We start from the raw sequence: 72,089 nt of genomic DNA, 5'->3' as shown, positions 1-72,089 counted from the left end.
TTATAAAAGTTTATCCCATTCACTAAAGACAATCTATGTGCATTGCTGAGCTCATAAAACATTAAATAAATGTAAGAAATGAAAATCAAAATCCAAAGACTATAATAATTTTAGACTCTTCAACCTTGAGTTGAATAAGTGAAAGAAAATGTCTAGGGGAACAATCTTTGGTTGAAATGATTTAGGATTTCCCCTTTATAGACTCAAAAATGGAATCAATGTACAATAAAACATATATCAGTCACAAAAGTCCCCAAATCAGTCAAGTAATTACAAAGAATAATGAGACCAGAGAGTATATCAGATACAGAAATTATTGCACCTAAAGATGAAAAGAAACTTGAGCTATAAAAAACTAACCTGTTATCATTGATAACAATATGAATGGAACTTGAGCTTACTATATTAAATAAAATAACCTAGGCATAGGGATTCAAGCACCCTGTGAGCTGCAAATGTTTACAGAGGTTAAGAGTGTGATGGGGGTTACCAAAGGCTAAAGAAAAGTTTAGTGAGGGAGTATTGGAGAGATTAATCAATGGTTACTAAATTAGACTTAGAAAATAGTAAGTTTCTCTGTGATAATGCATAATGGGGTGACTACAGATAACAATAATGTACTATACATTTCAGACAGATGAAAGGGATGGTAAGTGAGTGATGCCCTCACAAAGAAATAATTACTAAGCCCTTTCCGCGGACTCACCGCAGACCAGGTGAGCCACCCCCTGCTTTTACCCAATTCTCGTCCTAAGCGCCATCCACCCAGATCCCTCCAGGCTCGTCCCTGCTTGAAACAGACACGCCCAGGCAGGGTGGAGCTCCCTGAATCTGGCTCGGTTCAGGACACTCTTCCTTCCCTTTCCGCGGACTCACCGCAGACCAGGTGAGCCACCCCTTGCTTTTACCCAATTCTCGTCCTAAGCGCCATCCACCCAGATCCCTCCAGGCTCGTCCCTGCTTGAAACAGACACGCCCAGGCAGGGTGGAGCTTCCTGAATCTGGCTCGGTTCAGGACACTCTTCCTTCCCTTTCCGTGGACTCACCGCAGACCAGGTGAGCCACCCCTTGCTTTTACCCAATTCTCGTCCTAAGCGCCATCCACCCAGATCCCTCCAGGCTCGTCCCTGCTTGAAACAGACACGTCCAGGCAGGGAGGAGCTCCCCGAATCTGGGTACAGGCCACTCTTCATTCCATTCCCGGCGACCGATCCACCAAGAGGCCTAACGCCATCAGAGTGAGGAGGCTACGAGGAGAGGCAAAACCATCCAGAGCTTCGGACATTGAATTCCTGGCCCACACACACTACAGAGTAACAAGAGGAGATAGAGAGATCCTACCTGCACTCACTGGAAAAAGATATGGGAAGAAGACAGAATAAGAACCCGCTCAACAACAGAAAGACCAATATGACACCACCAGAATCTAGGGACTCCACTCCAGCAAGATCTGAAAAGCCCAACACAGTGCATGAAGAAGAGATGGACCTCAAAAATTATCTGAGCAAGATGATAGAGACCTTCAAAGAGGAAACAAGAAAATCCCTTAAAGAAATAGAAGAAAAAGTAAGCAAAAAATTACACGATATGGAGGAAAAGACAAACCAAAATATTCAAGAAATAAACAAATCTCTTAAAGAAGCTAAAGAAACCCAAGATAAAACAACCAAACAAGTGAAGGAAGCTCTTGAAACAGTTCAAAACATGAAAGCTGAATTAGACACATTAAAGAAAACACAGAATGAAGCGATGCTGGAAATGGAAAGGTTGGATAAACGAGCAGGATCTAAAGATGTGAGTATAACTAATAGAATTCAAGAGACAGAAGAGAGAATCTCAGCTATTGAAGACTCGCTAGAGGATATACATTCATCAACCAAAGAAAACCTCAAGACCAACAAATCCCTAACACAAAATATACAGGAAATATGGGACACCGTGAAAAGACCAAACCTAAGAATAATAGGTGTAGAAGAAGGTGAAGAAACACTGCTCAAAGGTACAGAAAACATATTCAACAAAATCATAGAAGAAAACTTCCCCAACCTACAGAAAGATATGCCTATGAAAGTACAAGAAGCTTATAGGACACCAAACAGACTGGACCACAAAAAGAAGTCCCCCCGACACATAATAATCAAAACTCCAAATCTACAGAATAAAGAAAAAATATTAAGAGCTGCAAAGGAAAAAGGCCAAGTAACATATAAAGGCAAACCAATCAGAATCACACCCGACTTCTCAATGGAAACTATGAAAGCCAGAAGGTCTTGGATAGATACACTACAAGCACTAAGGGAGCATGGATGTCAACCCAGACTACTGTACCCAGCAAAACTTTCAATCACTATAGATGGAGAAAACAAGATTTTCCATGACAAAAACAGATTTAAACAATACATATCCACAAATCCAGCACTACAGAAGGTTCTGGAAGGAAAACTCCAACTCAAGGAACATAACTACATGCACAAAAACACAGGCAATAGATAATCTAATATTGCCAAACACAAAAAGAAGCAGGAGAGCAAAATCCACACACAATGACACCACCAACAATAAATCCAAACCAAGCAAGAACCAACGAACAATGGACATTAATATCCCTAAATGTCAATGGCCTTAACTTACCCGTAAAAAGATATAGGCTAACAGAATGGATACGAAGACAGAATCCATCTTTCTGCTGTTTACAAGAAACACACCTCAACTTCAAAGACAGGCGATACCTCAGAGTAAAAGGATGGGAAAAGATTTTCCAATCAAATGGCCTCAAGAAACAAGCAGGTGTAGCAATCCTAATATCTAACAAAATGGACTTTAAACTAAAATCAATCAAAAGAGATGAAGAAGGGCATTTCATACTCATCACAGGAAAAGTCCATCAAGATGAAATCTCAATCCTGAACATCTATGCTCCAAATACGAAGGCACCCACATTTGTGAAAGAAACATTACTAAAGCTCAAACCACACATAAAACCACACACACTTATAGTAGGAGACTTCAACACCCCCCTTACACCACTAGACAGGACCACCAGACAAAAACTTAACAAAGAAACAGAGGATCTGAAAGAAGTCATGGCCCAACTGGGGTTAACGGATATCTATAGAGCATTCCATCCAAACTCAAAAGAATATACCTTCTTCTCAGCACCACATGGCACCTTCTCCAAAATTGACCACATAGTAGGCAACAAAGCAAACCTCCACAATTACAAAAGAATTGAAATAACCCCCTGTATCTTATCAGACCACCATGCATTAAAGCTAGAATTCAGCAACAATACAAATGGCAGGAAACCTGCAAACTTTTGGAAAATGAATAACACCCAATTGCACCATTCCTGGGTTGAGGAAGAAATAAAAAAACAAATTAAAGACTTCCTAGATTCTAATGAAAATGCAGACACAACATACCCAAACTTATGGGACACTCTGAAAGCAGTCCTAAGAGGGAAGTTCATAGCACTAAGTGCCCACATGAAGAAACTAGAAAAAAGTCACATTAGAGAACTGACAGAACAACTGAAAACACTAGAGCAAAAAGAAGCAAACTCACCAAGGAGGAGTAGACGCCAGGAAATAATCAACCTGAGAGCTGAAATCAATAAAGTAGAAACTAGGAAAACATTACAAAGAATCAATGAAACAAAGAGTTGGTTCTTTGAGAAGATCAACAAGATAGACAAACCTCTAGCCAAACTAACCAAAAGGCAGAGAGAGAGCACACTAATTAACAAAATCAGAAACGAAAAGGGGGATATAACAACGGACACTGTGGAAATCCAGAGAATCTTTAGGTCATACTTTGAAAATCTGTACTCCACAAAATTCGAAAATCTAATGGAAATGGACAGTTTCCTGGATAAATATCACTTACCAAAATTAAATCAAGATCAGATAAACAATTTAAATCGACCCATAACCCCTAATGAAATAGAAGCAGTCATCAAAAGCCTCCCAACCAAAAAAAGCCCAGGACCAGATGGCTTCACTGCAGAATTCTACCAGAAATTCAAACAAGAGCTGATACCAATACTCCTCAAACTGTTCCGCACAATAGAAGCAGATGGGATATTGCCAAACTCCTTCTATGAGGCTACAATCACTTTGATACCCAAGCCACACAAAGATAAGAATAAGAAAGAGAACTACAGACCAATATCTCTCATGAACATTGATGCTAAAATACTCAATAAAATATTGGCTAATCGAATCCAAGAACATATCAGAAAAATCATCCACCACGATCAAGTGGGCTTCATCCCAGGGATGCAAGGATGGTTCAATATACGAAAAACCATCAATGTAATCCACCATATAAACAAACTGAAAAAGAAAAACCACATGATCATCTCACTAGATGCTGAAAAGGCCTTTGACAAAATCCAACATCCCTTCATGATAAAGATCTTGGAGAGAACAGGAATAACAGGAACATATCTAAACATGATAAATGCGATATACACCAAACCAATAGCCAACATCAAACTAAATGGAGAGAAACTCAAAGCATTTCCTCTAAAATCAGGAACAAGACAAGGATGTCCACTCTCTCCATATCTCTTCAATATTGTTCTTGAAGTTCTAGCTAGAGCAATAAGACAAGATCAGGATATCAAAGGGATACAAATTGGAAAGGACGAAGTCAAACTTTCACTATTTGCAGATGACATGATAGTCTACATAAGTGACCCGAAAAACTCTACCAGGAAACTCCTACAGCTGATAAACACCTTCAGCAAGGTAGCAGGATACAAAATTAACTTAAATAAATCTGTAGCCCTACTGTATACAGATGATAAACTCAATGAGAAAGAAATCATGGAAACATCACCTTTCACAATATCCACAAGCAACATTAAATATCTGGGGGTAACACTAACCAAAAAAGTGAAAGACCTGTACAATAAGAACTTTGAGACTTTAAAGAAAGAAATTAAAGAAGATACCAGAAAGTGGAAAGATCTCCCGTGCTCTTGGATAGGCAGAATTAACATAGTAAAAATGGCAATTCTACCAAAAGCAATCTACAGATTTAATGCAATCCCCATCAAAATCCCAACACAGTTTTTCACAGACATTGAAAGAACAATACTCAACTTTATATGGAAAAATAAAAAACCTAGGATAGCCAAAACAACTCTTTACAATAAAAGATCCTCTGGAGGCATCACCATCCCTGACTTCAAGGTCTACTATAGAGCCATAGTTCTGAAAACAGCTTGGTATTGGCACAAGAATAGACAGATAGACCAATGGAATCGAATTGAAGACCCAGATATTAACCCACGCACCTACGAACACCTTATTTTTGACAAAGGTGCTAAATCCATACAATGGAAAAAAGATAGCATCTTCAACAAATGGTGCTGGCACAATTGGATTCGAACATGCAGAAAATTGCAGATAGATCCATACTTGTCACCATGCACGAAACTTAAGTGCAAATGGATCAAAGATCTCTCCATAAACCCAGCCACACTGAATCTTTTAGAAGAGAAAGTGGGAACAACCCTTGAACAAATTGGCACAGGAGAACGATTCCTGAACATCACGCCAGAAGCACAGACACTGAGGTCTGCAATTAATAAATGGGACCTCTTGAAACTGAGAAGCTTCTGTAAGGCAAAGGACACAGTCAGTAAGACAAAACGACCACCCACAGAATGGGAAAAAATCTTCACCAGCCCCACATCTGACAGAGGTCTGATTTCCAAAATATACAAGGAGCTCAAGAAGCTAGCCACCAAAACACCATACAATGAAATTAAAAAGTGGGGTGCAGAACTAAACAGAGATTTTTCAACAGAGGAATCTGAAATGGCTGAAAGACACTTAAGAAAGTGCTCAAAATCCTTGGCCATCAGAGAAATGCAACTCAAAACAACTCTGAGATACCACCTCACACCTGTCAGAATGGCTAAAATCAAAAATACCAATGACAACCTATGCTGGAGAGGTTGTGGAGAAGAAGGAACACTCCTCCATTGCTGGTGGGAGTGTGAACTTGTAAGACCACTTTGGAAATCAGTATGGCGGTTGCTCAGAAAAATGGGAATCAATCTACCTCAAGATCCAGCCATTCCTCTCTTGGGTATATACCCAAATACTGCTTGTCCATACAACAAGGACATATGTTCAACCATGTTCATAGCAGCATTGTTTGTAATAGCCAGAACCTGGAAACAACCTAGATGCCCCTCAACTGAAGAATGGAAAGAGAAAATGTGGTACATTTATACAATGGAGTACTACTCAGCAGAAAAAAGCAATGGAATCTTGAAATTCGCAGGCAAATGGATGGAACTAGAAGAAACCATCCTGAGTGAGGTAACCCAATCACAAAAAGACAAACATGGTATGTACTCACTCATATATGATTTTTAGACATAGAGCAAAGGTTTACCAGCCTATAATCCTCTACCCCAAGGAAACTAGAAATCATGAATGACTCTAAGGGATAAATGGACCCCAGGAATGGGAAATGGCATGAACTCCCGAGCTAATTGAGAGCATGAGGGTAGGGAAGTGGGTGCTGCCACAATAAGAGCACAAGATGAAGAGTAGAGGAGAAGAAATGGAGGAGCAGATATATTGAGTTGGGGGAAGAATAGAGGAGAGAGAGCAGGATGAGAGATACCATATCAGAGGGAGTCACTATAGGTCCGAGAAGAGATCTGGAACTAGGAAGATCTCCAGAGACCTATAAGGATGACACGATCTGACAGTCTGGGCAGTGGAGGAGAAGTTGGCCTAGAAACCCTTCCCCTAGAATGAGATTGATGAATACTCTCTATGCTATTCTAGAGTCCTCATCCAGTGGCTGATGAGAGCAGAGACAGACATCCACAGAAATACACTGAGCTGAAATCTGGAACTCAGTTGAAGAGAGGGAGGAATGAAGAACGAAGGGGTCTGTACCTGGTTGGAGAAACCCACAGAAACAGTTGGCCTGAAAAAGGGAAAGCATATCGACCCCAGATGCTCTTTGGGAGGACAGTACAGGACTAATCCAGCCCCCTGATCATGGATGCCAATGGGGAGGCCCCTGCACTCCTGGGATTTTTAGACATAGAGCAAAGGTTTACCAGCCTATAATCCTCTACCCCAAGGAAACTAGAAATCATGAATGACTCCAGAGGGAGGTGGACTGGCGTTTTGCCCTGGGAGGGACTTCGAGAGCCCATCCCACTTGAAGGGATTCGCTCTGTCTCTGAACACATGGGGAGGGGCCTAGGCCCAGCACAGGAAGATTTGGTGGACTTGGTGGAACCCTGGTTGGGGGCCCTACCCTGCCTGGGGAGTGGCGGGTGGATGGGGTGGGGGGTAGGTTGGAGGTGGGGGAGAAGGAATGGGGGTGGGGGGAGGGAGAGGGAGAGGGAAAGTATATGTGAAAATATTAACAATTTAATAAAATTAAAATTAAGAAAAAAAAAAAAAAAAAGAAATAATTACTAAGAACATGACCAACCTATGTAAATATCACACAATCATACAACATCACATTGGAATCCCTGAACATCTAAAACTGTCATATTTATATATATAATAATATATTTTCTTTAAAAAAATAAAAACCCTCATATGTGGATTTTAGACATAGAGCAAAGGATTACGAGCCTACAATCCACATCATCAAAGGAACTAGGAAACAAGGAGGACCCCAAGAGAAGAATGCAAGTTCCCCCGGAGAAGGGGAAGGCTACAGGATCTCCTGAGCTACTTGGGAGCATAGAGAGTAGGGGAGAGGGAGCTGGGAGAAAGAGGGGGACAGGAGGAGGGGAGAGGAGGAAATGGGGGAGCAGGAAGGTTGAGTGGGGGGGAAGAATAGAAGAGAGCAGGATGGGAGACACCATAAAAGAGGGAGCCATTATTGGTTCGAGGAGAGATCTGGCACTAGGGAGATTTCCAGAGATCTACAAGGATGATACCAACTGGCAATCCAAGCAGTAGTGGAGAGGCTAACCTAAATGCCCTTCCCCAATAATGAAATTGATGACTACCTTATATGTGATACTAGAGCCTTCATCCTGTGGCTGATGGAAGCAGAGGCAGACACCCACAGCTAAACACTGAACTGAACTCTGGAACCCAGTTGCAGAGAGGGAGGAGTGATGAACAAAGAGGTCAAGACCGGGCTGGTGAAACCCACAGAAAGAGCCGACCTGAACAAGGGGGAGCACATGGATCCCAGACTGATGGCTAGAAGGCCAGCATGGGACTGATCCAGACCCCTGAAACTGGATGTCAGTCAGGAGGCCTCGGCACTCTATGGGGCCTCTGGTTGTAGATCAGTATTTATCCCTGGCGTATGAAAGTACTTTGGGAGCCCATCCCACATTGAGGGATGCTCTCTCAGTCTGAACACATAGGGAAGGGCCTAGGCCCTGGCCAGAATGACATGACAGACTTAGGGGATCCCCCATGTGGGGCCTTACCCTCCCTGTGGAGCAGAGGGTGATGGGATGGAGGGTTGGTGGTGGGCAGGGGAAGGCAGAGGCAGAGGGAGCAGGGTTTGACATGTGAAGCAGGATTGTTTCTAATTTGAACTAATAAAAATAAATAAATACAGTAGCAGGTAATGGGATAAAGATGGATAATAAATAAATATTTATTTGCTCATGAAAACTAAAAGACTATCCATGTGTGAAAATGTCATAATGAACCCCACTGTTTCATACACTGAGACATATTACTATAACAACGCAGAACTAACATTCACTAAAGTAGTGATAATTAAATAAAAATAATGCAGAAAACTGATAATGTATTAAACTAGGGCATGGAGCATCATAGTGGGGATACAGCCAAAATATCTTACAATCAAGTAACAGTCCATTCCTATAAATCAATAAAGGGCGGGCCTTCTCAGTATCCTATGCATATAAGAAGCACAAAAGGGGTCAAATCATGTCTACTTCTATTCAGCAATGATACAGTCTAGATACAGATAGATAAACACTTAAAATTGAGAATGATATGATTTTTGAATAATTTGAAAATGAACTAGTGGATAAGTATTGCTGTGCATTTGAAAAAGTGGAATGAAATAGAATCAGGATGAAGTTTAACTTCTTAGAGAATGTAGACAAGCATAGAGGAAGTTTTAAGTCTAGATTTGCAGCCGCAGGATCATTGTTCTGCTGAACTTCCCAAGCTTGTTATGAAACTAAAAACAAACCTATATTATTTACAATCCTAGTTTTCAGGAGAGAAGCTAAGGAACCATCTAGGTCTTTTTCTGTGAAGTGAACCTGCAAATCATATATTATTTGCATCTCACTGTGTTCATGTTTATATTTATTCCTTATCCAATATATTCTAACTTCCAAATATTTTACTTAAACCATTCCCCTTTATATATAGCTTGTGTCCATAATTTGAGTGACAACTCTTAGTGCTAATCACTGAAATACAAGAAAAATTAAATCTAAGACATTGGTGTTTAGAAAGAAAATATTTCCCCAAAAACAAAAAAAAAATAAAAACAATAAAGTTTAAAAAACTTCAGCAACCTCAGAATGATATCAGTGATATCAGGAATAAGCACATAATTAATTCCTAACCACAAAGAGATAAACAGAAAGTTTTAAGACAACAGTACTTCTGAAAGCATCTATATTGTTTGGGAAAGGCAGCCAAGTACATGGTATTTAAATAATATGTCATCAGAAACTATCTGAGTTCCACTACACTACTTCCAATGAGGTCATAAGATGAGTCTACAGGCTTAAGTGAGCTTATTAAGGAGGGTGGTCTGCCCATGCCAGTAACGTTCTGGGGAGAATTGTTTCTGACAATCCTGTACACTGACCAGTGCCCACATCTCCAACATTTGAGAACAAAACTGAGGTATATGATTTGCTGACTGCTTTGAAAATTGCCTTTTGATAGCACAACTGTGACACTGAATTGCATTTCTTTGCTGGAGTGTTTCCACAATAAAGATGTCCTGGTGTTTCATTAACTCTCATAGGTGTCATTTCCATCACTATATTCCGTCTCTAAGAGGTGAGCTATTGAAGAATTGTTTTCCTTCCTTCTTCCACATCATTTCCCATCTAATATGAATGATAGTGGAAGCAGCTTTGTCTGAACTATATCGATGAGTTTCCTCCCCCAAAGGATTATACTTGAGTTCTTCAAACTGCTGTTCCCTAAATCCAAATCTGAGACTGCCTAGGCAAGAACTTCATTCATACTATGTCAAGAGAATGCCCCCTTTTTAATCTATGCAGTGTTGATTGCTCACTTTAAAGTGGCATGGCAGATTGTATTATTTTCTTAATTTGGCAAAAAGAATAAGAAAGTACCAAAGGTTGAGTGAAATAAATCTTCATGCACCATTCTCTGTCATTACTTCTAGCTTAGGAGATTCATGCTTACTTTTTTTTCATCTGCCAATATGAAGAAAGAAAAAGGGAAGTCACACTTAAAATGCATCAATTCTAGGGTCCTTAATTCTTCCTATAAAATTGTAAGACGGCATTATTCATTCATTTTGAATAAGCAGCTAGTGTGCGGAAATTTTTAAGTTGCCATGAAATTTTAGTTAATGTTTCTCTGTATGCTAAGGCTATCATGTTTTGGGTATGTGTATACTACTAGTCCATAAAATCACTTTTTGTTAGGAAATTTAAGCTGAAGGACAAATATGAGGTCATCTGATTTGGAAGTAAGGGAAGTTTGTATCTGAAAATGTAGTATTCATTGCGAGGCTATTAAAAAAAACAGCTCCTTGAGTAATTATTTTTAAAGTCTTTAATAGTTTTAAAGGAAATATATATTACTCACCTAACACTGATGAAACACATGCAGCTCAATGGCATGGTTACCACAGAAATGTTTGAGTGATGCTCCTAGTATTGTTATCATACTAACACCACATAATGATATTATCTTATTTAGCACAGTTACCACACCAAAATTTACAACTCTAGTGACAACCAGTATATATTAGTATAACATTATAAATAAGTAGTGTAGCTAAGCATAGAAAGAAACTCAATTCTTTTTAGAACTATTACTCTTCCTTATAAAATCCAGATTCCAGTTAGTAAGCTGTTTGATGTAAAAGGTAATTATTTGATGTTATTATTCAATATATTTGGCAATATCTAAATGACATTAATATGTTATGTCTTGATATTTTTATTTCTTGATATATGTCTTTTGCTATCTCTTGAATATGCTATAAGCTAGTTTAGTTCATTATGATACTACAATGGATTAATATCATAATTTTAAGTTCTTACTTTCCAGTCAATTTTAACATTACCATGATGGAAAATTATGCTTAAAATGCTAGAAGACTTGAAAATGCATTACAGTAACAAATATGATAATAGTTGTATTGAAGCTAGGCATGGTGACCCACTCACTGACAGCACAGTAGACACTGAGGCAAGAACTTTAAAGTTCACACCTAGACTGGAGGTGTAGAAAAGCTCTCTTACTGTTACTGTTGTTTTAGGGGGTGTTAGGAATTGGGTTAACCCTAATAATTCAATTTTAAAGAAGTATCTCTTCCTATTATGAAAAATGAATTACAAGTTCTTCCTTATAGACAGTATTGCTATAGCTACTTAGGGACATGTAATTAGCAGGTACAGTCTCACAGGGAAATAGAAAAAAAGTTCACCATGTAGAGAGCTATAAAGCTCCATTTGACCGAAAAGGAAAAAACAAAGAAAGGAAAAGTATTCCTAGAGGTACTTGTGTTACTTACAAGTTCCAGAGTGTTTTGAATAGATTTACTTCCAAGATACTTGAGACTTTCTTAATTAAAGTTAAATTGATGTATAGTATCTGCAGGGATAATGAAATGCAACAGTAGCTTTTGAATATAAAAACATAACATTTTTGCCAAGAGAGCAATTAGGAACCAGTGTTAAGCAACAGATTCAAGTTGACAGTGAACCCAAAAACTTTCCTCAAGAGGGCTTCAATCAGCAAAGAAAACTGTAAAGATTGCTCGCTGATAAGTGATGTAGTCAATTCTTCTATGCTCTAATTGAATATGGAAAACAAGCTATGATAAAAAAAAAAAACAAATAAGTATTTCTCCCTGTAAAGCTAAATTTAGATTGTGAAGTCATCAGAGACTTGATATCTCATTCACATGGTTTTATTCATCTGTTTCCTGGTGATGATGAAAGAGTAACTGAGTTACCGTGTTGTGCTTTTTTATATTTAAATATGAATTAATCTCATATGTTGAAGACTACAGCTGTAAAGGGCTCAGTGCTACAGAAAAGATCTGATGTTCCGCCATGATCATTGACTGTGGTGAGAACACTATCGTGACTGGGTTGATAGTTTCAATGTTGCAATAGAAATTATTAGTGAAGAAATCCTGGGGAGCCTGGGGCCAGAGTTACAGCAAGAATGTATCCATTGCTCTGCAGCATAGAGTACCTTCTAAGTCCTTGAAAACATATAAGGATTTAGAAAAACAAATGATTGTATTAGAAGAACACCAAACACAGTGATTAAGATGCCAAAAACCTTTACTACCCTAGCATCAAACAACTCTACATTAATCTTAAACAAGACAATCCAAGAACAAATGTGGCTCTAGAACTTACCTAATTCTTACCCTAAGAACTTCATCTTTGACATGAAATAAACAGGAGCAAAACATTGTGTGTTAATTGTCACTGTTAATTTGATTTCATTAAGAAACACCTAGAAAAGAAATTCCGGGCATGTCCATGAGGAGGTTACTAGATTTTGCTAGTTGAGACCTACCTTACATGTTACTAGTACCATTCCATGTGCTGGGGTCTCAGGTTGTATAAAAAAGAGAAGTGAAGTGAGCACTCGTGTGTCCATCTCTGCTTCCTGGCTGTGGATGCAGAGTGAGTAGCTGTTTTATGTCCCTTCCCCATCAAGATGGACTATACCTTAAAACGGTGAGCTGAAAAGAGAAGCCTACCTTCTTTAAATTGCTTTTGTCATGTGTTTTGTCACAGGAACAACTACATAGACATCTACACAGGTCCTAAGTGCTGCAGCACACTGGTTAGTGGGTGAAGTTTTTAACAGTTTTAGGAAGAATTATCCACCAGTAGTGGCACTTAATTCACAAACAAAGTGATTATGCACCTGTGTCACATTCAAGTTGAAAAATTGGAAAGTAAAGCAACATAATGCGCCATACCAGTGTGAAATGATTCCCAGAATGACTAAGAAAGCACCAGAAAAAATATGATAAACTACGGAAACTAACTCTATGAAAGTTTGCCAAGTATTCCAGTTCTTCTGAACACTCACTCAAGACAAATGGCTTAAGAACAGAGCCTTAGCTCACAGACAGCTAGGGAACCAGCATTAGACCTAACCAGGTTCCCTGAACATGGGTGTCAGTTAGGAGGCCTGGGCAGTGGAACCAGTATTTATCCCTAGTGCATGAATGGACTTTGGGGGCCCATTACCCATGGAGGAATATTCTCCCAGCCTAGATACAGCCTAGGCCTTCCCCCAAATGATGTGACAGACTTTGATGACCCCCATGGAAGGTCTCACCCTCCCTGGGAAGTGAACGGGGGATGGGATGAGGGGTCGGAGGGTGACATGGGAGGATGGAAGGGAGAGGGAACAAGGACTGATATGTAAAATATGATTGTTTCTAATTTAAATAAAAATTTATATTAAAAAAAGAACAGAGCCTTGCAGGATTTTATCTTTGCCTAACCGTACCTCCCTCTTCCTAGTTCTGCAACAGACACATTGTATTTCTTAACCTGGGACTGTAAATCTGACATGAAGCAACTTAATGAAAGAAGGATTTACTCTGGCTCATTTTTGAAGAGATTCTATCTAGGTAAGTAGGTGAGGTAGCAGGATGTTGACTACAGTGGTAGTGGGCTATTGTGGCACAGCAGCTAGCCAGAAAGTAAAGACCAGTAGAGAGACTGGGGCTGGAGACACCCATGGACTATTAACTAAACAGTGATTCAGTTAGTTCCTCCATTGAGGCTGATACCTGCTGTAAAAGGATACTAACTGTCTAGCTCAGAGGCATAACAACAAGCCAGGAAGTTTTCCTACCTCACTTTCTGTTGCTGTGATAAACAACAACTTTGGGGAGGAAAGAGTTTATTTGCCTAACAGATTACAAGCCACCAAGGGAAGCTGAGGCAGGAACTCAATGAAGGAACCTGGAAGTAGGAACTAAGGCAGAGACCACAGGGGACTGCTGCTGCTTACTGCCTTGCTTCAGCTGCTGCTCAGCTTCATACAATGCAGGACCCCTATCCAGGTATTAGTTGATTTATTATGCCAATTTATTATTTGCATCAAAAAATTAAAAATTAAAAAGGTAATATGCTGTAAAACACTTTTCTTACAACTCAATCCTCTCCTGAACATTATGCATGCCTTGACTATAGAGAGAAGGGTGATTTGAGCAGAAAGAAAGGCACAATAAGTGACTTCAAATACACAAGTTCCAATATAGAAAGTAAAGTAACACACACAATAAACATGGCCACATGGCCCGTAGCAAAGTTACTAAAGTTAATGAAATCCAATGAGAAAGACTTAGAAGCTATATTCCTGAAGAAAATACCTACATATCTCATTAAGCATAGAGAAGTTGAGCTGATGCCTTCACTTCTAACTAGTGTCCTTAGTACTAGAAGGTACTCTGCACAGAAAAAAAGGTAAATACCAGTTCAGCCTCAAACCCTTTAATCTACAATGGTGACCTGCCTACATGATCCGCTGGTACAATTGTGGCACAAGAGTTAAGGCAGTAACCAACCACTATCTGATAGCATTTAAGTAAGACTGAATTTTTAAAAGACTGAAATTTTAAAACATTGGAATTTTCTAAGTCTGTGAGACTTTCTAAATTGTACTAGATTTTCCCTTATCATATGAATGTGAGATCTGGGGAACAAGCTAGAAACAAACGGGTATGTTTTAACTGAGATGTGCATGTTTGTCAGGTTGACAAGTGGTGGATTGTACTAATTCATTTTTGTTACCAACTTGACACAACCTGGAGTCACCTAGACGAAGTAGGCTCAACTGAAAATTTTCTGTCACATCTGCCTGTAGTCATATTTGTAGGCCATTTTTCTTGGTTTTTTAAATGATGTAGGAAGGCCCAGACTACCGACAACAGTATGTTTCTCCACAGGTAGGTTTGGGCTGTAAAAAAAATGCTAGCTGAGCACGAGCCAAAGGAAGCAAGTCAGTAAGCAGTGTTGTGCCAAGGTTTCTACTCCAGGTTCCAGCTTTGGGTTCTTCAGTGATGTAGTTCAACCTGAAAAGTATAAGCTAAAAATAACTCTTTCCTCCCAAAGTTGCTTGTGGACCTGATATTTATCATAATAACAGAAATCAAACCAAGACTCACACCCTTCCCCCAACATTCAGAGGTCATCATGAATAAAGGGAGCAGAAAGATTGTAAGACCCAGAGGGAATATATTTGTAGTGAATTGTATTTCCCAGGTATGACAGCACAACCTACTGTTTACTCACAGAGTTATGACTGCATGCACAGAAACTAAAGCCAATAAAACTCCTTGAATGGATGTGGAGGTGGTCATAAAGTTCCCACTAGTGGAGAAGCTATTGGCAACTAATTGCTGCTGTTGGATTGTTGATGTCCTTCACAATGCTGCCACGGAGAAATGACCCGTGCTCTAATCCTGCATACGATGGCGGTCAGTGGAATCCACAACTTTAAGAAAAGAAAAAGTGAGCATGTAAGTTTGAGAGGGAAAAGAGTTTGGGAGAAAGAGTGGAAGGATTGGAGAAAGGGAATGGGATAGATTCGATCAAAACATTCATTATATGCATGTATTGAATCCAACAATTAAAACTTTTTTAATATAATCTTGCCTTATTGGGCCTCAAGTATATGCCATTGCTCTGAGTAACCTGATTTTTAACGTATACCACTTCACTGTTTTCTCCTATGGTATGTTGAGATAAACCTAGAAGAAAAGAAGTATAAAAATAAAAATTAAAACTGTCATATGCACCCTTTCCGCCAACTGATCACAACGAGACTGATCACACCTAGGTGAGTGACCCCTGCTCTTACCCAACTCCTGTCCAAAGCACCATTCACCCAGATCTCCCCAGGCTTGTGCATGCTTGGAGTAGACATGCCCAGGTAGGAAGGAGCTCCCTGAATCTGAGTACAGGCTACTCTTCCTTCCCTTTCTGCCGACCCATCAGCAACTAGGTGAGTGACCCCCTGTTCTTACCCAACTCCTGTCCAAAGCCCTATCCACCCCAATCTCCCTGGGCCTGCTCCTGCTTGGGGTAGACCTGCCCAGGCAGTGAGGAACTCCCAGAGCCTGGAAACACCCTACTCTTACTTCCTGTCCCGCCCTCACACACCTGACCCCTATAGAGGCCTAACTCCTTCAGAGTGAGGAGACTACCAGGAGAGGCAAGACTATCCAGAGCTGCGGACATTGAATTTCTGGCCCACACACATTACTGGGTAACAAGAGGAGATAGAGAGACCCCACCTGCACTCACTGGAAAAAGATATGGGAACAAAATAGAATAAGAATTCACACAACAACAGAAAGACCAATATGACACCACCAGAATCTAGGGACTCCACTCTAGCAAGATCTGAAAAGCCCAACACAGTTCATGAAGAAGAGATGGACCTCAAAAATTATCTCAGCAAGATGATAGAGACCTTTAAAGAGGAAACAAGAAAATCCCTTAAAGAAATAGAAGAAAAAGCAAGCAAAAAAATTACACGAAATGGAGGAAAAGTCAAACCAAAAAAATCAAGAAATAAACAAATCTCTTAAAGAATCCAAAAAAAAAAAAAACCAAAAAAAACAACCAAACAAGTGAAGGAACAGCTGACAAATAAACAAAACACAGAATGAGGCAATGCTGGAAATGGAAAGACTGGATAAATGATCAGGAACTAAGAACATGAGTATAACTAATAGAATCCAAGAAACAGAAGAGAGAATCTCAGCTATTGAAGAAAGCTAGAGGAATTCAACAAACAACCTCAATCCAACAAATCCAAAACAAAATATCCAGAAATGCCAGGAAACCCATGAAACGACCAAAATAAGAATAATAGAATAGAAGAAGGTGAAGAAACAGCTCAAAGGTAGAAAAACATACAAACTATCCAAAAGAAAACTTCCCCAAAAAAGGATGTAACTATGAAAGTACAAGAAGCTTACAGGACACCAAACAGACTGGACCACAAAAAGAAGTCCCAAGGACATAAAACCTCCAAATTTAAAAAGAGAAAATAAAGAGCAGAAAAAAGGCCAAGTAACATAAAAGGCAAACCAATTAGAATCACACCCGACTTCTCAATGGAAACTATGAAACCAGAAGGTCTTGGATAGATAAAGCAAGCACTAAGGGAGCATGGATGTAAACCCAGACTACTGTACCCAAAACTTTCAATCACTATAGATGGAAAAACAAGATTTTCCACGACAAAAACAGATTAAAACAATACATATCCACAAATCCAGCACTACAGAAGTTTCTGGAAGGAAAACTCCAACCCAACGAACATAACTACACTCACAAAAACACAGGCAATAGATAAGCTAATTTTACCAAACACAAAAAGAAGTAGGGGGGCAAAATGCACACACAATGACACCACCAACAATAAATCCAAAACAAACCAATCCCTAAATGTCAAAATCTTAACTTACCCATAAAAAGATATAGGCTAACAGAAAACAAACGAAGAAAATTTTAAAATTACACCACATAAAAACTGAAAAAGAAAAAGATGGATGGGAAATTTGAAAAATGGGGGCTCAAAAACAATGGTGTAGCAATCTAATCTAACAAATTGGACTTAAAAAAATCAATCAAGGAGAAAGAGGGCATTTCATACTCATCACAGGAAAAATTTCAAGAAGTCTCAATCCTCTATCTATCCCCAAATACAAGGCACCCACATTTGTGAAAGAACAAAAAAAAACAAAAAAACCACACACTTATTGGAACTTCAACACCCCCTCCTTATGCCACTAGACAAGACACAGACAGAAACAAAAAACAAAGGATGAAAAAAGTTATGACCCAACTGGGTTAACCTATCCTAGAGCATCCATCCAAAAGAATATATTCTTCTTCACAACATGGCCTTCTCTAAAATCATACATAAACAACAAAAAACCTCCATAGTTACATGAATAATAAATGTCTTATCTTATCAGAAACAAAAAAAAGTTAGAATTTCAAACAAATGATGGCAGAAAAATACAACTTAGAAAAAAACACCCATTGCACCATTTGATTGGAAAAAAAAAAAAAAAAAAAAACTTAAGAATCTATGAGAACAGACAAACATAACTTAATATGGACACTGAAAGCAGTGCTAAAGAAGTTCATAACTACCACATGCGTTTCCATCTAAAATCAGGAACAAAGACAAGGCTGTCCATACCTCATTCAATATCGTCAGTACTTGAAGTTCTAGGATAAAGAACAATAAAGACAAGAAAAGGGGATCCCAGGGGATGCAAAGAGGAAAGGATGAATCAAATTTTCCCTATTTGCAGACTCAAATGCATGTTCAAAAATCATCCACCACGATCAAGTAGGCTTCATCCCAGGGATGCAAGGATGGTTCAAATTACAAAAATCCATCAATGTAATCCATCATATAAACAAACTGAAAAAGAAAAACCACATGATCATCTCACTAGATGCTGAAAAAGCCTTTGACAAAATCCAACATCCCTTCATGATAAAGATCTTGGAGAAAACGGGAATAACAGGAACATAAACGCAATATACACCAAACCAATAGCCAACATCAAACTAAATGGAGAGAAACTCAAAGCGTTTCCTCTAAAATCAGGAACAAGACAAGGCTGTCCATACCTCTTCAATATTGTATAAAGGGGATCAAAGGGATGCAAATTGGAAAGGATGAAGTCAAATTTTCCCTATTTGCATCATTACGAAAAACTCTACCAGGGAACTCCTACAGCTGATACAGGATAACTCAAAAAATCAGTAGCCCTACTATATACAGATGATAAATCCAATGAGAAAGAAATCAGGGAAACATCACCTTTCACAATATCCACAAGCAACATAAAATATCTGGGGTAACACTAACCAAAAAAGTGAAAGACCTGTACAATAAGAACTTTGAGACTTTAAAGAAAGAAATTAAAGAAGATACCAGAAAATGGAAAGATCTCCCATGCTCTTGGATAGGTAGAATTAACATAGTAAAAATGGCAATCCTGCCAAAAGCAATCTACAGATTCAATGCAATCCCCATCAAAATCCCAACACAGTTTTTCACAGACATTGAAAGAACAATACTCAACTTTATATGGAAAAATAAAAAAACCCAGGATAGCCAAAACAACTCTTTACAATAAAAGATCTTCTGGAGGCATCACAATCCCTGACTTCAAGCTCTACTATAGAGCCATAGTTCTGAAAACAGCTTGGTATAGGCACAAGAATAGACAGATAGACCAATGGAATCGAATTGAAGACCCAGATATTAACCCACGATGGCAGACAAGGGGACGCTTTCAACAATTGCTTGGGCTGCAGTGGACTGCCTCCCCAGGGAATGGCCCGGCCACCCATTCCTCCTCTGGCTGTCCACATGTATGCGACTACAGACAGCACAGGATCTCTTGTTCCCCCACAGAAGGACTCCCTGATTTTAACCCAGCAGCATCCCCAGGCCCACAGCAACACTCACCCTCCCATGGCTAGTAGCCATTTTGCTATTCTGGTTTATTCCAAGTTGTGTTACTTTAGTTTGAGTATTGGTTTTTAATAAATTGTTCTTGTTTGTTTAAAAAAAACTGTCATATGCTTTCTTATTCCTCTTCTTATACTCACCACCAAAGAATCGCTGCAGTTTTCTGGTCTAACTCCAAGTTCAACTTTCCAACTTCTTAAGTGAATGAGATGTACAGTTAGGGGACAATGGAAGGTGGCCAATAAATAACTGTAACAAAGCATCCTCATCTCATCACCTCCTATCTGGATTTTTATTCATTAGTTTTTGCACATTTCTCCTGCTAAAGTCATAAATGAGATAATGTAGAAGTTACTGCATTAATTATTCCAATGAAACCATTAAAATTCCACTCTTACTATTCTTTCTTTATGTGGGGAAATATAAAAGTGGAAAGAAAAGGAAATAGTGAGAAATAAAATATTCAATTGAACAGTATGTCAGAATCATTCATGGGAAATTACACAGGCAGAGAAACTAAAGAAGCACTGAAGGTATTTTTAGATGTATATAATACTCATTTGTCTAATATAAAAACTGCTCCTCATGTTTCAAATCATTTTACAAATACCATCCACAGCAGTGACTGGATGGTGTGTTCCTGAGACAAATTTGCTACCACTTCTGTGATTATGTGGGGGTTTTGTTTTTAAGTAGACTGCAGATCTTATTATGGCAATTCATTACTAATGAAAGGATAAGAAAACTATCACCACTGTGGCTTTGCCAAATAACAAAACAGCAGGTAAAAATAATCTACCTACCCTAATAGCATTGGCTAGCTTTTCAAGCTGTTTGACAAACAAACAATACTGCAACTTCTCAGTGAAGCAGCCAAGATAATATGTAGAATGAATGCATTCTCTAACCCTCACAGCAATACTCTCAGTAGAAAACAATTACATTCTAACCCTGTCTTATATTTCAGGATGGTTCCAAGGCTTCACAAACTTGTGTGAGCTAGAGAAATAATTACAACAAATTATACCCTTGCAAATATCTTTAAATGATGAATTCACCTTTATATTTTTCTGTTTTAAAAGCATCTGTAATGGAGTGAGACTGTAAAATATTATTCTTTCAACCTTTCTACAAAACTAAAATTCCTAACTTTTAAAGTAACAAAAGCTTTTCTTGTTACTTCAAAATACAAACTGTCTGCCCATGAAAAATGTAAACATTTTTTACCCTTGCCTGAGGAATCAATGGACAACAGACACTGTTGCATTGACAAGCTCAAATTAACTTCTGATTCTGATTTGTTAGAAGAAACAAACCTTACATAAGCAGTATGAAGCAACATCAATTTTATTGACAGAGCATTTCAACCCCCAGCTTAGTTACTCTATTATTTACTTCACAAAGGAAGAAGATTCTGGGTCTTTTTGAGGAAGATTTTATTGTACAATGGTAACCTACTTTTATTTGATTTTCAAGTGAACTCTCCCTACAATATGGACCATCTGACAACTATCTTCATCCAATTAAACTTAAATTAATGAGAAAGGTTATAAAGTAGCTGAAAATCCAGTGTTTTATCTATGCAGTTTGTAAGTTGATGTAATAGTACTGAAGGAAATGCCATAATTTTTTCAGAAACAGCTATACACATTCCAGATTTTCAGATACTTTAGAAAATTGAACTAAACTCCTTTTCTGTTATTCCCACCACAGGGCCTTTGCATGTACTGCTATCCTGGGAGAAATTCCTTTACCTGTAGGTATCCTTTCTGCAAGACCCTGACTAAATAGTACCTCATTAGAAGTCCTTGCCTGCCATCTCTTTTAAGATAGATCAACACACATCACAACATTCTAAAAGTTTATCACATGTTTTATACACGTGTTATTACAATACTGTCTACCTGGAACACGGCCTACAATTTAATAGTTATTGAAGGTAAGTCATGTAGTAGTTATTTAATTAGAGGATGGTTATAACAAATAGATCCATTGTAACTGAAAAGTCCTGAAACCTGTATTTCATTATCGGAGTGATGGCTAAACTGATTATTTCCCAAAGAGGTACATGTCTAGCACAGGACACAAAGCCTACTTTAGGGCACAGTGTGCATCCTCAGTAGTTAAAGTTTTCTACTGACGTATTGACCTGCATATTCAGGTATTCCACTGCAGAAACTGAAGTAACTTGTGCTGATGATGCCAAAAAATAATGGCTTGAAACAGTAGGTTAATAAACTGTACAGTGGAAGTATCGAAAATAAAGACACTCAAGTTGGAAGAAGTGGCTACAACTGCTGTTCGACCTCCTTCTCTCTAACCTTAAAAGGAGCACCGATCGTTACACAGAATTATAATTCAATTGGCATTCAGTTCCAAACAGCCACTTGGAGTGGCAATCAGGAATGTTAAGATGGGATTTCTCAGATATTAAAATTTCCTCAGATTTCAAAATCCTCAGATATTAAATTGGCAATGGGTTTTCTTAAAGGTTCTATTCTTGACCCAATTTCATACATCTGGAAAGTTCCAACATGTCGATTTGTATTATTTTCTTGATATACTGGTAGATTTTCTTTGCTAATGTCAATTTGAACTCTTTATGTCAATGTTACATTTTGGATAGAGGTTTTCTTTTGTCTTCATCATTTTAACCACACTCTGGAACAAACCATTTGCTATAGAAATTGAATTTTGACAAACATTTTCCCTCTTTTAAAAATGATTCCTCTTACTCTGTGGGGAATAGTATGTGTGCTCTAATATGTATATCTCTGTTAAGGGAAGAAGGACACAATTTAAGATGTGATGAGATCTCAGGATAACTGCTCATGTTTCCTCCTTTATAGCTTTAAGAAGCATAAAAAGAAATAAAAACCAAAAAAGCACTTCTTCCTGCCTGGAGTTTGCATAATGGTCTACATTTTTGTGTTGTCCAGTCCAATGTCCCTCAGTCCTACAACCTACCATAGTTTAAGGAAATGATTAAAGTGATTCTTGAAAACTAATCCATCTAGTCAACTAAAGGAGATTTCGTCTTAAAAATATTGAGATCAAGCAAAACGTAAGATGAATTACCTTTTGCATACTTGGGCTATTTTTAGCAAGCAAAAATAAAATGATTCCCAGCCAAATAGAAACAAAGACATAACAACGTGAGAGACATAAAATATTCTTTAATGTCAGATGGTTACAGAACTTAGTGCTAGAAGCAAGTTAGATTATAATCAGTACAGCAACATGCCCTCAGCAATGAAGTAGTATTTTCCAGTACTGCTGCTCTTGATACACACAAGGAGAAACTTTTCAGAAAAAAAATAAACTACTGTGCACACCAAATTTTTAAATTCTTTATAGATTATTTGAAAGCTTAGAATGAGTCTTTTCAACACTTCTTCAAGAAAATTACAAAAAAAAAAAAAACATCAGTTTTGTAGAATTCACATTAAGCTCTTTCTACCCTCTCTGTTCAGTCCATACTATACTGTAAAATTAACTGCCACCAACTTTTGTAAATGCCAGCAGGGCCAAGAGCCTCTCGGGATCTTAATAGCTGCTGCTGTCAAATACTTGTCCTCAGACAATTTTCCTTATTTCATCTGTCTGGCAGGTCCTTAGAAAACCCACCCACAAGCTTTCTCTTTATTTCACTCCACTCAGAGCTCATCCATTACAGCCTTTTCCCTACAAGCATTTATTTAACACAATCAGAGGCAATTGTTTAATTTTGTGGGTGCATTGCATAGTGGTTATTTCTGGAACAGTCAACAAAAATGAAAGCATGAAGAAAGATCTGGAAATAGAGAGTTTTGCTGGTAGGTATTGAAAATGACATAGTCGTAAGAACCTACATATCCATGCAGCCATGCCCCCAGGAAATATAGAGAGTTCCCTCCTACACTGACTCTGAGACCCTACACAAGGAAGTAAAGTCAGATAAAGTAGTTAATTGCCATATGAATGTTGGTAGAATGCTGTCATACATGCAGAAACCACCTTGATAAGATTAAGAAACAAGGATTTCTAGGAACTTAAGGAAATCTGTCTTATCATTAGCTTCTCAAAAAAAAAAAAATGAGCAGAGACTTTAGTTAATTTCCATGACAAGAAATGTACATATTTCGAAATTAGTTCAAAACAGTCTTTAAACACAAAAACAGCTGCTACATTATTGGCAAAAAGCTTGGACAAGAGTATAACCTAGGGTGGATACTGAATCTGATTTTCAGGGTTTTCCACATTGTGTGTTTATGTATATATGTGTGGGGGGGTGGGGGTGTGTGTGTGTGTGTGTGTGTGTGTGTGTGTGTGTGTGTGTGTGTGTGTGTGTGTGTGTGTGTGTGTGTGTGTGTGTGTGTGTGTGTGTAGGGTCAGATATTCAAAGAAATAAGAATATGTGTCCTAAAATTGCCACAAACAACATAAAATACCTTGGAGTAGCACTAACCAAAAGGTGAAAGACCTATACCGTAAGAATTTTGAGTCTCTAAAGAAAGAAATGAATGAAGATACCAGAAAATGGAAAGATCTCCCATGTTCTTGCATAGGCAGAATCAACATAGTAAAAATGGCAATCTTGCCAAAAGCAATCTACAGATTCAATGCGATCCCCATCAAAATCTGAACACAATTATTCACTGACCTTGAAAAAACAATTCTCAACTTTATATGGAGAAACAAAAAACCCAGGATAGCCAAAACAACCCTGAACAATAGAGGAACTTCTGGAGGCATCACCATCCCTAACTTTAAGCTCTATTACAGAGCTATAGTCCTGAAAACAGGTTGGTATTGGCACAAAAATAGACAGGTAGACCAATGGAATAGAGTTGAAAACCCTGATATTAACCCACACACTTACGAACACCTGATTTTTGACAAACAATCCAAATATCTATGCTGGAACAAACAGAACATCTTCAACAAATGTTGCTGGCATAACTGGATGCAAACATATAAAAGACTACAGATAGACCCAAGCCTTTCGCCCTGCACAAAACTTAAGTCAAAATGGATCAAAGACCTCAACATAAACCCAGCCACACTGAACCTACTAGAAGATAAAGTGGGAAATACCCTTGAATTAATTGGTACAGGAGACCGATTCCTGAACATAACACCAGTAGCACAGACACTGAGATCAACAATTAATAAATGGGACCTCCTGAAACTGAGAAGCTTCTGTAAGGCTAAGGATACAGAGAGTAAGACAAAACGACAGCCCACAGACTGGGAAAAGATATTCACCAACCCCACATCTGACAGAGGACTGATCTCCATAATATACAAAGAACTCAAGAAGCTATTCTCCAAAACACCAAGCAATCCAATTAAAAAATGGGGTACAGAACTAAATAGACAATTTTCAATAGAGGAATCTAAAATGGCTGAAAGACACATAAGAAAGTGTTCAACATCCTTAGCCATCAGGGAAATGCAAATCAAAACAACTCTGAGATACCATCTTACTCCTGTCAGAATGGCCAAAATCAAAAATACCAATGACAGTTTATGCTGGAGAGGATGCGGAGAAAGAGGAACACTCCTCCACTGCTGGTGGGAGTGCCAACTTGTACAGCCACTTTGGAAATCAGTATGGTGACTCCTCAAGAAAATGGGAATCAGTCTACCACAAGATCCAGCAATTCCACTCCTAGGCATATACCCAAAAGAAGCACATTCATATAACAAGGACATCTGTTCAACCATGTTCATAGCAGCACTATTTGTAATAACCAGAACCTGGAAGCAGCCTAGATGCCCCTCAACCAAAGAATGGATAGAGTAAATGTGGTACATTTACACAATGGAGTATTACTGAGCAGAAAAAAAAACAATGGAATCTTGAAATTTGCAGGAAAATGGGTTGAAGTAGAAGAAACCATTATGAGTGAGGTAACCCAATCACAAAAAGACAAACATGATATGTACTCACTCATATGTGGACCTGCTTTATGATAAATAGTAGTGACTGTGAACTTTATCAGAGCTGTTTTTAATGATGTTGCTCAGAATGGTTTCCTTCCAGATGATGATTGAGAAGTTAACTTTAAAAAAATGGTGCCAGGTACCACAAGAGTAACAGAACTGTACTGTTTTCTGGGATTTTGTTTTTTACTTTTTGTTGTTGTTGTTGTTGTTTGTTTGTTTTTAAATAGAGTGTGCTGGATGTCTCTACAATTTTGTTCAAATGACTGCAGAACCTGGAAAAGCTGTTGCTGCTATTGATGCATAACATACTGTTATTATTGATATATATATATATATATATATATATATATATATATATATGTATCCTATATAAAGCAGAGGAAATCCAGGCATTAAACAGACGAAGCAAAGACCAATTTTGTGTTGCTCATATGGGTACTCTCATCTGTGTGAGTCCTCATGGAAACCAGGATGATATCAGGTGTCTTTTTCAAACACTTCTTTACCACACTTTTTAACACAAGGTCTCTTGCTGAACAGTGTTCACTCTTTCAGTTGCATTGGTTATATAATAAGCCCCAGAGATCTTTCTGACTACCTGGAATTCGGGCCATGTGCCAACATTTGCCTTATTGTTTTTACATGAGTACTAAACATCAGAACTTGGATCCTCAGGCTTATGCAGTAAGTAGTATAGAGCCATTTCACCAGATGGCACAAATACCCCCAAGACAAAAGTCACAGGGTGTCACTAGATGATTAAGTTGCAAAGGTTGTTTCTTCCATTTCATTGGAAAACTATTGGCTTCTTGAGTTGCATGCTTTGACAAAACATACTATCATATAAAAGATCCTCTGTGACCAAGAACCAACCATCAACAACCAGAAGCCTTAAACCTAATAAAACTTCATTGTGTGACTTTCACTAGGTAGATTTGAACAAATGCATGTTCATCCCACATAGGACAACAATGACAACATCCACCAGGGTTTCTGACCGAATATTTAAGTATCTTGCAATATAGCATTATTCCTACACTCCAAAGTGAAGAAAGACAAGTTAGTTTGGCAGCTGGTAGTCTTAGATTCAAATGCACACATTTTCCATGTCTTTGTGCTCAGTAAATACTAACAATAATTAATAAATAATGATTAATTCCAGGGATTTCCATTTAGAATAAAAGTTAAATATTTGGAAACAAGTGAACTCATCTAGAGCCAACACTAAGAGTGACATGATTCACATCTTCCCAGTCTCTGCTTAGGTAATTATTAAATCACCTATATTAATTCCTATATTTTAAAATTTGATATTAAATATTTAAGCTATATAACTTGATATTTACTTTGCAAAAATAGTTTTATTTTATGACATTTAAAGCAAAAATAGTGTGGCCACATATATCAGGAACTAAAAACCTAAGAAGGCAAAAGGAAGAGAATCACAAGTTTGGGTTTGTCGTTGATTACATAATGACATATTTTCAAAAACAAGCAAACAACAAAAACAATACATATATCATGTAACCTATCAGGATGATTCCAATTTTCCTTTGATTTACCTGAATTCATAAACTGTTACATTTTCCCACTCTGTACCAATGGCTGAAATGATTCACTTCTTCAAATATTAATTAAATTAAATTATTTAACAAGATTATTTGGTCTTTTGTAGCCAACCGCCATGGTGAGTGGACAAAAGACCCGAGCTAACATGGGGTTAGCTCGTTAAATTACAATAAAGCCTCATGCAGTTTGCAGCAAGCTCTCGAATCTGCCTGGTGATTGGGGTGACTGTGGTCGTGGCCTGGGACCCCGGATACCTAAGTTTTCCGGGGGTCTAACATTTGGGGGCTCGTCCCAATTTGCGACCACCCCTTACCTGAGTGGATTCGATCTTGGTGGTAAGATGATTCGAGCTCGCAACTTATATGTTCAATGTTATATGTTTGCTTGTTATGTCTCTTGCTGTTTTGTTGGTTTGGTGCCATGACTTGAATTTGCTGTTTTGTTGGTTTGGTGCCATGACTTGAATTTGATCTGAGCCTGTGCAGCAATCGTATTTGTAATTTGTACTGATATTTGGAATTTGGAATTTGGACCTCAGAGGGAAACAGACGTGTTTCGAGACCCAGAGATCCCTCCCTAGACGAAAGTCCGAGGGCTGTTTGTAATTTGGTTTGGGGCACCATTCCTCTGCCATGCAGTTTGTCTTGTCTGATGTCTGTCCTGTTTTTGCTGTGTGTGTCTATCTCTGTACTAACCACCCCATCCTTGGATTCTACCTCAACTGTGATCGGCAGATGTGCCAGAAGGATTACAGACTGCTGCTCTGAGAACACCCAGGAGGTACAAATGGAGGCCAAGGACACCTGGACCCTCCTCAGTTAGCAGCGATTGTAGCTTCCGGGTTCTGCCGCCCGTCTTCCCGGTGCCACTGCCTTATAAGCTGCACAGGCGGATTGGGTTGGCATCTGTTCTTTCCTGTCTATTCTGTGTTTTCATCATTGCTTTTCAATTCAGGATCCCCACGACACCCCCTTTCTATACCCACCTATGGGTCTGTGAAGCATGCAAAGTGGGCCTGTTTCTGCCCCAGCTGCCATCCTGCCATGGGTCCTGGCTTGCGGCAGGAGTTTCCCTGCTCTGAGGGAACTTGGCTGCAAGGCCGCCATCTGCCTGGCTGCCCGGCCTTCTCTGTGCTCCACACACATGGTATGCAGAGGGGCTGCAGGGGTCTTTTTCCCACCCCTGCATTGGCCGAGGGTCTGGGGTTACCAGCAGCACCCCCACCCCAGTTCTCTTCCCTGAACACGTGGGCGGGTGAACTATCTGGTCTGATTTAGATGTTCTAAAAAAAAGGCCTTAAAGTTATTAAAAACTATGAAAAGGACTTTGATAAAAATTTTTATGTTGACTGAGAAATGAGAATGTACTAAAATAATAAAGAGGGAAAAGGAAAAAGAAACTTGTCTAAGAATGTCTAAGAAAATCAGAGGAATGAACTAAAGATATATAGAAAGTTATAGAGCGTTAAAGCAAGTCGTAGAAGGTCAGAGAAAAGGTTGTTAAAAGAGAAAAATGTAAACTGTTTGCTATGGTTTCTCATGTCTACAAATAATAAATTTTAAAAATGGTAATATAAGTTAAAATTTTAACCATATTAAGTTAATTCTGTTTAAAAAGTCAAATTTATTTCTCAAGTAATTTATGTATACTTGCTTTAAAATGTTCTGTTTCCTGGTATAACCTAAGTTCTGTTACAAGCATGTAGCTAAACAAATGGTGCAAGTTACCGCCACATTGTAGCTAGTCACATGGCAAACTGGTCACAACTGCTAAAGTTGAAAAAAGAAATATTTAAACTGCCATCTTGACTAAAGGTGACTACATGGAAATTAGAGGTACCATCTTAGAAATAAGTTTTTCAGTTAAGATTTAAAATATTAATGCTTCAATATATTACAGAAAGACATTAAGGGAATTTAAATTTCTTTTTAAAACCAGTTTTTTTATGTGTTTATGTTTCTTAAATGTTTGTTTTTATTAATGTTTGTACTTAAAGAGCTTCAATTTAGAATCATTTTTAAGCAAAGCCTGACAATGTAAATTTCTTCTTTTATAAAAGCTACTAATCTATTATAAGATGTTATGGTTTATGATTTCAGAAATTAAGTTTAGGGCGTTGGTGACACACACCTTTAATCCCACTACTTGGAGGCAGAGGCTGGTGGATCTCTGTGAATTTGAGGCCAGCCTCATCTACAGAGTTAGTTCCAGAACAGCCAGGACTGTTACGCAGTGAAACCCTGTCTCAGAAATAAGTTTAAATAAAGCAGCTAATATGTGTACATGTAGCTACTATTTAAGGAATATAAGGTAACTCTATGCAGTCTTAAATTCACCTGTGCTAAGTTTCAAATATTTTACTAAGTTAAAACCAGTTACAGTCGGACTGAAAATTAATTACAGAAATAAGACCTTACCTAGCCACCTATATGCTTCTTGTGCGGTTAAGGCAAGTAACCAAACAGACCTCTAATGCTTCAGAGATCTGCAGAATATTGCATTTAAATTGTTATCTTTAAAGTTTATAATATCAGACAGACTGCCAGATCCTGACAGTGACTCAAAGTCTCCAAAGAAGATTATGAGGCACCTCAGTTCCTGCACCCGGACCAGTGAGCGAGATGCTCAGATGTGATACCTGCCGCCTGCCAGGACCTGGCCAAGACTGTGGACAAAGCTGCTGGACACTGGAAAATTGATTGCACCCTCTTTGCCTAGACAAAACAAGGTCAGTCTTTTCCATGTCCCTCTTCCACAGAGAAAAAAAAAAAAAAACCTCTCACCTTATAGGCCTGGCGAAGATTGCCATTCTTTGAGACCTCTGCCTCCAGTGGTAATGGAGAAACTTGGGTATGGTTAACTGTATATGGACTGGCTTCTAACTGTCTTCTGTCACTTTTTAGTAGATTCGGATAGAATATACCCTTCTCAGATCTCTAAAGTATTAATGGTTGTCAGCTTGACAGTATCAGACAGTCAGATCCACTATAGACTATAGTCAGCATGTTAGCTGGTAAAATAGTGACTATCTACTGTTCAGGCACAAGCTCAAAGTTTTTAGGTTTATTTGGTTGTCATCTAAATACAAACTTAAAGGACTTTTCATCAGGCCAAAGTCACCTCTGTCCAATCCATACCTGGCTCTCTGAACAGAAGAAAAATGTACATGCTTATAGCCCAAATCTGTAGTTTTTGCTAGGACTCAAAGTTATAAATATGTTCCTGATGTTTGAGCAGATATCCAGATATCTGCATTTTCTGCACTGTGGGCTTCAATAAATAAGTTTTAACCTCTGTTCCTGGTTTAAATATGTCTTAAACAGGTTTCTACTTCTGGCAGACATCTGAGTATCAGTTGCTGACTACAGGCTGTTCTAAGTAGACTGTGAGCCCTGGACTTGCTGTGGATGTGAACCAGTCCAGCTGATGTGGACACCCCCTGTCTCTGCAACAAAGTCTGCCAACAGCCCCTGATGGATTCCCCATTGCCTAAATTCCCTTTTTTGCTTTTGACTAGCATTTCAACCTTCTGGGGTCCCTAACTTCATCCCAAAGTCAGCAGGAAGTAGCTTGGGAAAGAATTCGCCACCCATTTTCCCTGGTTAAAATGCTAAATCAGGAGGGACTCCCTTGCATGGGGATGCCAATATCTCTCACTCCCAGATGGGGGCGCTAGAGAGACAGCAATTCCATGATTGGAATTTCCAAAAAAGAAAATGGGGGAATGAAGGGACCAGCCCCCCATTTCGGCAGCCATGATAGTAACACGTGCTCGCTATGACTTTGTCTTAGTCACTAGAGGTTAGGTGCCTGCCTCATGATAAGGAACCAATCAGAAGTTAGCTGGTGGTGCTATGCTTTACGACCCTGGGTGTACTTTACGGACAAACGCACAGCAATGATGCACAGAGCATAGCAACCACCCTGGGAGGGCTTATGGGCCATAACAACCAGTTGGCCAATCAACACAGGGCAAGTCCTCCAAGCTTCGTTAAATTACAATAAAGCCTCATGCAGTTTGCAAAAAAAAAAAAAAAAAAAAAGATTTAGTTACTACCAGTTGGGCAAACACTGTAGAAAAATCTGCTTTAAAATGCCATATTGTGAGCTTTGATTATGTTTTTGATAGCAGCTAACACATGAAAGTCTTATTTTCTATATTTTACTGAATACCATTATTTTTGGAAAATGTGTACTCTTTCCTTGTATCATGTTTCATTAAAGCTAAAATAGAGGATTAAACTCTGATTCCCAATACTTTTTCTTTTTATAAAGTCCAATGAGAAAATGATTTGAGAACCATTTCATATAATAATGCCAGAAAACTAAATTATACATGTAAATGTTAAAACATAAAGGAAATTCCCAATATAGCCCCAGCATGGCCATATTACATTGTTGTTATCTGAAATTCAGAACAGATCCATGGATCCATCACTGTTTTCACACACAAAGCCCCTGTGCTTCATTCTAGAAAAGCTGTCTCTTATAGCAAAACAGGAGCTTCGTTGAAAAGAAATTTATCTTAAATGTCCAACCCAGTGGTGATGTATCAAGGGTCAGAAGTCACTGAAGCCTTGAAATAATTTGTGTGGAATAACAATGCAATATAGCAGAAATGTATTTACCATTACGACTTATAAAATGTGCTCTACTGCCTTGCTGTGTTGCAAATATAATGTCACCTGGTAGAGTTTAAATGTCTAGGCTACACCGCTCTACATTTCCTTATGTGTTCAAATTTTAATCCCGTGCTTATGCTTGGAAGTCAACTATCAGATCTAATTCTGGGAAGCAGAAATAGATGATTCTCATTTTAGCAGAGCATTGACTTATGATCAAAAATAAAGAAAAATAAACTAATGATGATGTTTAAAATGTTATACTTGAATTTGCTTTGTGATTCACAAAGAACTACTATTTTTCATTTATGGGGAAAATTTATTGATCAAAGTTTGTCTTTAAGTAATCAACTCCATAGTCTAGTGCCAGCAAAAGCAAATCTGGTCATTTGCCAATATTTTTTTATTAACTTATAAAACTAGCTGTTTGTACTAAGCTTGCAATAATTATTTTCCTCCTTTTTTCAAGGTCCTATGTATTTCAAACAATTTTACAATACTAGGACATTTTAGTTTGATAAGCATTAAGGTCATAAAGATAATTTAAAGTGGTATCAGTGGTTAATTATGTTCCAAAACCTTATATTCAGCATTGAAATTTTATATGATTCAATATATCATTATTTATTGAAATTTGTATCATATAATATGTGATCATATATATATATATATATATATATATATATATTCATCAATGAAGATTTATATTATGACTGATAAATATTACCATTGAAAATGGCAAGAGGTTTTGTTTGTTTTATTTCATTTGAATACATTCTAGTTTATGAAAAGAGAAAAAAGCAAAAGATTTTTCATGTCTTTCTTCTTAAGTAGGGCAGCCTTGCTCCTTTCTCTAATTGCACTAAAGAACTCAAGATAAATGTTCACAAAATCAACGTGACTGATTGGCTTTTTTCCCCGCAGACAGAGTTTATTTAGTACCTAGAAGCAATTTGTGTGTAATAGAGGAGAGATGCCATTTCATCAAATGAGTTCTTTAATGAGCTTTGTTTCACAACTTAATGGTACTTTTTGTTTTTTCTCCAAGATGTCCTGGTGTCCTCTGTGCAATCTCAAGGAGCAACATGACTGCCTAGAAAAATCTAATATGGCTTCCCTTCAGTAAAATAATAATGCATTGACTCTGGAAAAATATCTTTTTACATATTCAAGAAATATTTAATAATTGGTTATTGAGAATAAAACAGTCTACAAGGTGAATTTTTATAGGTGTTTTTCAATTCTACTCAATATTTTCAAAGTATATGAAGGCAATCGTTTTTCATTTATTCCCAGGCAATTTCTATATATCGCTTATGAAATTTCACAATACTTAAACTTCATTATACTTTGATTTAACTGCATAATGTTGAACTCAAATGATTTAAAGAGATATTAATATTCATATACCTGAAAAATATCTTATTCTTTGGTCAAGGGATATGTGTTCAATTCTATTAAGATTTGAATAAGGTGCAGAGGGAAGTAGACACTGTCAGAATAGTTTCCTCCACTGACAAATTGCTTCTGGCGGTTTTAATGGAAAAAAATAAAACAACTTAAAAAAATATGCTTCATCCTAATGTTTGACGTGCAGGTCAATTCAGTGTTGCGTTGATTTGTGCCAAGTATTGCCTTCTCTGTGTGGCATTTATTTAACTGAGCAATTATTCCCTTCACTAAGTCTGAAATTTTCAGCTTTGAAAAATGCTGTTCTTCCCATCATAGTTATTATGGAAACACACAGTCAAATGTCACTTTTAGCATTCCAAATAAAATAATTAATATAAGTGATACACATCAGTTTATGTAACATGTGTACGATATAAAGCACATTTATATAATCTGGAAATTCATACTTAAAAATAAGGAAAAATATTAAATGATATGAATTTGTATAATTCTCTTTTATTACTTGTAAGTTTCTTCCCAAATAAAGTATAATCCATTCACAATATAATATACATTTTAAAACATATTTATTTTGTGTATATGTAGTGTGAGTGTGCACACTCAGCCATACATGCAGAAGTCAGAGGACAAATTGCTAGAGTTGATACTCTTTACTCACTGTGTGGGTTCCTGGCATCAACTAGGCTGATAGGCTTTGTGGCAAGCACATCCACACTCTGTTCTGTCTCACCAGCCCATTCATCTTGACTTTTAGGAATGCATACTTTTATTGCTTCACATGCCATGCATCCCTGCTTCAAGCATTCCCTTCTCAATGGAAGATCATTTACTGTCTTAGGCAGTCAGTACTTGTTTGGAAATTTTACTTATGTTTCCTTATTTTTTTCATATTCTTTATTCTTTTCTCCAATACTCTAGTCTAAGTTTACTAATATTTGCCCAGTTCTCCCTTCAACTAAAGGAGCTATAAGAAAATATCAGAGGGTTAGGAAATAGAAACTTCATTTTTATTTTAAAAAATGTTTTCATACAACGTATTTTGATCATGTTCCCCTATCCAAGTCCTCCCAGTTCTTCCCCACCCACCCAAATTTATGCCCTTGTATCTTACTCTCAGTTTCTCTGTGTGTCTCAGAAACATACACACACATGCACACATGCAAGAAACAAAAAAAAAATTATCCCACATATCTGTAATTCAAAACAAATTGACAAATAAGACAAAGTATGTCAAAAGAAAAAGTCTCCAAAATGTTCATTTTTCTGTTGGCCAGCTATATTTGCTGAAGTTGCTTTGTTGCTATTCACATTATTTGGCAATTATTTTCTAAATCCTCATCTCAAATTATTACCTGTTCCATGTATGAACTCCATCCTTCTTTATAATACATTTTGATGTCAAAAGAATCAAGGCAAAATCATGTTCTGTTCCTTAAGTTAAAAAGTGAAAATATTTTATTAAATCAAAAACAAATAAATATCATCTAAGGACCTCAGATTAAGCATAAGTAGCAAATCTTAGCTCAAATAAATGAGGAAAGTGTTTATTAAAGCAATACTCAATCCTGTCACAGATACAACTCTTTTCATAGTACAGAATCACAAGTGACAGGTAATTGTCTAGACTTTGTCTTACAGAAAAGATGCAGTGCAAAGGCAAGTGAATCTCTTCACATGCACCCATGACTGCCTCGAGACTCCTTTAGCAACAATTGAGTATTGTCCAATGGTTGGTTTCCTTGGATGTATATCAAATTTATTTCATTTCTGAATAGATGAGCTAGTATTTCTGTATATGATTAACAAATATACTTTAAAGAACTTTCTTTACAGTCAGGCATAATGGTTCAATCCTGTAATCCTACCATTCCAAAAACTGAGGGAAAAGAATTGACATATTTCATCCAGGAGGATACATAGTGTAGCAGGCTTACTCAGACCACCAGCCCCCAAATCATGACATGGAGACTTATGATTAGTTATGAATGCTCAATCTTATCTTGTGCTTGTCCCATCAGCTCTTATAACTTAAGAGCTTGTTTCTCGTTTCTCTTCATCTACATTTTGTCTCAGGGCTTTTTACCTTTCTTTCATTCTGTATGTCCTACTTCCCTGCTTCCTCCATGTCTGTCTGTCTGGGAGCTGCCTGTTTTGCTGGCCCCAGGTGGGCATCTCCCTTTTTTTCTCTCTCATTCTCTCCCCTTGAGCCAAAATTCCTACTACTACTTATTTTTTCTGCCTGCCAGTCCTGCCTATCCCTCTATTGCCTAGCTATTTCATGCTCAGCTTTTTATTAGATCAATCAAGTGCCTTAGGCAGGCAAGATAAAACAACTGCAACACATCTTTACACAGTTAAACAAATGCAGCATAAACAAAACAAGTATTCCACAACAACATAGTGACCTCTAAGCCAGCTTAGGATATATTGTGAGTGTCTCACAAGCAAAATCATGAAATAAAATATAAATATAAATAAAATATAAATTTCTATATAAATGCTCAACTTTAGTAATCACTTAGGACAAAGAATTTGTGGAAAAAAACTATTTTGTGAGAGAGGAAAGAACGAACCTCATATAGTAAGAGAACACACCACTTCTCCAACAAGCAAGTAGCTCAATGTTTAGCTAAGATTTCTCTGGGATATCTGCCTTGCACAGTTAGAGCTATGATCTAGGAACATTGGTTATGGCTACCATATTAGGAACACAATGCAAGACTAGAGAATGAAGCTCAATAGAAGGAGAATTTTCCTGAAATGAAAATAAAGTATGATAAAATCAAAATACATCATCAAAAGCTACAGCATCAAAAATCAAATTTTCCTATAATAAAAGTCTCAGAAAATTAGAGACATTTGAGGTATTGTTGATCCTGATAGTAACAATAATCTCAAGCTGAAGAGAACACACAGTATGTGTATAACAGCAACCTATTATTCATGCACCAGAATCCCCAACAAGAAAAGGAAATATGTAACATGTAATACATAGAACACTTAAGGGGATAGTGGCCATGCATTTTCTAAAACTGCCAAATATTAAGCTATGATCCCAGAATTCAGAGAACCCTAAAATCGAGATAAACTTTTAAAGCCTACATAGGTCATTACTGAACTTCTAAAAATAAACAAACAAACAAATGAAGTAAAACAAGGTATCATGCCAGAAAGCTCATGGCAAAGTAATCTCATCTCCAGTTATTAGGAAGTAAAGATATAAAAAGGGTTTGAGACAAATTGCACCTTATAAGACCACATCCTTATTGACCTGTTTAGTCCAACTGCAACTCTCCCCTCCCAGTTTCATTCTGAATGACCTATTAAGTTACTGGTCTTTTAACAGGCTAATCCATTCATGAGGTCAGAGCACTATAAGCCAATCACTCCCATTGGACCACATCTCTAAACACAGCTTTACTGAAGACAAAATTTCCAATACTTGTGATTTTTTTAAAGAACCTATAAGTCCAAATAATACCATGGTCCTTCCATTTTGATGTGTCCTTTTTATTTTTTCCATCAGTTTTATAATTTTTATTGTAGTGTGCAATGCTTTAAGCAAGGTCCTCTGAGACATTTCATTGAGACTAAGTCTCCAGGCTGGAGAACCAGAGTCACAGTTGCTACATCTTGTTCTCCCTCTCTTGAGGTGTCATCCTAAAACTCAATGATACATGACACTGCCATCATTCCTTGGAACTCTTCTTCAGACTACAAAATGTAGCCATTGGTTGCTTGTCCAGGTTCTTCAAAGCAAAGACTAGCTTTTAGAAATTCTATCCACCCATTTTAGATGTTTCTCCGGTTTTAAATTAACATAGATTCCAACTATCAAAGTCTAGAATAAATAAATCAGAAGGTATGACATAGTTTATACCATAGTCCATATAAATACATATTCACAAAATAAATACATATGAATATATGGCAGGTATAACCATATATGTACACATATGGATATAATTTAGAAGTACTAGCGAGTCTTTTTTCAAATATTACATGTTTTCTTTCCTTTTCATCTACATTTCAGACTGTAAAGTTTGTATTTTTGGCATATTACTTATGTGTGGTCTGTTGTGTTTACTGATTTATAAAAATCATAAATATATAAAATACAAATTTTTCTGATTTATATTCTAGCTCATAAAATTCATTATATTTAATCTCCTTGAAAACACTTTTAGCCATTTTCAAACATTTATTTTATGTGTGTGTGCATGTGCACACATGTGCATGTTTATACATGCTCACAAGACCAAGAGAGAGTATCAGACCCCTTGGAAATAGAGTTAGAGATGATGGTAAGCTGTCCAATGGAAATGCTGGGAACTGAACACTAGTCTTATGCAAGAGTAGCAAGATTTCATAACTATTGAGCTATCTCTCCAGCCCTTTCTTTTATATTATGAGTAGGGATGTTTCAGGTCTCATGTGTAAACTTTTTATTTTGGACAATAATTTCTATTTCTTTCCAAAAGCTCTTGAACATTTCTGTTGACTCCTAGGAGATGAGCATTGCTTTAAGGTCTGTCCCTTCAATGTCAAGGGCATTCTTAGGTCTCTCTCCATTGTTTGCTTTTTGGCTCACCATGCCTTCTCTTTCTTTATACCTAATTTTTTTCATGTCAGATACATTTGTAAAATTTATTTGGAAAATTACTTAAGTCCTAATATTACCTTCATCCAGAGAAGCCTTGGGTGGTTTTCTTTTGGGACTCCTGTATGCTGAAGTCATCTCTGTTCAGCGGCAAATATTCAAGTGATTCCTTAACGACTCTTCCAGGTCTTCACTTCACAGGTCCCAATGAAAGATAAAAGGTATTCCCCAGGAGAATGGTTTTTGGCGGGATTTAGATTCAATCCCCTTTCTACAAGCTCGGCAGTACTGCCCAGGACAAAATTCAGTCTGTCTGCCCGCTTGTATTATAAGTAGCTTAGGAAATAGGGCCCAAAATGCCAGAGCTTGTCAACTAGCCTTCTCCTTTGCTTGAACACTTTACCAACATCACAATGCTACTCTAAGTAGAAAATTTTCTTTGAATGGTCCTGATTTTCAAGTTATCTTTGTCAAGTACTGTTCTTACCTTTCATCCTTTGTTTTGTAAAGATAAAAATAATACAACCTGTACCAACATAATAGTACAAATAGCGTTTGTAAAGTTATTACTAGAAATATATCAACAATGTTAATCACTGCTTGTCTTAGTGACTGTTCTATTCCTGTGAAGAGATACCATCACCAAGGAAGTTTATAATGGAATCATTTAATTGGGAACTAGCTTATTACATTTGTGTGAGTTTGAACAGGTTACTTATTTTCTCAGCTCCACCTGTTTAATCTCTAAGCATTGTATCAATGCCTAACAGGAAAAGGTTCATTTGGAGATTAAATGAGAAATGAAACTCTAGGAGAGAGAATATTAATACAATGCACAGTGTTTTATACAGCATTATAATGGAGCAGCGGGTATCAGAATTTTCCTTATCTGTGATCTAACTCTTACTATACAAAGATTACAAGATTTATCTTCTTTCTTTTATTATATTTTATCTCACAGCCTACCCATTTATTAGGGAAACCAGGAGAAAAGTAGAAATAACAAGTTTTTTCTCCTGTCCATTAGCATGTTCATCTCATACATATGTAAAATTTTAAATCTTTAATAAATGGTAAAATTACATATATACAAAAATTGTTCTTAAATAAATGTATTATTTATGCTTGATTTATTATATTAATTAATATATTATTTGTATTTAATTTGCATACCTAGTTTATATATCTATGTACTTAGGAGTTACACAAAAGTCTCTTGGACCAAAAGGGGCAGGTGACATAAGTTTAAAAAGCCCTTATCTAATAAGCTTAAAATAAAAGAGTTAACTATAAAGATGCTTTTAAATGAGCTGAACTGAATTTTAGCACACTGAAGTTGAAGTAGTTGTTGATTTTAAATTTTGTGAAACAAACATCTTACATGTAATGGTATAGAGGATGACTAGCTCATATTCATGAGATGGCCTAGAGGAGATTTAGCCTTCTCATGCTGTGAATACCATATAATGAATGAGATGGATACACACTTACGTGGCTAATAAGTTCAGCTTCAAACCCTGGAAACCTAAATTAAAATAGCTCCCCAGGCAACTATCATTAGGAAAAGAAATAGTGTAAAAAAAACAGAATCACTAACTAAAAAGGAAGTACACTAATAGAATACCATATTTTATCATATCTAAGGTGTCATTAGTTACATGCTGTAACATCAACTGCTGTGCCCCCAACAGTATTTAAACAAATGAACACATACATAGCATTAATTAGTTCCAAGAAGCATCCTGCAGATATGTTCAATATAAAAAAGATGAATTTCTTTGAAAATGAAATGTGGAATTCTTTTACTGTACTGGATATCCTTTTACTTCTTGTGACACAGGGGACTCTCAACTGTTTTAAAAAGAGAGTATATTTTTTCAATTCTCTATAACTTAAGGCAATTTATGTAGTATTTAGTAAACATTTGTCCATGACATATGTAACAAAAGATAAGTAATTAATGTCCAACTTAGAATGTGCCCTTATTACTCAGTATTTCCTATAGAAGTCATTTATATTTACATAATCTGGGATCAATTTTGAATTTTTATTTCCTGCTGTTTTCTTCCTTTCTTTTAAAATTCTTTCCAATCTAAAATCCCAATTTTCTTGGTCTCTTTCCTCAATTCACTGTACATTCTAAGGATCTATTACATTCCAATCACATTGCCACATACTATGTAACACAGGGGAGGGCCTAGGTCCTGCACCAAATGATGTATCAGACTTTGATGATCCCTCATGCGAGGCCTCACTCTCCCTGGGGAATGGCTGGGGAATGGGAGGGGGAGGTCAGTGGGGCACATGGGAGGACAGTAGGGAGAAGGAACTGGGAATGATATATAAAATAAGGTTGTTTAATTTAAATAAATATTTATTTTAAAAAAGTAATGCATATCCAAATAGATTCTTAAAATGGGAATGAGACCTGTTCCACTCCAATCTTCAAAAACAAAGTTCTCTTGCAAATTTTAAAAGCCAAAATTATTGAACAAAAGATTTTATTGTCAAATTTTCAGTTTTAAGTTCTTTTTCAGTGTTATAGGCTTATAATTTCCTTATCTACTTTCAGTTTACAATTAATCTATTTTTACATATTTATCTATGTCTATAACGATAAATCTTTCTGCCAAGCCGCCTGAGCCTGCCACCATGTGGGCGCCCAAAATAACAGACAGAGACTTATATTAGGTACAATGCTGCTGGCCAATAACTAGGATTTCTTACTTGCTAGCTCAGTGTTAATTATCAACCATAACTACTAATCTATATATTTTATAAGAATTTATCTTATCGGATACCAGCAGCAGGCTTCTTCTCTTGCCGGGATCACATGGCGGCTCCACAGAGAAGAGAGGAGGAGGAGGAGGAAGAGAGTGATTTATTGCTTGTTCCTGCTTATATTCTGAGTCTGCCTGCTATGTCACTTCCTATCTGGATCACAAGACTTCTCTTTACTACATTTTCCAGAAGCCTCCTCGACTCCTAGTCCTATCTATCTTGCTTCCCTATTGGCCAATGGTGCTTTATTCATTAACCAATTAGACAAAGATATACACAGAAGGACCTCCCATATCACATGTCTGCAGAGTAGCACTGGAGTTATTTAAATGTAAATAATAGCATTCTATACATGTAGATACTTGTCATTGCCAACAGGTATTTATAATGCAAAGCTTTTATCACACTGATTTCACTCCTAAAATGCATAACCACCTTCAGTGATCCCAATTCCCTTACTGCTAGGTAAGAGCCATTCAGAACTGAATGTGAAATTCTTCCTGTACTAAATACATGTGGAATTCTAGATTCTGCCTTATTGTATCTTGCTAGAATTCAAAATGGTGGTTCACTATAACAATTATGTAATGATGCTAAAATAGTCAGGTCATAAACTCTTTACAATCCCTCAGTTTCCTTTGATTTCATTATCATCATGTAGCCACATCCACAATGAGCTAACAGTAGCCTTAGATATTTCCATATTATTACATTCCTAGTACATGACACAATGTCTGGGTAGAGAATGTAAAACCAATTAGTTTTTCCTCAAAACCATACTTAAAAATCAGATAGCATGGAAATTTTCATAAGAAATATGATGAAACACAGTTCATGTACTCATCCGTAAGTTCCTTACATTAAGTTCTTTTAGGAATCATTTTATTGTTGTTATATTAATTTAAGATGTGTTACATTTGTTTATGTTGTGGAACATTTGTTAATGATACAAAGATGTGTTGCAGTCTTTTGTGCTGCATTTGCTTAACTCTGTGAAGCTATGTTATTTTGCCTGCCTAAAACACCTGATTGAACTAATCAAGAGCTGAACATCCAATATCAAGGCAAGAAGGAGGACAGGTAGGGCTGGCAGGCAGAGAGAATACAAAAAGAAATCTAAGAAGAGAAGGAGAACTCCAGGAACCAGCCACCCAGCTATACAGCAAGTCTCAGAGTAAGAAAGCCAGCCCAGAAACAAAAGAAAAACAGGATACTTAGTTAGAAAAGTTAGCTAGAAACAACCCAAGTAAGGCTGGCATTCATAAGAAAGAATAAGTCTCTGAGTATTTCTTAGGTAGCTGGATGGTGCCTGCCTCCAAAAGAGTAAAAAGCAAAAGAGTAAATCAATCAACTACATTTTGTTTACTATTTATTTATTTTGGTTGTTTGAAACAAGTTTTGTTCACTATTTATTTATTTTGGTTGTTTGAAACAAGTTTTGTTTACTATTTATTTATTTTGGTTGTTTGAAACAAGGTTTCTCTGTGTAACAGACTTGGTTGTCCTGGAACTTGCTCTGTAGACAGGCCGGCCTCGAACTCACACAGATCTGCCTGCCTCTGCCTCCCAAGTCATGGGATTAAAGGCATGTGCCACCACCACCTGGCTATCTTTTAGGAATTTTTAAGGCAAAGGATAAGTATCTAGGTGTGGCTCATAGCTGTTTTGTTAACATTTTATTTTTTATTTGAATTAGAAACAAGATTGTTTTACATGTCAATCCCAGTTCCGACTCCCACCCCTTCATGGCTACCACACACCACCCGCCCCTGCAAGTAAAACCCTACCTATCACCATATCCTTTCTGTCCCCAGGGAGAGTGAGGCCTTCCAGAGGGGGGTCATCAGAGTCTATCATATCCTTTGGGATAGGGCCTAGGCCCACCCCCATGTGTCTTGGCTCAGGGAGTATTCCTATATGTGGGTTGGACTCCCAAAGTCCATATCTATGCTAGGAATAAGTACTGAACTAAAACAGGAGGTCCTATAGATTTCTGAGGTCTCCTCACTGAAACCCACATTCCTGGAGTCTGGCTCAGTCCCATGCTGGTATCCAGCTATCAGTCTGGGGAGCAAGAGCTCACCATTGTTCAAGTCAGCTGTTTCTGTGGGTTTCACCAGCCTGGTCTGGACCCCTTTGGTCTTCACTCATCCTTCTCTGCATCTGGATTCCAGTTCAGTTCAGTGATTAGTTGTAGGGGTCTGCTTCTACTTCCACCAACTGCTGGATGAGAGCTATCAGGTGACATATAAGCCAGTCATCAATCTCATTATCAGGGGAGGGCATTTAAGGTAGCCTCTCCTCTGTTGCTTAGATTGTTAGTTGGTGTCATCTTTGTAGATCTCAGGACCTTTCCCTAGTGCCTGATTTCTCTGTAAACCTAAAATGTCTCCCTCTATTATGGTATCTCCATTCTTGTTATCTTCTATTCTTCCCCTGACTCAACCCTTCTGCTCCCTCATATCCTCTGCATCCCTCCTCTTCTCCCCTTCTCATTCTCCTAGCAACGTCCCCCTCCTCCCGTGTTCCCAATTTGCTCAGGTCCCTTTCCCCTTCTCCAGGGGACCATGTAGGTCTCTCTGAGGGTCCTCCTTGTTTCCTAGCTTCTCTGGCAGTGTGGACTGTGGGCTGGTAATCCTTTACTCTCTGTCTAAAATCCACATATGAGTGAGTACATGCCATCTTTGTCCTTTTGTGATTGGGTTACCTCACTCAGAATGGTTTCTTCTACTTCAACCCATTTTCCTGCAAATTTCAAGATTCCATTGCTGTTTTCTGCTGAGTAGTACTCCATTGTGTAAATGTACCACATTTTCTCTATCCATTCTTCAGTTGAGGGGTATCTAGGCTGCTTCCAGATTCTGGCTATTACAAATAGTGCTGCTATGAACATCGTTGAACAGATGTCCTTGTTGTAAGAATTTGCTTCTTTTAGGTATATGCCTAGGAGTGGAATTGCTGGATCTTGTGGTAGACTGATTCCCATTTTCTTGATGAGTCACCATACTGATTTTCAAAGTGGCTGTACAAGTTGGCACTCCCACCTGCAATGGAGGAATGTTCCCCTTTCTTCACAACCTCTCCAGCATAAACTATCATTGGTGTTTTTGATTTTAGGCATTCTAACAGGAATAAGAGGTATCTCAGAGTTGTTTTGATTTGCATTTCCCTGATGGCTAAGGATGTTGAACACTTTCTTATGTGTCTTTCAGCAATTTTAGATTCCTCTATTGAGAATTGTCTATTCAGTTCTGTACCCCACTTTTTAATTTCATTGTTTGTTGTTTTGGAGACCTGCTTCTTGAGTTCTTTGTATATTTTGGAGATCAACCCTCTGTCAGATGTGGGGTTGGTAAATATCTTTTCCCAGTCTGTGGGCTGCCATTTTGTCTTACTGACTGTGTCCTTAGCCTTACAGAAGCTTCTCAGTTTCAGGAGGTCCCATTTATCAATTGTTGATCTCAGTGTCTGTGCTACTAGTGTAGTGTTCAGGAAGCGATCTCCTGTACCAATTAATTCAAAGGTATTTCCCACTTTGTCTTCTAATAGGTTCAGTGTGGCTGGATTTATGTTTAGGTCTTTGATCCATTTGGACTTAAGTTTTGTGCATGGCGATACACATGGATCTATCTGCAGTCTTCTACATTCCAGCATCCAGTTATGCCAGGACCATTGTTGATTTCTTTATTCCATTGTGTAAATTTAGCTTCTTTATCAAAAATCAAGTGTTCATAGGTGTGTGGGTTAATAGCAAGGCTTTCAACTCTATTCCATTGGTCTACCTGTCTATTTTTGTGCCAATACCAAGCTGTTTTCAGGACTATAGCTCTGTAATAGAGCTTGAAGTCAGGGATAGTGCTGCCTCCAGAAGTTGTACAGGATTGTTTTGGCTATCCTGGGTCTTTTGTTTTTCCATATAAAGTTGAGAATTGTTCTTTCAAGGTCTGTGAAGAACTGTGTTGAGAGTTTGATGGGGATTGCATTGAATCTGTAGATTGCTTTTGGCAAGATTGCCATTTTTACTATGTTGATCCTACCTACCCAAGAACATGGGAAATCCTTCCATTTTCTAGTATCTTCTTTAATTTCTTTTTTGTAGAGACTCAAAATTCTTACAGTACAGGTCTTTCACTTTTTTTGGTTAGTGTTAGCCCAAGGTATTTTACGTTGTTCCATAACTGTTTATGAAGTGGTCAATTCATCAGTATATGTATACAGGTTGATACATTCCAAATAAAAAATAAGTTGTTCTAGTTAATATTTGGTCCTCATCTCTACTCATAACTTTGGCCTATTATTGAAACCGATTGCTCTGAGGATCTCATGTCTGTTCCCTCATGCTGTGATTTCTGGTGAGCTACTATTCCTACAGAGATTAATATGGGTTGTGGGTATCAGAATTCCTGTCTTCATTTTACTAGAGAAAGCACTTTAATCACTAAGCCATCTCCCCAGCCATGTTGGTGGAGTTCTGCTGACCCACCAACTTACTCCTGGCACTGGTGTTAAACAGAAATTTCCCTAGATACCATTTGAAATAGGAAGCCTGCCTTCAGTCCCCAGCAAACAGTCTCTTTGACAGTATCCTCTTGCCCTTTTTCTGCTTATCTTATTAGAAGACAAATTTGTGCTGCCCTTTTAAAAATCATCTTCTAATAATAAAACCAAGTACTACAGCCAGCCCACAGGGAGAAAAACACATGCCAGGTTCATTTAGCAGCAATGTCCTTGCAACTGGTAAATTCTCACTGTGGTGTGGTTAGGGGTGGAGACCACGCTTCTTTAACTCCAGAAAGGTATCTCTTAAATTGATTAATAACTTTCTAAAATGTCAACAGGATAGGTAAACTGGAGGAAATCTATGATACACGGTATAAGTGTCAACGTTCACAGAACAGCTATTGAGAACTGTAGTTCAGTACTCTGCCATTTCTAGAACTCACAGCCAACAGAACTGACAGAAATAGGCTTTAATTCTAGACCAAAATATTTCTAATGATGAGATGTTTTGTACAGATTGCCTAAGGTCATGCTTATATACAAATGTATTCTCTGTACATGAGTTCAGAAGCTGGCCAAGGGATTAAAATGGACATGTGGACTGTCACTCTGCATGCCAATTCAGATGATATTAGGCAAGAGAGGCCTAGCAATGGGCCAAGACAGTGTGCCCAACTGGGCTCACTGAGGGGGGTTGGATTGACACAGGCTACTGGGTAACCAGCATGGAGATGGAAACAAGGGCCTAGAACACTGCTGTGGAAGAGCTCTGGAAAAATCCTGATTCCAGACTTTTTTCAGAGCAAATTAGCTGTGCTCCAGATTGTTCCAGAATAAGGAGTCAGTGTATACAAAAGACCTTTAAGGGAATATGGCTATCAGAAGCCAGAAAATTAATAAATATCCTTGTTTTGCAACTTCTCATAACCTCCAAAAAGTGAATTACACATAATACACTTTCAAATTATTGGTGTTATTTAGTATTTTAAAATACTTTCTTAAACTTTGCCTTCTAGAACATCCTCCTACTTGCCTACTTTGTTGTTGAGTCTAGGTTTGTCACTTGACCTGGAACTCATTAATTAAGTTAAGCTGACTGGCCAACAAGCCCCAGGGATCATCCTGTTTCTACCTTCCCAGTGGTGGAATTTCAATCACATGCCACCATGTCTGGCTTCTTTAGCATGGGTTCTGGGACTCAAACTCAGATCCCCATGCTTGTGAAACAAGTTAATGATCTATTTCCCAAGCCAGATTTCTTAATGTCTTAAAGGATGTTAATATTGAAGACATCAGTCTGATAGTCTAGATTTTGAATGACTTCTAAACATGTGTGTCAAGACATGGTCCCTGAGATGGTTCTGGTGGTGGTGGAGCATTATCTTGGTGAGGAGTGGCAGGAGATCCTTAGTTCACCCTGGATAAGCCCTTTACCAAGATCATGGGACCTGTCCTTTCTTGTTTCTCTTCTGCCTCTTGATCATGAGGTGCATGCATTTGCTCCATTACATCTTGCCTCATCACAAGTCACTCACACCTCACTCCTAAAACTGAGGTCAATTAATTATGGAGCATAATATCCAAAACATTCCATCAAAATGAATAAATTTTTTTTCTTTATATGTTTAAAGATTAGAATAATTAGGCCTTTAAAATAAACTTAAATCAAAGCAAGTTTTCTCACTATCAAGACATTAAGAAAATTTGTATTTTTCAAGACAATTTACTGGCCACTAGTTCTATGTCTTTCTTAACCCCTGAATGTTCTAAGAAAGAAGTATGATAGATCCTTATGTCTAAGATTAATAGGTGACCATAATGCAGGCAATTCCCTGAATACCAGTGGCATCTTCTCTGATTGGCTCATTAATCAACATATAGCTGCTTCTGTAGAACAAGGGTTGCATTTAATATTTTAAATAGGCAGAATTTCTAAAGGAGACATATGTTGATGGAGGAATACAACTCTTCTAGGTTTTTGTTTTCTTTCTTTTCATTCCCCTTTAGGTTTTCCTATGCTTCAGTTTTTACTAGAAACCTATGTGGCTACATTTAAGATCTCTATCTCTTCAATGCTCACCAAGGCCAGAGAATTGTCAGGTTCCAGGTATATACTCAAGGAATTTATGTCTCATCAGAAAGAGCTGAAAATGAGGCTGTGCTTGAGCTTAACCACAAATCAATTGCTTTCTTTCCATTGTTACTCACAGTGCCCAGAAGTTCTTCATTAATATTTCATTGTTATTTTTGAGGGGGTGAAGCCCAGAGGGTCCTCCCAGGTCATCAATCAATTATTTGGGCAGACAGTTAGCCAAATGCCAAATAATTTGTTTCCAAGAAAATGTTTCTGCCCTTCTTTTAGAGGCTTTGACAGAATCCAGTATTCAGCAAAAGCATCAGCCTACTGTTTGTCACTTAAGATCATCATTCAACTCAAAGATACACTAAAAGCAGTGAATAGTGTGGTTTTTTTTCCCTCTGAATATGAGAGAGACAGAATCTCTCTACATCCTGTCCTGTAACTTACTGTGTAGATAAGCCTGGCTTTGGGCTCACAAAGATTCACCTACCTCTGCCTCCAGAATGCTGAGATTAAAGGTGTGTGCCACCATGCCTGACTAGCGGTTCATAAAGTATCAGTGGTAGGAAACATTACCTCATATGCTGAGAAATTCCACATGAATGATTGGTTGACAAGTAGGATAAAACCATAGTGTAACTGTCACAAATCTGCATACACTCTTCAGATGGAGCAGTTCTGACATCCAGATGGTAATGAATTATTCTACAAATATAATTAACTGATAAAAGAACCAGAGCTCCTTTGAAAAAGACATAGATCATTTTCAACTGGGAATATTCAAAAATATATAATGGGTCAGAAAAAGAACTAGAGAGATGAGGCGGAGAAGATGCCTGGACTATGATATGGGTTAGGGCCCAGGAGAAGTTGGAAAAGGACAGTAAGGGTTGGATATGATCCAAATATATTTTATGTGTGGAAATTTATGTGTGAAATCACCTAAGAATGAATAAATGTATTTGTGCTCTAAAATTAATTCCCAAAGCAACAGTTTTGACAAATGGGGCTTTGAGGCCAGAGAGGTCATGAAGCCCCATCTTCAGAAGGAAATGAATCAGTATACAAAAGTTTTCTGGACAGAGCTTGGTCTTTTGCCTTCCTCCATCAACCATGTGATGTCACAGTATTTTTCCCTGTTGGAGAACACAATATCTAAGTCATCTTCTGGCAAGAAGAAAGAAGAAACAGAATCTGTAGGTTCTCATCTTGAAGGCACACTGGACTTCTCAGCCTCCAGAAATGTAAGAAATAAATGTCTCCTTTGGTGTGTGTGTATCTGTGGTATCAGAACATTTTTGTGTACCAGAAAGAGAGGAATTTTTAATTTTTTTTCTAAAAGAAACAGAAAGGATTAGAGACAGGTCACAGTGACACAGATTCAATCTCCCAATGGCCACAATTCAAACATTTACTACAATGTATTTAGCCACAAGCATAGTCTTTATGAGTCCAAAATCATTGTAATTTCTCTATTAATGAATAGAAAGATACATTCCTTCCTTGTGAGATAATTCAGATTGATAACTAAGGAAGAAACACAAGAAATGAAAGCCACCATGAGATTCCCACAATAATCTTTTCTGAGGTAAGATTCAATGATGAAGTATACAACCTTGCACTCAAACTCTCTCAGTGTAACAAATGTAGATAGACTGAAGAGCAAAAGTCAAGTAACTTATCAGCAGGCACATTAATATTACTAACACTGAAACACAGGGATTGACTCCCTTCAACTCCCACCATACAAATAATTGTAAAACCACACAATTATTTTTTTATTATAAAAGGTTTGGCCTATGGCTCAGGCTGTTTTTTTTTAATTAGAAACATTCTTATTTTACATATCAATCCCAATTCCCTCTCCCTCCCATCCTTCCATGCTCCCCCATCCCATCCCCTTTCTGCTCCCCGAGGAAGGTGAGACCTTCCATGGGGGATCATCAAAGTCTGTCACATCATTTGGGGTAGGGTCTAGGCCCTTCCCCATGTGTCTAGGCTGGAGAGTATCCCTATAAGGGGAATGGGCTCCCAAAGTCCATTCGTACACTAGGGATAAATACTGTTCCACTACCAGAGGCCCCATAAACTGTCCAGGCCTCCTAACTGACACTCAGAAGCTAGGAAACAAGGAGGACCCTAAGAGAGATATACTTGGTCCCCCAGAGAAGGAGAAAGGGACAAGATATCGTGAGCAAATTGGGAGCAGGGTGGGGGAGGGTGGGTGGAGTTAGGAGAAAGAGAAGGGAAGAACATGAGGGAGCAAGACGATTGAGTCAGAGGGAGAATAGAAGAGAGCAAGAAAAGAGATACCATAATAGAGGGAGCAATTATAGGTTTAAAGAGAAATCCGGCACTAGGGAAATGTCCAGAGATCTACAAGGATAACCCAAACTAAGAATCTAAGCAATAGTGGAGAGGCTACCTTAAATGCCCTTCTCCTATAATGACATTGATGACTACCTTAATAAAGCCATCCTCTAGCCTTCACCCAGTAGCTGATGGAAGCAGAAGCAGACACCCACAGCTAAGCACTGAGCTGAACTCCTGGAATCCAGTTGCAGAGAGGGAGGAGTGATGATCAAAGGGGTCAAGACCAGGCTGGTGAGACCTACAGAAACAACTGACCTGAACAAGGGGTTGTTCATGGTCCCTAGACTGACAGCTGTGAAACCAGCATAGAGCCACACAATTAATTTTCAAAGAAAGTATAAAAAGAAGTAGAAACCATTATGGATTTAAAGTTAAGAGAAAAATAACTTTTTTTCTTTTCTTTTCTTTTTTTTTAGTTTTTGAGACAGTTTCTCCATGTCGACTTTGGGACTGTCCTAGAACAAGCTCTGCCCCCCCAATGCTGGGACTGAAGGTGTGTGCCACCACTGCCTGGTGGAAAAATAACATTTTTAAGGTATAAAAAAGTCCAAAATAAAGTTAAAATTGATATTATAGTTGTCTTCTAACTGAAATCACATAAAATGAAGAAATCATTCCATGTGTCTTTGTTTATCAGTGTTTGTGGTCCTCACAGCAAAACTGTGAAGTGAGGACTACTGCCATCTACACTGCATAGTTGAGGAATCAAAGCACCATAAACATATGTAACTTACAAAAAAACACACAGCTAGTAAATGGTAGGATTTTAGTCAAAGTGTGTTAATATCCCAGGACTAAATTTCTACTCAGTATATATTGTTGTGCCTGAGTCACAAGGATCCCCAAAGAGACCAGGGAGACAGACTACCGATGCAGTTGCATGAAATTTATTAAATTGTTTATCCTACACCTCAGGAGGACTCATCTAGCAAGCTGCTACAGCAGCCTCCAGAGGGTGTGAAGTTCCCTGTCTACTGCTAGGTTTTAAAGACAAAAGTTACAGGATTACATCAGTAGGTATGGGTTGGCTTCTGATTGGCTGACATCTGGGGAACAATCAAGAAATTTCTCAAAGTCATATTTTGGCATGAAATACCTGTGTACCAGGTATTCTCATTGGTCAGTGCTGAGAGGGAACATTCTGTGGTTTCTATGGCTTGCAGGTGGCCTATTGTACCAATATTTTTCAGAATTGAATTTCCTGGAGACAACAGGGGAGTTTCTTTTATGGTCAAACAGTCCCCAGGATCCAAGTATTTAGGAGGCTGGGTGCAGGGGGAGTTGGAGTTCCTTTGTGTTTGGTTTGGGCCCTAGGCCTATTGCATACAACATAGTCCCTAGGAGCTAAGGCTGAACTGGAGTTTTTGGCTCTTCATATATGGCAAATAAATATGAATTCTACTGAAATTCTTGGATTTAACTGGTTAAGAATTCATCTTGGGGCTACAATGATAGTCCAGCCGTTAAAAACATAAAGAGAACCCAAAGTTTGTTCCTAGCACCCACACTGAGTCGCTCACACCTACCTATAACTCCAGCTCCAGGAAATCCAACTCCCCCTTTTGGTCTCTTCAGGCACTGCACTCACATGCACAAATTCACATTCATATACATGTGCACACACATGCATATAAATGTATAGTTAGACGCACTATAATTATATACACATATAATTATATACACATATAATTATATACATGTGTATAATTAGTATACACATACAATTATAGCATTAAAGTAGAAAAATCTTATTTCATTATTGTTCCCTAAGTTCTCTTAATTTTCTCAAAATGTGTTATTTTTAAACTATTTTTTTGTTTCTATTTTTCTCCTCTTCAGAATATACTCTTTTCATACAATATATTCTGATTATGGGCTCCTACCACATTTCCTACCAGTTCCTTCCTACTCAACTCCCATCTATATCTAAACCCTTTTTGGCTGCCATTAGAAAACAAACAGGCATCTAAAGAATAAGATAAAATAAAAACAGACAATCTAGAATAGGACAAAGCAAACAAACACAAGAAAACCTTCTTAGTTTATGTTCATAGCTGCTCTATTATTGTAATCATAATCTCATAATAAACATGCATTTGGAAGTGTTGAAAGACACTTTTCTAAGCTTAATACACTTAAAATGGAAGGCAAGACATTTTGTTTATAATTGGATAAGATGGGAGGTTGGAATTGAAGTATCAATTTGCATCATGTAAAATTTCATGCCACTGAAATTAGTAGTAGTAAGTCTGAGGCAACCACTTGAAGTAATGTTTTGTGACTCTTCAGAGAATGTTTTTCTGTTGCTTAGCAAAAATAAATAAATAAATAAAGTATGACTAGTAGATGGTCAAATGTCCTATGATTCGGGTCCATTTACCAGTAGATCAACACTTTACTGAGTATAATGACATTTTGTATCATAAATATTCCTTGGAGAGTTTTGTTCTCTGCTGGTTATCTTGTTGAAGGGGATGTTATCTTATTTACTGCTATCTGAAAACTCTTTTGTTTGGACATTGTGACTACTGGAAAATTCCAGTAAATACCCAGCTAATGGGATAAATGAGAGCTTGGCTCCCTTAGACTCAAGAATGTACAAAATAATGGGTCTTTAAAAGCATGCCCAAGAAGGGCCTCACCCTCCCTTGGGAGAGAAGGGGGCATGGGGTAGCTTGGAGGGGTTGGTGGAGGGTAGGGGAGGAGGGGAGGGAGAAGGAGCTGGGATTGACATGTGAAGCAAGCTTGTTACTAATTTTTTAAAAATTTTAAAAAGCATCCCCAAGCAGAGAGGCCCCAAAACAGATCTTAGTGTTTTGTAGGAATAGGCATGTTTGAAAACAAGGAGTTCCACCCTCTGTATTCAAAGATACCATCCTAAAATTATTGTTGACTCTTCCATCATTTATTGCTTTATAAGATGATTTACATTTCTGCTATATGTAATTAAGAAATGAGAATTAATCCATGTATTGTATACTTGAAAGTATAAAGTAGCAATTTAAACCCAAACCAAACAAAGCTAAGTTAAGAGTTGAGTTTTTCTGTAGTTACCGGGTTGTTTTGTTTTGTTTTGTTTGGAGGGGGGAACTTCAGTCAGATCCAGCTGACTTGCCCTGTACCTAAGAGGGGGGAGTGTGGATTGAGAAACAGCAGGTAGAAAAATTAAAGATACTAAAGAAAAGACAGAGACACAGGGCATTCCAGTGAATGCTGGGATCTGCTTATGTTTATTGCTCAAAATTCTTATATACCCCAACCAAAACTGGAGGGAAGGCAAAAAGCTTCTTTACCATTGTACAAGGAACAAACAGACTTAATTACTTCCTTAATTCTCTAAACATCTAGTAGCCACACCTTAGACAAAATTTCTTGTTATCTAAGTAAGACATTCACACCTTAGACCAAACATCCTAAAAAAAAACAAAAACAAAAACAAAACAAAAAGCCAGGCGTTGGTGGCACACACCTTTAATCCCAGCACTCTGGAGGCAGAGGCAGGTGGACCTCTGTGAGTTTGAGGCTAGCATGGTCTCCAGAGCAAGTGCCAGGATAGGCTCCAAAGTTACACAGAGAAACCCTGTCTCAAAAAAAAAAAATCCTTCAGTAGTCACTCTTTAGACCTTTATGTCTTGGGACTTAAACTTTAAAAAAGCAAAGGTTGTTCTGAACTCTCTGACCTTAGGTTAAGATGAAGCAGAGCCATTTCTGTGGGCCCTAACATTATTCTACATATACTCTAAACACTTTCCTACTCTTTATGAGTTATCTAGTTAAATATTCTTGAAGATCAGAAGTTTGTTATTTATTGATTCATATAGGTGCTGAAGTTCAATCATTCTTTTTACCTATTCACAACTAGACTATATCTTTACTATTTGAACTGAGGACAACAGGAGAACAAGACCTACAGAATCAACCAAGCAGGGCTCAAAGGGGGCTCACAGAGACTGAAGCAACAACCTCAGAGCCTGCATGGGTCTACACTAGACTCTGCGTATGTTCTAAGGTTGTTATCTTCTGTCCCATGTTAAGTGCAACTCAAACAATCCAGTTACTGGTCTGGGGATGTGGCTTACTTTCAGTGTTTACCTGCATGCACAAGGCTATTAGTTTAACCCCAGCACACAGACAAATCGAGTTTCTAATAAATTTTGATACATTCTTCATATTTGTTTTAATATTTCCACTTTAGCTCCTTGAGCATCTTTGAACATCAATTTTGCTGCTGTTCTGCCGCATGCAATTGGTTTTGTTTCCAGTAAAGTTCCATTAACCAACAGCAAGCCATTAAACGGCTTTAGAAGTATCCTTATAAAAGCTACCTCTCAGCTGAGAGAAATCTCCCTGGGGATATCACAGATACATGGGCACTTTAATAGCATTTTGTTTTCTCAGAAAACCCCTAGATTTTTAACGTGCCTGAATTTCATGCACTAGAAGCAAGCATAGTGTGTCTAACTAAACTGTCTTCTTACATCTAGAAAGTCTATCACAAAAACACGAGTTACTGAATATGTTTTTATATAATGACAATAAAAGTAAATCAACAAGCAAAGTATAAAATCATATCAGACTATGCAGAAGTAGCAAGCTGTTGTCCCCTTGTCCCTTTGGGGTAAATAGTTTCTTGTGAGTGAGTGTGTGAACAAACAGGTCTCTGGTTATTATGAGTTATGCTCACTTTACCTTCTCTTTGTCTTGTCCAATTCTCATCTGATCTGTTTTTGTTCTATTTTATATTTGATTTTGTTAGATTTTATTATTATCCATTAGTAGCCTATTTGTTTTCTAATGAGAGAGAGAAAGGCGCTGGACCCAGAGGGGAAGGGATGTGAAGATGAAGTGGGAGGGGTAGAGAGAGGGAAAAATGGTAATCAAGATTTGAGGGGGGGAATCTATTTTCAATACAAAAGAAAAGAAAAATAAAAAGAGGCTTTTAGCAAATGAAACAATACCTCTTATTTGGAAGAGAATATTTACCTGAAAAACATTTTTGAAAGACTTATTTATAATTAGAAGTGGTTCCATTAAAAACAATTAGAATCTAAAGATTTACAAGAAATTGTTCTTTGGAGAAGATCATACATATACAGACAGATATATATATGCATATTGTTTTGTAACATCTGAATTTAAAATGAACAAATTAAAATATTTGTTACTTAAAACAGGCACTAAATAGCCAACTGTGGAGGCATAATCCTTTACTATTCTCTCAGACATCTCTTAATCAGTCATGTGGATAATTAAGATTAATTATTTCAGGACCTAGTTCTAGATTCTTCTCTCAGCTTCATTCTATGTTATGACTTTAGTCAATATTACCACTTTATTCCCTATTCTTTACAGAAAGTCCTTAAGATAGCATGTAAGGAAGTTAGTTTTCTTTAAGAAAGTTTGGAGCTGTTATTATTCATTTACTATACCATACAGACTTTAGAATGCTTTTTAATTTATACTATAAATATGGCCACGATTTTTGTTTGGATTTCCCTGACATTTCAGATCAATTTGGATTTTCAATGTTTGACCCCTTAACAGTGTACTAAGTCTTTGAGTTCATGAGGATGGAGTTCTCCTTTTCAATCTTGTTTGTTCTTTCATTCCTACTTTATAGTGTTTAACACAAATATCTTGTGAGTGTGCTGTATGTTTATCTGTAAATAGCTTGGAGCTGAGCTGTTGACATAATTGGTGCTGTTCTTGTTTCTGTTCCCCACTTTTTATTAACCACACTTGAAACTACAACTCAGTTCTTATTTTGCATTGTAACTTCATAGTGTAAATTCTTGGCAATATTTTTCCAAAGGCAATTATGTTGAAAGTGGGTACCAGTTGTTTTACCCACTTTTTCTTGTGCCAGGAACCTGTCGTATGACATCAGACATGAATGATAACAACCTTTTCTTCAATCTTAGAGGTCGAGTGTTGAAGTTTTCATCTTTCAGTGTTTTCTTGTGTTTGATATGAATGGTTGTTAAACTTTGTCAAAAGTCTCTGTATCTACGGGGAATGACATATTTTCCCATTTAATGCTTGTCATGTTCACAATACTATCTTCATTTTATTCCTCATTTATTATTTTGTGTATTTTTTTGCCTCGATCAGCTTTGTTTTAGACATTAACTGATTTTCTCTGCTACTCAATTTAATTAATTTCTGATAATTCTCTTCACTTGTTAACTCCTTTCCTTTAAATCAGATTTCACATGTGAAAAGTTGGGCTCATTAATTCAATACATTTCTTTTTCTAGAATAATGTTAAACACTATATATTTCTTTTTAATTTAGGTTCACTTGTAACTCACAAACATGACAAAAACACATAAATGAAGGAAAGATAGATAGATAGATAGATAGATAGATAGATAGATAGATAGATTTTCAATTTTTTATTCAAATATTTTCAGGTGCTCCCTTGGAGTTTCTTTTTGATACACAAATTTTAGTATGCCTGGTCTTCAACAGAAAATTTGGTAATTATTCTAAATACATATCTGCTTTTTGACTCTAGTTGGACACATTTATAATGTAACAATATATTTTGTGCATTCTTTTACATTTGTTGAAATTTGTATTAAAGTTAATATTATGTTATGTGGACTAGATAACAAATATGAGATCTAATGCAAGGCCCTGCTTTTGGAATTTCTCACTTCCCCTAAGGAAAGAGACCTCATTGTTTTTTAACAAAAACTATCTGATTTACATATTTTTATGTAGCTATAAACCTGGGGTTATAAATAAGTTTCTTGGTTAAAAAAAAGTCACAAGAAGAAAACATTTAACAAGCCCCATTTTACACAAATTTGTGTCTTATAAATCTCTCTGAGCACTTAAATAATTTCATACCTAATTGTGAAATTACAGTATCCATTTCTCAGAAAATAAAATAATGAAATGACAACAAAATATACACATTCATATACAGGGACCTCCCCTTTCACTGTCAAGTCATAGTCTGTCTAAAGCCTATTTTGATGATCTCTCTACCGATGCTGTTTGTTTTACAAGTCTTGGATATCTGAGTCAGATAGGTCAACATAATTTCCAAAAATATCATCTGCATTCTCAATTACAAACCATTTATTTCTGCTCCAGATTCTCAGATTTCTAAGGCACTGAGCACTTTTAACACCCAGACTAGACCATTCCTACTCAGTTTCTTGTCCATAAAAACAAAGGCAATGCCAACATAGTTTTAGAAATGGAGCATACCTATTGTTGCTACAAGAGAGAAGAAGACATGGCCTCAAATCCCCCTTGGTTTTGTAACAACTGTTTATTTGTTTACTTTATTGGCTCAATGGCATTCCTGACAGAGAGCTTTACTTTTCTGTCTTTTATGATACTGAAAATAATTTCAAACAAGTAGTTGATTTTCTCAGGAGAACTGCCAATGACTTCAAGTTCTTATAAATTTCCAAAGGACCAAAACTGTATGAGCATTTACTCAGTAGATTTTTCCCATTGTCGGCTTTATTGGATTTGAGAGACAATCATCTGATCATGTCTGTGAGGCACTCCCTGGAATGTCACCTGAGTGAGAAAGACCCACCTGTGGAAAGAACCTTCCAAATGCAACACAAACACAAGGGGCTGCAAGAGCAAAGCAGTTGTATTTTACCTACTCATATTTGCCTCTTGTTTCTGAGTGCATCTACCCAGTTGTGACTGTTCCTGCTGCTTTTGTCATTCTTCAGTGACTTTAAGATACAGTTTTTCCCCTTTCTCCACATCCAGCATAAACTGTCATTGGTGTTTTTGATTTTAGCCATTCTGACAGGTGTAAGAGGATATCTCAGGGTTGTTTTGATTTGCATTTCCCTGATGGATAAGGATGTTGAGCAATTTCTTAAAGTGTCATTCAGCCATTTTAGATTCCTCTATTGAAAATTCTTTGTTCAGTTCTGTAACCCACTTTTTAATTGAATTATTTGGTGTTTTGGTGACTAGCTTCTTGAGTTCTTTGTATATTTTGGAAATCAGCCCTCTGTCAGATGTGGGATTGGTGAAGATCTTTTCCCATTCTGTGGGCTGATGTTTTGTCTTGTTGACTGTATCTTTTGCCTTACAGAAACTTCTCAATTTCAGGAGGTCCCATTTATTAATTGTCAATCTCAGTGTGTGTGCTATTGGTGTTATGTACAGGAAGCAGTCTCCTGTACCAATTCGTTCAAGGGTACCTCCCACTTTCTCTTCTAAGAGGTTTAGTGTGGCTGGATTTATGTTGAGGTCTTTGATCCATTTGGACTGAAGTTTTGTACATAGTGATAGGTATGGATCTATCTGCAATCTTCTACATGTCCAAATCCAGTTATGCCAGCACCATTTGTTAAAGATGCTTTCTTTTTTCCAGCCTTCCAATTGGCAGGCTGGACTGCTAAGGTGTCCAGCCTCATGAATGAAGCAAAGTGAAGAGTGCCATTTCCCAACAACCTGACCTATATTGTATAAGTGAATAAAACAATGCTCCTTCTAATATGAATCCATTCTATTGGATTTGTTCCTCTATACAACCCTGGGCAATGTACCTAATAACAAAGTTATTAGCCTTTGGTGTTTAGTTTGATCTTCTAATATTTTATGTAAAACAATTAATCGGCAACTAATTAAAATTAACTTAGAACATGTACACAGGCAAAATTCAGGAAAGTAGTAAATTTTCATTTTTTTTTCTTCTTGAATAATTCAGTGGTGCTAAACAAATTAGTAGCCCATGGAAAAATGTTTCTTAAACATTTTTAAATATTTAAATATTTCTTAAACACTGCTTTTTAAATACCATAAACTATTTAATGTGAGCTATAGTTTGAGTGTAAAAAAGATACAGCAAACTTTGAAGCTAATCACAGTATTTCAATTTTTAAACATAAAGAAAACTTAAGGGGTTCATAGAATGACATATATAGTATAGTTCAATTTTTATTTCATCTGCCCTATCAGTATTTTATTTTCCTATGAAATTTATAAAGTCTTATAAAATAAAATTAATTCTAATATGTAAAGTTCTAAATTTGTAATTTTACATCCTGTTTGAACATAAATAGAAACAATTATTTGAGATCTGATAATTTCCTTACCAAGCAATACCAAGTCAAATTATTAGGATGCTGAAATATATCATTGAAAAATTTTGAGTATATCAGAAACAGAATCCATTCTTTTGTAAATGAAACAAGATTTTGCTTAGCTACTTATGAAATAGTTTTGTTTCTGCCAGTCTGTATCTTTATTTATCCTTGTGTGATAACAGATACAGGAGCCTAATATATTTGTGCTATAGGTTCACTAACAATAATCATAACCCAAGAAAGAAAATGTGTGCCATTAACCAAGTAGAATTACTGTAAAGGTGACATTGAAGGCATTGATGACATAAGAATTCTATCAGAGGAGTAGATCATTAGCACTTGATCTGCTGGATAACAATGGAATTGCTAGTGACAAATATTAACATTAAATAGCTCAAAGTATGTAGGGGTGGGGTTATAAACAATAACAGTAAACTACTTAAATTATTTTGCTTTTAAATGCTTTGTTATAATTCATAGAGTTAGTTACATCATACCATGAAGTGACTGGGGCAATATTTGACAAGAAGTGGGGCTATAGACATGGCTCAGTGCTTAAAAACACTACCTGCTTCTTAGAGAACCCAATTTGAGTTCCCAGCATCAGTGGTAAGTGACTCACCACCACCTGTAACTCCAGACTCAATGCCCTCTCTGGCCTCCAGAGTCACATACACTCACAGCCTCACATTCCCACATATAAATGCATACACATGCATACTTAAAAACAAAAATAAAAATTTCCAAAATATCAATAGTAGGAACCACTATGAATACATCAGGCTAAATTGCTGATAATTGATGACTGCTCAGCAATATATTCTTGAATTGGCTACAGGTTTTTACTAATTTTTTTACTAAATTCCCTGTACTTCTTAATCCACAAATTTATTATTTTGATTTAAAATGTAGCTACTAAAAGGAAGACTGCATTGACATTGCTTTATGAGGTAAAACTTTAAGAAAAATACTAATTATCTTATACATCAAAATTAAATGCATCTACCCTAGTTGACCCTAAAATTCTGTTAACCTAATACTTGCACATAAAACATAAAGGCCCAAAGTAAGTACGAGCATAAAGAAATTCTATAAATATCAACCTGGTTTTGGTAATTCATCCTTTAACAGGAATATTCTGCTGCAACTGGCCCTGAATGATTTGTCATGGAATGGCTACTTCAAGATCACTGAAGGGTAGAGACCACTCCTGGCAGAGTTCACTCCTTGCAGTGTGTGACTTGATTTAGTCTTTAAACTAGAAGTGAATGAATTATGTGTCTATTAACTCAGAATTGGCTTCTCCCTTGACTTAACTCTTTCTTTGTATCTTCAGGGTGGAAAAGTACTGTCCACCCTGTGGCTTGCTCCGAAGTCTACTGAACTAGGTACAGGTCAAATGAGGAAAGACACCCATAAACCTGGAAGACTTCTTGAAATCAGCCCCCAAACTGCCATGTTGGCAGAGTCTAGGAACTGGGTACCAGTTTCATCTGACCCTATGTGAACCAGAGTACCTGGCCAAAGACCACCTTTCCTAAGTCGTGGGCCTTCTCTGTCTATGGAGAGTAAAAATACTTCCTGTCTTATGTTATCTCGATCCACAGCTTTGTTCATCATTACCCTGGTCTCAGTTTCTATATAATGGCAATAAAAACCCTGGAGTAAGAAACTAGCTCCTTGCACATCTACTTGCCCCACTGAAGCTCTCCCAAGACAATAATAGCAGTGGCTCTGTGAGGCTGCTCACCTGCCTTGGCTATGGATTCAGAGAATCTTAGGTCTCACATACATGTAGTTTGCCCCCCCCCAAAAAAAACAACAAATTTTCCTAAAACTTATAACTTTTTCCTTACAGCAGCATCACTAAGTCTTAGGGAAATAAGAAAAGGTATGGTGAGGAAAATACATATCAAAATATTAGCAGTAATTAATACACAAACACAAGAGAATATGGACACTAAACTTTTTGGTTTTCTAAACTTAGTTAAAAGTATTTTGTAAATTTCAAGGAGTAAAATAATGCTTTGTAAATACTATAAAATTAGATGTTTCTGATACATACACCGTACACACACACACACACACACACACACACACACACACACACACACACACACACACCTGTTCTATTTCCAGCGTATCAACTCAAGTTAAAACTCTACTGAGAGAAAACACATCCTATCCCCAAGCTATACACCAGGCTTTCTCCTGACAACAGACAAATAAAATCAATGGTGGAATGTCTATCACTGCTTCCCTTACTAGCTTGGGGTTGGCTTGGGGAGGAGCAAAGATCTATACCTCCCACTAGAACCACATCAAATAGATTCCACATTTTAATACTAGCAAACTAAGGTTGAAGTTTCTAACACAAAGCCTTTGGGGGATGTTTTCATTAGGTTTTCTATTACTGTGAAGAGACACCATGACCACCATAACTCTTATAAAGGAAAACATAAAGGAAAAAAAATTGAGGTGCCTTACAGTTTTAGAGGTTCAGTCCATTATCATTATGGCAGGGAGCTTGATGGCAGGCAGGCAGACATGGTGCTGGAGAAGTAGCTGAGAGTCCTGTATCTTGCAGGAAACAGGAAGTCAACTGGCTCTCACACTGAGTGAAGCTGGAACAAAAAAAGGTGTCAAAGCCCACCCCCACAATGACACACTTCCTCCAGTAAGAACACACCTACTCCAATAAAGCCACATCTGCTAATAATGCCACTCCCTATAAGATTATGGGGGCCAATTACATTCAAACTACCACAGAGGATATCCTCAAACCACAGCTGTCAGAGTCTACTAGCCCGAACAAGGTGTTCATCTCATGATTCCTTCCATAAAGTTTGTATTTCTTGATAGTACCCGACAGTTTTCTAATTGGTCTCAGGGCTCAATTAACAAGAGGGAAATCTTGTTTGGCACTGTAAACCTACCCAAGTAAACACAGCTATTGTGGCTGTGGATCTTAGTGGAGGAACCTACTACTGAAGGTGGGTGATAATGAGTTCACTAGACCCAAGATAAATGATAAGTGGGTGTTTTATTGAGGAACAACTTACACAGATAACAATAAAGAACCAATGCAGCCTTTCTCTGACCTTCCAATCTTATCGGCAACCCAAGAGAGAGGGAAAATTGTCTTCCCCAAGGATGAGCCCCTGATTAGTTATCCAATAACAAATGGCAAGTCTTAGGAGCATACATGAAAGTAATACTGAACAGACACAGCCAATTGTATTTATGTATTTACAAATATGTATATGTACCTATTCATTAATATGTATATATAATAACAAACAAGAGGAGGAGGCCTTAAATTCATGAGGTAGTAGAGACAGGACACATGGGAAGAGAAAGGAGATTAAGGGAAAATTTAAAAGTGTAATCATGTAAAGCATCATTGACTCAATGGATCTGTTGAAGAACTCAGCTGCTGGAAACCATGCAAAATGTTTTGAATTGCCCTTAAAATATGGAAAATGTTTTCTGAATGCTTTATATTCTTTCTGCTGTAAATTAAAAATGAAGAAAATTTCCCCATAAATAAAAAAAAAAGTGTAATCATATTTTGCTGGTTGTGGTGGTGCACGCCAGTAGGATTTGCTGAAGGAGGCAGAGGCAGGAGAATCAGGATTTCGAGGCCAGCCTGGATTACATATTTTAGTTAACTTTTAAGTTAATTATTTCCTAGATTTGAGCATTACTTATTGTAAGTATTTTTTTTCTAAATCCCATCTGATTTAGTGCGTACACCCCATACTATCTTGAGTTATGAAGCACATAGTTCAGCCCCACGTCTTCCCACTATGGTACCTCTACACCTTTAACTTTTCTATTTCTGACTTTAGAGAGAGGAGCTCAGCCCTTGCTCTCAACCATCAAAAAACCTCTCTTAACTGACCTTGGATTTTTTTATACCTAAATGTAGTGTAATGTTTTGTAGCTCAGTTAATTCACAGGAAGCAGGAATTCTAAAATAATAATGTAAGTGCATTTAATGGTTTTTTATGAAGATGTGTGAATTTCATGACTGGAAGGAGTAACACACATCAGAATATTCCAAATTTTTTACAATCTGCTAATTTCTCTCCCTACTGACATGGGATGATTCATCATAAATATTATCATTTAAGAATATTCACAAATTTCTCCCAGAGAAAAGAGTCAAGCAAACATTTTAAAAGTGGTTATTTGCAAGCATATTTGTAAAAGCTAATAAAAAACTGTTAACAAACACTAAATTGTTTCTGAAAGAAGTAAATATGCTGCAATGTCTAAAAATTAAATTATAAGAGTAAATAGCAAGAAACAAGATGTATTTATGATGTAATGTTAAATAGGAAATCATACTTCAGAAGTGTTAATATAAATAAATGAGTATACATAATCAAAATTTTAGCTACAAATTTTAATAGGAATATTGTTAGCAGCATCTCAAGATCATAGAACTCAAAGTCACATGTTCTTTTTCTTAATTTTTTTACACGGTTCTGTTCTTTTGGTATTTTCAATTTCTCAACAAAGACATGGTGTTCATAATTATAGGAAAACTACAGTATAAAAGAAATATTTACAGTCTTCTCAAATTCCAGTTTTTAATATGGGAAATGCAATTCAACCAACAACTTAGTTGAATTCATAATGTAGTATCAGAATGGTATCCACTTTAAAATTCCCAGAGTAAAATAAAAATCTCAGTTCTCAAAAGGTTTTTGAGAAATAGCTTTGGCTACAGTGCTTTGTCACGTCTCTTAGATAAAGTTCCTAAAGCTATTTGCTGGCAGGGTTGAAAAATCTCAACATTAAAAAGGGCAAAGGGGCATGTATTTTTATTCATAGTGTTCAGATTGTGTATCGTAGAGATTAAAGCACTTGCCCAGAGCTGTGCTGGAAGTTGCTCATTGATAAGGAGAAACTTTGGCCTCCTGGCTCACACTTTAATCTTCTTCCTGCATAAGGAATCATGTTTTAATGCCTGTGCAACACCTAGCTTCCTGTTCAGCAGTTAGCCACAGACAAGGTTGAACTATAAGTCCAGAACTTACCTTTAAATCTCTGCATGGAAAATATTCATCATTTCTTTAGCTCTAAAATTAAACTTAACAGTTACATACACATATTGTAAGACATGAGTATTCACTAAGACTATGTCCATTAAGCTTAAAGTGGCCTAATTCAATACAAAAATGTCAATATTTATAGAACATCATTTAAGATCATGCACTTGAAAGAGCAGTATCTGTGTCTGCTGGCATTATGCATTCCACAGAAGGTGGGATGTAACTCTTGTTCATTTGGCTGTAAGTCTCTTCTGCATCTGCTCCCATCAGATGCAGCTGCTGGATGAAGCCTCTCTGATGATTGGACTAGGTGCCAGTCTATGACTATAGCTGAATATCATTAGGAATCATTTCATTGATTTTTTTCCTTTTTGGACAGTCATGTTAGGTTCTATCCTAGGTCTCTGGGCTAACCAGCTTCTAGCCCATGGTCCTCAAGAGACGGTGTCAGGTGTGGGCTCCCTCTTGTGGCGTGGGCCTCAAGTTGGACGAGCCATTGGTTGGTCACTTGCACAAGTTTTCCACCACCTTTACCCAAGCACATCTTGCAGGCAGGACAAATTGAATGTCAATTTGTTTCGTGGTTGGTTTGATGTTCCAGTCCACCACTGGAAGCCTTATCTGGTTACAGAAGATGGCCTGTTCACTCTCTGTAGCCCGCTGTATTAGGAGTCTTTTCTAGGGTCATCCTCATAGACTCCAGGGAGTTTCCATTGCACTAGGTTTCCATATCATCCATGAAATGCCCCCCACTTCCAGTTGTCTCTCCCAGGACTCTCCCCCTCCATCCCTGCCACCCATGCCTCTTGTTCCCATCCCTACTACCCCCTACTACCCAGTGCAAACATAAACATTTGCCCCTTAAAAGACATGTAATGGGTTAGTGGCTGAGAAGATAATTTGTACATTGATTTGATAATATTTTCTTTCCTGTGTCTGAAAAAAACATGTATTCATCATGTGTTCCCAAGTGTCTTCTCTTATAGCTCCCTTTATGAACAAATGTCATCATTGATACATCTGTCCGTTAGGAACAGTCCTAACGCCCCATCTCCAAAGCCTTTTCATATCTGTTTCTCTCTAATCTTTAATAAAACCAGCTGTACCTTACCAAAAGCCACCAGCAGTCTTCACCAGAATGAATGTCTTCCAACCTTCCTGATGCGTTTTTTTCCCAAAATATCTTTGACAACACATCCCTAGAATCTACTATGAACACTGCAGCTATAGTTTTTAATGCAATATTATATTCAAAAGACAGACTGACACCCTGTACCCTTCTGTCTTCATTTTGCTAGATTCTACTCCTCATTGCTGATTCACAGAGGGATACCTAGTGAAATGGTCATAATCATTTACTCCATGTTACCACCGTTCTCTGACTCCATATTAGAATTATCAATGGCAGCTTCCAAACACAATTAAATACAACTGTGTCAAGGTTAAGAACATTGTGTTGAGCTGAAAGGTAGTTTCTGCTTTGTCTTACAGAGAGCATGTTTTGGGTGAGTGGAATGAATGCTATACGTGGGCATACGGAAGTTTTATTTTTAGTCCTTTGAAAAACCTTGAGACTGATTTCCAAAGTATCTGTTTCTACTTTACACTCCTATGTATAGATGTTTTTCTTTAAACAATGGGATTAATGGCAAGCAAGAGTCTGTAATGTTTGGAGGTCTATGGGGACCTCACTAGCCAACAACTGCAATAAAAGAAAGTTATTTTCTGGACACAACAGGGCAGTCACACATATGAACTCACAGCAGTTGTGACAGTCATACATTCTGCCCCTGGATGGCATGGGTTCGTGTCAAAATGCATTATGTCCAGCTTTGAAAGTCCTCATAGTTTTACAGTTTCAAGTTTCTTCAAAAGCTCAAATTCTTTTCTTGACTTTAAGGAAATCTCCTCACTCTGAGCCCTTGAAAAAAAAAGAATATAAAGCAAGTTATGTAATTCCAACATAGATGGCACTGAATACCTATCCCAATGCAGATAGATATAGGAGCATAGCGAGGAAAGGATGAGCAAAAGCAAGATGGAAAGAAGCAGGACAAATACCCAATCTTGCAACATCATGTTGGGTATCTGAGACTGGAAATGGAATCATCTGGGCTAAGCAACATCCTTGAATAGTAGCGCCCATCCAACTCTGACCCTGCTGTACACATGGCCTGTGACAGTACATCCTCATTGTCAGCTTGACTAGCTTTTAATCATCTGACACACTTCAGCATGTTCTGAGGGAGTGCCTGAGAAGTTTATCCAAAGTGGAAAGCAGTCTAACTCTGAATATAGGCAGTGTCATCCCAGTACAGCACTCATCTGTCTTTGTTTCTGGATGGTGGTAATGAAACCAGCTGCCTCATGGTACGTTACCACCCTTTCCCCACTGGGATGGACTACATGCCCTCAACCCGCCATCTCAGCTAAATTCTTTCTTCCAGGTTGCCTTTTTCCAGTATTTCATCATAGCTGCAAGAAAAATAACTAATTCATGTCATCTCTCTTGCACCTAGTCACTTGACTCCTGCAACTTTTCTCAAAGAACAATCTATGTTTCTGATATTTAATATCTCCAATATATTGCATTGTGTATTACCACTTTGGCTTCACATTCCCAGCTTCACATGATTGCCTCAAAGGGTCTCAGTTCAACCAATATATGGGTTGATAACTCTGCCAATACCACTTGAGGCTTTCTTTATTATTTCAGATCTATAGTAAACCTTAATTTCCAATAGAATGTTTCTTCCCATTCTTTCTTTCTCTTAAATATTATCTTAGACAGTTGAGGTCATTTGTCTTCCTGTGCCTATTTAGAATACTGTAGAAAGTCTGTAGGAAGTGATAATGTATCTTTATTTCTATTAGCAGTAACTTTCAGTTTTTGTTTATTGCTCATTCATCTTTATATAAATATATGCATGTTTATTATAATTTATCATAGTTTACCATACAACAAAACAAATTAATAGCCTATTTCTTTGCCTTCTACTTATATAAAAGTTTATAAATTTTATTAATCTTCAAAGAACTAATTTTTAGGTCAGTTATTTTTGTATATCCCACTTTTTTGAAGCATTGATTTTTGCCTCTAATACTTATTACTCTGATTCTGCTTTCATTGAACTTCCTTTGCTTATTATTTTGTAAATGAGTTTCCATCTACTTGCAACATCCTGAGCTCCTGTCCTTAATAGATTACATTACTCAGTTCCTGGCTGTCTGCCTGTCAGGGTCTTCTCACATTGTCACATATAATTTGATGTGACTTTCATTGGGTCTGAAATCTACATCCCATATTTTAAGTCATTTTATTTATAAGGATACATTTCTCAGAGTTCTACTTCCACACCTAGTTTCATAGTACAGACTATCTACTCTTTTTTTTTTGCTAGAATTATTCACTTTGAGGCTAATATTTTTTGCAGGGACTGATGAATTGGCTGTCATTTCTTATCCTTGGTGATGTAGAGCCCAGACATGTTTAGCTTTAGTGCACACTTACTGCTGTGTACTTCCACTTTCTCAAGTCCACTTAGATGTTTTCCACAGTGTGTAGCTGCCATGCACTCTTTAAATATCCCATATTTTATCAGCAATGGTTATCTGATAGTAAAAATCAGAGTGAAATGCCTAAATAAACCTCCAGTACTTCTGAGACAAGTGTTGCAAAGGGTGTATTTTAGTCACATTCTTAAAGAGGTAAATGGTGGGGGTTGACTAAAAACCAAGCATGCATCGAAGTGACTGAGTGTTTAAGTGGAGTCAGTGTTCCAAATCTAATTCAAGATCCAGAGAAAATACTTCAGAAAAAATACACATATACACAAAATCTGTAAGAGCTGTGTCTCCAACATGGCAATATACATTGAGTATCTAACTCAGAGGCTTGGAAGAGGCAGATAATTTTTCCTTGTACTAAATCTTCAGCAATTTGGTCTACATTATACATCTCATCACAAAAGGGAAAAAGAAGTTGGTACCTTTAAAAACCCTGTACATAAACAGAGCTTTATTCATTCCAATGCAATGATGCAAAATCAGTGCCATTCGGATAGATCTCTGAAGAGGACATGGCATCATATTCACCCCTTTCAAAAGATCACTCAGACCTACCTACAATACACAATTAAGGATAAAATTAAAGTGGGTAGTGGCTGAGAAATCTATGAGAAAGATAAATTAAGAGCCAAGATCTTAATGCTCCAAACAAGTCTTGTAGACCAAAGTAATGGGAACAATGGAGAAACCAATGGATATAAGAAGGTGATAGTTAGAAAGGCTAAATAATTACGTTTGTGGCAGTGTCTAAATGGACTATAGAAGTCTTGTTTCTTTTAACACTTTCCTCACTGATCATTTCCAATAATATGTGATAAAGAGAAGGCACAAGCTTGTCTAAAAAAAGGCAAGAGATTTTTGAGTGTGAAAGGGGAGTGAGAAGTACACTTAGGAAATTTGAAAATAGTTTGAAGTTGGAAACATAGAATACAGAATCCTGACAGCTGAGAGACACATGAAAATTAAAATTATAAAATAACTATTTGTTCTTAAAACGTATGAATAGCAATTCAAAACATAAAATAAAATAATTCACTGATTTATCCTGAGCCAGTGTGAACATAAACTTTCTGTGTTCCTAGGGAAATGCCTATGGAAACACTATATTCTGTTCACCTGAAGTAACAGATATTGATTATGTGCCATTTTTACCTACACAATCAACATGTATTGGTTAATAGTACAAAGAATCAAACTGTTGGTACAAAATTGTAACTCCAGTTTAAATCACTTGATAGACTTGCTCACAGCCATCATTTTAGAGTACACCATCATTATATGAGCAAAATCACTATATAACTAGACATAATTTTTCCTTAACATTTATCCCTACTTCCAATGTTATGTAATGCCCACTCTGAAGCATTTCTTTCATGTTCTTGTGCATGAGTGTTTTTTGGTACAGTTGCTGTGCAGACACATAACCTATAACCTATCATAATGTGAGATGTATCACTCATCTTAGAGAGTTGAATCATGCTCAGTTAAACAAGTCCTCTGCTTTCCTTTATATGTCTGATCAAAGAATTAAAATCAAATCAAATTAAGCATTCTTCTTCTTCCAGCCACTATAATTTCTGATATAGTCATCTGCTTGTGACTGAGTGCTATTTCCCCAATTATTTAACCATCCACTGATTGAGCATTCCACTGACACTTTGCACTACATCAACAACTCCCTCTCATCTACACATGACTTTTCTTGATGCCATGCCTGGTCTTTCCCCAGATCATAGATATTATGAGAATATATGTTATGAAAGTTGTTGGAAAGGCCTTTTGTAGGATTATGGTTCCTATCTTGTGGGTAAAATATTTTATATATTGTTTATTTAAACTAGAAAAAAGCTCATTTTAGAGTTCTCTCTGCCTTCCCTCCTCCTCTGCCCCCGACTAACTCCCTATCCCATCCCCTTTCTGCTCCCCAGGGAGGGTGAGGCCTTCCATGGGGGATCTTTAAAGTCTGTCACATAATTTGGAGCAGGGCCTAGGTCCTCTCCCATGTGAGAGGCTGAGAGAGTATCCCTCTATGTGGAATGGACTCACAAAGTCCATTCGTATGCTAGGGATAAATACTGATCTACTACCAGAGGCCCCATAGATTGTCTAGGCCTCCTAACTGACACCCACGTTCAGGGGGTCTGGGTCAGTCCTATGCTGGTTTCCCAGCTATCAGTCTGGGGTACATGAACAAGCCCTTGCTCAGGTCAGCTGTTTCTCTGGGTTTCACCAGCCTGGTCTTGACCCCTTTGTTCATCACTCCTCCCTCTCTGCAACAGGATTCCAGGAGTTTAGCTAAGTGTTTAGCTGTGGGTGTCTGCTTCAGCTTCCATCAGCTCCTGGATGAAGGCTCTAGGATAGCATATAAGGTAGTCATCAATCTCATTATAGGGGAAGGACCTTTAAAGTAGCCTCTCCACTATTGCTTAGACTGTTAGTAGGTGTCATCCTTGTAGATCTCTGGAAAATTCCCTAGTACTTGATTTATCTTTAAACCTATAATGGCTCCCTCTATTTATCTCTTATCTTGATCTCCTCTATTCTTCCCCTGACTAGATCTTTCTGCTCTCTCATGTCCACCTATCCCCTCATGTTCTCCCCTTCTTTTTCTCCTAGCTCCCTCTCCCCTCCCCTCATGCTCCCATTAGTTCAGGAGATCTTGTCCCTTTCCCCTTCTCCAGGGGACCATGTATGTCTCTGAGGTCCTCCTTGTTTCCTAGATTCTCTGGCAGTGTGGATTGTAAGCTGTTAATCCTTTGCTCTATGTCTAAAATCCATATATGAGTGAGTACATACCATGTTTGTCTTTTTGTGGCTGGGTTACCTCGCTCAGGATAGTTTCTTCTAGTTCCACCCACTTTCCTGTGAATTTCAAGATTCCATTGTTTTTTTTCTTCTGAGTAGTACTCCATTGTGTAAATGTACCACATTTTCTCTATCCATTCTTCAGTTGGGGGAGATTCAGCAGGAAAATGGGTATCTGTCTACCACAAGATCCAGCAATTCCACTCTTAGGCATGTACCCAAAAGATGTACATTCATACAACAAGAACATCTGTTCAACTATGTTCCTAGGTGGGTAAAATCTTAGAAGTAAGAATTGCTGGGTCATAGAATGTCTATTAAATTTGTGATATTTGTAATCCAGTAGAATACTCACTATGTGTATGTTGACATCTGGTCTTAATTTTCTGTTTGTTTTCATGCCTATTAATCTTTGAATAGACATATAATATGATTAACTTTTTCCTGGTTTTAATCTCCCCCCCCTCTCTCTCTCTCTCTCTCTCTCTCTCTCTCTCTCTCTCTCTCTCTCTCTGTGTGTGTGTGTGTGTGTGTGTGTGTGTGTGTGTGTGTGTGTGTGTGTGTGTTTTTACATGTTTATGTGTACCTGTCATGCCCATAAATCTTGGAATAAATATAAGATATTGTGAATTTTATCTCAGTTCTTGAATTAATTTTTTTTTGGTTTTCAAGACAGGGTTTCTCTGTGTAGCTTTGGAGCCTATGCTGGCACTCACTCTGGAGACCAGGCTGGCCTTGAATTCACAGAGATCCGCCTGCCTCTGCCTCCCAAGTGCTGGGATTAAAGGCGTGCACCACCAACGCCCAGCCTTGAATTCCTTTTTTATCTCTTGTAAACATTCTTTAACAATATTATGAAATGTAATCTGTTATTTATGAACCATTTGATGACATGGACATTGCTCTTATTGGTTCCTACGAGGTATACAGCTATAGTTAAGGTTAACTATTCCTAAATACTGAGACAAGATTTTCCCAGCAGTCTTCTCAGGGCCATGTGAATTGTGGGTTTTCCAGCCTAACCACTATGGATAGGTGCTAGTCCTAGCCCTATGTGAGTGCTGGGCATTGATCTTTTAATTATTTCAAATAGTTTGCTGCCAAGGTTGATGCTTTTTCTTCTAATACATGCACTGATAACACTCAGGTGAATATTTAATGTATACTCATCATAGAAACCCAAGGTTCTCTTTATGAGATGCTACTACCTTGGCTATGTTTGTGGACTTGTGTTTTTCTGTGTCATGGCGACAACTAATGGCAGGGAACCATCAATTTTACAACTGAAAACAATCAAATGAAGTTCTCCCCCCTATGCATATTTAGTCATCATCTCTAGTTTCCTGTCCTCCTACTTAAACTTTTTCAAAACAGTAAATGACAAACTCTTCATAACTGTAGAAATGTCTGGTGTCGTATGGTGGTGGTGGTGGTGGTGGTGGTGTGTGTGTCTGTGTTTCACTTACAAAGTAATTTCAGTTAAGAAATGCATCAGTCTACATTAATTTTTCATCTTGTTATAACTCAAAAGCCTTGGAAACTATTCCCTCAGTATCATTGATTAAAATTTTTATTATCTGAACCATAACTATTTATGTGAGGTGCTGCTTTAATCTTATATTTTTCTAATTCTCTGCCTATTAGAAGTTTAACAATTAAAAGTACTCATGTTGCCAAAAAAATAAACACATCATTACAATGGAGGATATATTGATGCTTCCAAAAATTGTGGCAACCAAACAAAGAGAAAACATATGTACATTGTGTTAGCTGAGTAGTATATATTTTGTAATGGAGACTAAATAAATCAACCACCTATTTACCTTCCTTCCATAGATATGATGACATTTTAAACTTTCTTCATATTGGTAAAGTCTTAATATAATTTCAAGATTCTTCCTTAAGTGTATGATTATGTGAAATCTTTAAAAACAGTTATTCCATGTTTTCAAAGCTTTGCTAACTTCCTGAATCAGTTTAATGTGTT

The sequence above is a fragment of the Cricetulus griseus genome (assembly GCF_003668045.3).
Source record: "Cricetulus griseus strain 17A/GY chromosome 1 unlocalized genomic scaffold, alternate assembly CriGri-PICRH-1.0 chr1_1, whole genome shotgun sequence".
NCBI classification, from domain to species: domain Eukaryota; kingdom Metazoa; phylum Chordata; class Mammalia; order Rodentia; family Cricetidae; genus Cricetulus; species Cricetulus griseus.
The sequence above is the reverse complement of the archived record's forward strand: the minus strand, read 5'-3'. Positions refer to the sequence as shown.